This window comes from Calidris pugnax, unplaced genomic scaffold (genome assembly GCF_001431845.1).
Source record: "Calidris pugnax isolate Ruff unplaced genomic scaffold, ASM143184v1 scaffold41, whole genome shotgun sequence".
In the NCBI taxonomy this organism is placed as follows: Eukaryota; Metazoa; Chordata; class Aves; order Charadriiformes; family Scolopacidae; genus Calidris; species Calidris pugnax.
Genome location: NW_015094509.1, coordinates 12,040,282 through 12,112,050, shown reverse-complemented (window position 1 = coordinate 12,112,050; position 71,769 = coordinate 12,040,282). Strand labels below are relative to the sequence as shown.

Here is a 71,769-nt window from a genome sequence, read left to right as displayed (position 1 = left end):
TGTAAAATGCTGCCATTGCACCTTTTTTTAAAAAAAAAATTAATATATATTTCAAGGTAGAGTATTTCTTTTTAATGTTTTTTTAAGAAACTAAAATAGGAAAAAGAACAGAGGCGTGATATGTGATAGGCTTGACCTATCACAGCAGATTAGTTGCAGCAAGGGAAATTCAGGCTAGATATGAGAACTTTTATCACTTTGTGGTTAAGCACTGGAACTTTGAAAATACTTGATTGGACAAGGCCTCAAACAACCCAACTTCAGTCAGCTTTGCTTAGAGCAGATGATTTGATTAGGTGACCTCCAGAGATTCCTTCCAATCTGAATTGTAAGCAAGGTAGAAACTGCTTCTTCTGGGAAGATCTGTATTTCAGTAAGTTCATCATGCTGTCTTTCCTGTTCCTTTTTTAAAACCCTAAGTATAGTGCTACTTAGATTTAGTATATATTTGCCTAATTCAGTTTCCAAATTAGTGCTGTGTAGGACCATCTGCATTGCAGATTTTTTTGATTTTTTTTTTGAAGATTGATTACGGCAGTTCGTTTTATAGCCAATTTTACAGTGTGTACCATGATTTTTAGAAATTGCAGTGATTTTTAAATGATATGGCGGTACTTGACTCAGCTAAGTCATTGTAGAGCTGAATTAGCTGGCTTTCCAGGTATGCTTCAGTTTTTAACATGGCAGGAACTTTAATAAATGAATCCCTGAAAAAAACAGTCTTGATGTTACAAGTGTGGTAGTAGTCAGTAGACTACATTTTCTTAGATAAAGGTGTCTCAACATTTTTTTCAGAATTAAAACAAAACAAAACCCCTGAAGACAAACTGCCTAACCAAAAAATCCCCACTTCCATGTTATCTGGACCACTACTTGGATCTTTAACTTTTAAAGCATAATTTTGCATGGTTTTGTATGTTTTAAGTATGTGTTTCTGCATTTGCTCTACTTTTGATTGCTGGAGAAGAAGAGGCAGGAGCAAACAGTGGGAAGAGATGAGCAGAAGAGGTTTCTGTGATTGGTTGGTAGTAATAGATAATCTTCAACTGTCACCTTCTCTCGCTGTAGATACTTTGGTACAAAGTAGGAATCTGTGAAAACAGGAGAGGAGAGAGGTCCAACTGCTTTTACAAGAAAGAATTTGAGGATGTAAGTGGTACTGCAGGACAAAGTGCTTCTGTATTTCAAGAGACAGAGGAGAGAAGCAGTACTTCTCTGGTATACTTTTAGCACCTTAGAAGTGAGATTTTTTTAATCATTATAAATGAGCATTGTTTTCTTGCTTGGGTTAAAGTTACTTGATGGAAAGCAGCTATAGATGAGGCTCATGCTGATATGCTGACAGAATTTCAACTTGAGAAAACTGTTTTATCTTGAAACTTACTGAGAGTTCTGATGACTTACAGAAAATTTAAATGGTTGTTTTGCAATTCTGAACTACCTGGTGCAGCAAATAAATATGTGACACAAACCACAAAGTGCTAAATTCTAAAAAGATAATATTTTTATAATTTCTTTTTTTTTTCTTTCAGGGAAATCTGATGAACCAAATTGTGATTGTGACCAGTTTCATTGCGCTAATGGGAAGTGTATTCCAGAAAGCTGGAAATGTAATAATATGGATGAATGCGGAGACAACTCGGATGAAGAAATCTGTGCCAAAGCTAATCCTCTGGCAGCTTCTTCCTTTCAAACTTGTGCTAACAATCAGTTCCAGTGTCTTTCTCGCTTCACCAAGCTTTACACTTGCCTTCCAGAGTCTTTAAAATGTGATGGTAACATTGATTGTCTTGACCTAGGAGACGAAATAGACTGTGATGTGCCAACATGTGGGCAGTGGTTAAAATACTTCTATGGTACTTTCAGTTCTCCCAACTATCCTGACTTCTATCCACCTGGAAGCAACTGCACCTGGCTGATAGACACTGGTGACCATCGCAAAGTCATTTTGCGATTCACTGATTTTAAACTTGATGGTACAGGTTATGGAGACTATGTCAAAATATATGATGGATTAGAGGAGAATCCACGGAGGCTGTTGCGTGTGCTAACAGCGTTTGACTCTCATGCTCCCCTCACTGTTGTTTCATCCTCTGGACAGATAAGAGTGCATTTTTGTGCTGACAAAGTGAACGCTGCAAGAGGATTCAATGCCACCTATCAAGTAGATGGCTTCTGTTTGCCCTGGGAAATTCCATGTGGTGGAAATTGGGGCTGCTACACAGAGCAGCAGCGCTGCGATGGCTACTGGCACTGCCCAAATGGAAGGGATGAAACCAACTGCACCATGTGTCAAAGAGATGAGTTCCCCTGCTCTCGAAATGGTGTTTGCTACCCTCGTTCAGATCGCTGCAACTACCAGAATCATTGTCCTAATGGTTCAGATGAAAAAAACTGTTTCTTCTGTCAACCAGGCAACTTTCATTGTAAAAATAACCGCTGTGTGTTTGAGAGCTGGGTTTGTGATTCTCAAGATGACTGTGGTGATGGCAGCGACGAAGAGAATTGCCCAGTCATTGTGCCCACTAGAGTAATAACTGCAGCTGTCATTGGGAGTCTTATTTGCGGATTGCTGCTTGTCATTGCACTGGGATGTACTTGTAAATTGTACTCACTCAGGATGTTTGAGCGAAGGTAAGTAGAACAGATCACCTCAAGAACTTAAATTTTTAAAATATTTTTGTATCTTTTATTGTTGTACTTGAAAATTTTTATCGACATACAGTTATTGTTGCATGTGATTTCTAAAGGCTTTGTCCCTTTTTTGACAGTAAAAAGAGGTTAGTTAAAAGGGGATAGAAGTATTCTGATCACATAACTATTGAGACTTAAGCTTTCAGATGTTGTTACTGAAAAGAAAGTGTGGAAAAAGTTGCATTTCTGCAATTAAATATCTCAATTCTGTATTTAACAGGATATTTCTTCTATTGTAGACTATCTCATACTAGGATTACATGTTCTTCAATTTTTATAAAATAATATAAGCATCTCTTGTGGTGAATTTTATAAGCCTATGCTGCTTTGTTTTTAGGAATTTATTGTTGGGTTGGTTTTCTTATTCTTGTCTCAGCTGGACAGAACCATTGGAATGACTGCAAGGACTTAACATATATTCTTTGTCAATTAAATTTCAATAAATTAATAAAACTTCATCTGCAGAAATTTATTATTTCAGATTATAATAGTCTGATGCAGTTTTACTTTTAAACATATATATCATAGTCTTATGTATATGTGAAATTATGTAACTGTGAAATTTCTTTTCTCTTTGAAAGATCATTTGAAACTCATTTGTCAAGGGTTGAGGCTGAACTTTTAAGAAGAGAAGCTCCTCCATCTTACGGACAATTAATTGCCCAGGGTTTAATTCCACCAGTTGAAGATTTTCCTGTTTGTTCACCAAATCAGGTAAGATTCCAAAATAGCAGGCAGACCACTTAAAACACAAGGGGATTGAAATAAAGATACTTTAACTTTTATCTGCATTTTTTTGTTTTAGAGCATTTCCTTTTTCTTCTTTTCAGGCCAATACTAAGGCTATTATACTAAGGATTAGCCATTGGATAAAATCATGATATTGTAGCACCACACAGTTTTCTTTGCAGGTTTTTTTTCTAGTTAGTGAATGCCAGTAAGGCATGCTATAACCCCTCTTGCTTGAAAAGTAATAGCTTGGTAGATCTAGTTGTATGATCTGTATTGATGTTGTTGTGTAAGTTAAGATTGCAAGATAACACTTCAAAATTTGGGAAAGAAGAATTGAGACTTCTAATGCAAAATGGTAGTCCATATGTGCTGCACATATGTGTTTAGGTATGATCACGTCCACTATGCATAGAAAAGATGATGACAAAGGTAAGGCTGTAAGAGTATATAAAATTAACAGGAACGACTAACAAAGTAAAAACTAGTAAATGGGATATGATAATGTCTAGCCATCTTGATTCTCAAATGGATCATTAACAGTTCTTAGTTTGTTAGTGAATTTCTATCAAGACAACTTTTTCATTTAAAAAGAAATTGGCTTTCAGTTATAATGCTCTTTTGTGAAGCAGAAGAAAAGTCCTAGTCTAGAAATTCTGCTGAGGTGCTGTATTAAAGTTGGCATTGACTTGTACTATGTGTTGCAATTAATACAGCAAAGTTTACTTGTAATATTGCGAAGCATATGAGAAAAATACAAGACCATGAGAAGGAGAGTTGTTTTGGGTTTATTATATTGAACAGTACTGATTTACATTACACTTATTCTGCCATAGATTTCACTTATTCTTTCACACATACGTGTTCACAAGCAGCAGCAGTGGTGATCATGACAAAGAAAAAGAGGAAAATAAGTTGCAATTTGCATGACAGACTTTGCAAACATATCAGAAAGAAGACATTGTGAAGATTATTTCAGTAGCTAAATTAGCACTAAAATTTACTAATGAGCTTTTTAATGAATGCCTATAATGAATCTGTAGAATCCCTCATTCTTAATGAATGGGTTATTGTGATTACGCTAAGATCAGTAGGCTTCTGTTTAAAAACAATTCTGTACTTTTACAGTTTTGGCTTGCTGTCTTCTCTTCACAAATTAAGCTTCACTAGTTTGTGATACAGCTGTTCTCACAAGCCCTTTGAGGTAGGGTTAGCTTTAAAAAGTGTGGTAAGACAGGGCAGTTGTCACGCCCAAACGTGTGAGTCCTCTGATACGGGTAACTTGGAACAAACCAATCCTCCCTGCACATCCCTACCCGCTAAGGGACACTTCAGTTTGGTTCACGTGAACATGTTTAGGAACTATTGCAATTGTCAGACAAACTTAGCTTGCTCAGACATATTTTTCATCGTGAAACCCCACAAAGGTGGCCTAAAGATCATGAGTTTTACTAAAAGGAAATCTCCTGATAGAGAGGACAATTCTGGAAGACTCAGACATGTAGTGATTGCACTTGGAGATTGGTACTGGAACTTTTAAAAAGCTGTGCAATTGCTGAAATTTTCTTTTATCATCAGTTTGACTTAAATGAAATTAAACACTGTTGCTTTGGATGTATTTTAAGTTATTTTTCAGAACTACAACATAGTGGAATTTGAAAGACTTGCTGAAAGTGGCAGTCTTTCTTAGTTACATATAACAAAATGTAGTTGCATCATCGTCTTTCTGTGTAACCATGATTTCATACTCCATAATGCTCCGATGCATGTACAATAATTTTGAACAATGAAAGACTTATTAAATTCCTGTTGTGAAGACCAATATTTCTGATAAGACCTGTGGCCTTGAAAAATTAAGTGGCTATACTGGGAAATTAACTAGCATAAAAATAAGGAATAGTAAGGAGCAGGCCATCACCTTCAAAAGTAATGAAAAAGTCATTCCTAGAGCATTGCTGCTTCCATGGTAAAAAATTTTTACTCTAATGAATGAAGTTGCATTGTTTAAAAAAAACAAGTTTTCCAGAGGAGAGAACATGAAAGAGACTAAAAGCTTAAGAGGCAATGTGAATTGCGTTCTATAAATTATAAAGCTCAACTTAAATTTTTAATATGGTTAAGTGTTGGGGGAAGGGAGTCAGTGTTAAGTCAGGATGTGTTCAGCTTGCTTTGTTTTGAGTAATATATACATCATAAGATTGCAAAGCTGTGTAAGACTGACGATACGTATTTGAGATTTCCTAGAAGTTAGGAGTGTCAAGCTAAAGGAATCTTAGTTGTTCCAGTTAGTATGTCATCCTTTCCACCTAAAATTGATACGTGCCTTCAGAGCTGGATTTCCAAGGGTGGGTAGCAATCTCTCCAGTAGCTTTTGAAAGCAAGGCTACTGAACGTGTGTATTTGTATGCTTCAATTCAGATACCATTCTGTGAACTGTTGGAAGGGAAGAGGTAGGCTGTGTGTGAAGTATTGTGTGGATACTGTGCTGTGTGTGCCCTGTGGCATCTGAAGGGCTGTGGAAGGGAGCTGAAGTTGACAACATGAGAACGCTGAAGTTCAGTGTTTGCAAACAGGGTGAAATATATGCATATATGTTAGGTGTTTAATAAGGAAAAAAAAGGCTTTCCTGTGTTTTTCCATAATCTTCATTAAAAGATGCACATATGGTCTTCATCCTGTAATTAAACACATCTGGGAATATTTTCAGAATCGTGGGCATCTGGCAGATCTTCTGCCCTAGTATTTGAGAATTGAGCTACTTCACTGAGGCAGTTTTCTGTAAGTTTGAGTAAGGGAGCCCCAAGTCAGAGGTGTTAGTATGTTTGTTACCTTACATTTAAAAATTATACAAAGTTTTAAGCAGAAAAATTGAGGCATGCATTGTTTTATAGCTGAATGACTAGAAAATGTATACCGAATTTGGGAAATGTATGGTTTAGAACACATAAGATAATTTTAATTAAACAGAAGCATTAAAGCATTTTGAAAGTGGAATTAAGTGATTATGCCAGAATGGGGAAAAAATCAAACTACAGGCCTCTGCTAGAGAGGATATTTAATTTAGTCTCTATTCTAGGCAGCCCCATGGTAGTGGATAAGGAAAGGTCACCTCTGTTAAATCTTTTTGGAAGATTTCTTTTTTAAATCCTAAACTTTTTGAGGCGTGTTTCTATACACTGTACTCTAAAATCCACACTGACTGCTTTATCTTCTGGGTAAGATTTTATATAATAGGTCTTGCACACCTGCTGGACTGGCTCTGCGGTGGGTCTGTGGATGTACTTTTCTGTAATCAGTGTCTCAAATCCACCTTGTAGTGCAGCAGTTTTCACTTTGCTTTTATTCAGAGGACCTTGATTTTGGCAGAAATGTATTTTGTATACTTCAGTGGCTCTTATTCCTCTTTTGCTTCCATATGTATTTCCACTTAATTTCCTTGTTCATAACGTTTTTTCCTCAGGAGAATGTAGACTTCTTTCAGACCTGCTTTGTTTTTAAAGTAGCCTATTGCTACGTACACCAGATCCCTAATATTAAAGATGCAACATTTGTTTTAATATTTAATCTTCATTTAACTTTGTGGCTATATGCTGTTTTGCACAATAGTTGTTCTTTTGTTAGAACAGTGCCAACGTACTGTCAACACTTGATTGTTGCCTGTCTCCTCATTTAGGCTTCAGTTCTGGAAAACCTGAGGCTGGCAGTACGATCTCAGCTTGGATTTACCTCAATCAGACTTCCTATTGCCGGCAGATCGAGTAACATTTGGAATAGGATTTTTAATTTTGCGAGGTCACGTCACTCTGGATCGTTGGCCTTGGTCTCGGCGGATGGAGATGATGTTGCCGGCCAAAGTACTAACAGAGAAGCTGAAAGAAATAATACTCACAGAAGTCTGTTTTCAGTTGAATCTGACGACACAGACACAGAGAACGAAAGGAGAGACACGACGGGAGCGGTGGGTGGTGTTGCTGCCACCTTGCCTCAGAAGGTCCCTCCCGCAACAGCAATAGAAGCGGCGGTGGGAGCGTGCGGGAGCTCCTCTGCCCAGAGCGGCGGTGGCGGTACCACGGATAGTGGAAGAGAAGGGACAAGTGTAGAGCCCCCAAGCACAAGTCCCGCACGTCACCAGCTCTCTAGCGCGCTAAGTCGTATGACTCAAGGCTTACGCTGGGTACGCTTTACTTTAGGGAGATCCAGCTCAGTGAATCAGAACCAAAGTCCTTTGAGACAGCTTGATAATGGGGTAAGTGGAAGAGAAGAGGATGATGATGTTGAAATGTTAATTCCGGTCTCTGATGTAGCATCAGACTTTGACATGAATGACTGTTCAAGACCTCTACTTGATCTCAGCTCAGATCAAGGACCAGGGCTTAGACAGCCTTACAGTGCAACACATCACGGTGTAAGGTCATGCAGTCGAGATGGCCCCTGTGAGAGCTGTGGCATCGTACACACTGCCCAGATCCCCGACACTTGCTTAGAAGCAACAGTGAAAAATGAAACTAGTGACGATGAGGCATTATTACTCTGCTAGGTACGGATTTTTAGGAAAGATTGTGTACAAGTTGGAGCAATATCTGTCATTGTTTTGTACTTCACAATTAAAGTTAGTTTTTAGTTTTAAAAAAAAAATCCAGGACGACATTATGTTAAAACTATTTTAGCCTGTGTGGTTGATTAAACATTTCTTATACTGGATGACGTTATGGAACTATTAGAGTGAACATTTTATTGGCTCTGAATACATGATGTGTGTGTCCAGTATAATCTGATTACTCTTTAAACTGAAGTTATCTCAGTTAGTTTCAAATTTAGTCTATCCTGGTACTGTAGTTCAAACCAGAAACATGGCTGCTCAAGACTTATTTGACTGCCTGTTTAACCCCATATTAACAGGTGAATTTGTACAGAATTATTTTCCTTTAGGAATTGACTCTGTTGTATTATTGCCAACATACGTGTAACTTAATATACTAAATGCTGGTAAGGATTGTTAATGTAAAATATGTACTTTACTTTGAGTTTATACAACACTTTGTCTAAATATTCTTGAATTTCATCATAATGTGAACTTATTTAAAGGGAGGAGAAACTTTCTCCAGGAGCATTCTGTTTTTCTCAGAAGTACAAAATGCAATGATTTGTGAAATTTAGATATAATAGATAAACTGATGGCAAAAGCTTTTATAGCACTGACTTTCCTAAACTGCAATCTAATATGGTACAGCCAAATAGTGTGTAAACTCCCCAGTCATTAGTCTTTTCGATTTGAAGTAAAAAAGGGCCGAAGATGTTACAATACCTGTTAGTTCTTTAAGTATCTGGTATGTACAAATACACTACAGAGTAAGTTCCAACTGGTAATAGATCTTTCCCTAATACTGTAGGGTATAAAGCTTGTTTGGACTCAAGGGATTTGCACTAAAATCATATTAAGGTCTCTAATGAGCTTAGTGCACAAGCACTATCACTTTAATTACTATTATTGTCTAATATTGCAATGGCTATATATTTCCATGGCTCTTTTCTTGGGGTGTTGCATTTTTGTTGCAATTGAATTTGCTTTACTAATTCCCTATTTATTCGTTGTATTTAAAAACTGGTTTACTTGGTTGCAGACTGGTTGTTTAAAAAAAAAAAATCCCTTTCAGTGTATGTTTTTTAGTGATATTACATGTTGGAGCAAAAAAGACCAGTGGGGGGAAAAAAAGCTCATAACTTCCAATTTTGTGATAAGCAGGTTAATATGTGGCTACTAGTGTGACAACAAGAATCTACACCTTTTAAAAACAAAAATGTCAACTACTGTTTTATTTATTCTTTGCCAGTCTGTTTTTAGTAGGCTTAAAGATCCAGTATGAAATGTATTTGTGTGTGATTGTATGCTATTTATTAAATTTTAAATACTTTGTTGAATGTCATTTTAAAGCATGTTTAAAGTCTTGTGCATTTCTGTCGTGTTATGCTGTCGGGCAGAACTGACTAAAATGTTTTAATATGTATCAAAATTAAATTGAATTTTTGTTATGTTTTTGAGGTACTTTTAAAGATAAATCCAAGGTCTGTCTGGCTTTTTCTTTTCTTTTTTAAAAATCCTCATCTCTGAAGTACAAATCACATGCAGAAGAAACAAATAATTGAATGGATTCCAAAGTGTATATACCTTCTCCCTCTTCTCTTCTTTCACAGGCACTGGGATGAGAAAAATAAACTATTATTTTACCATCTGGTTGATTTAATTCATGAGAGTTAGCAGGTAAATTCTGAGTTCAGGACATGGTTATGTAGATTTGTGCTTTTGAGGAACTTATGTGCAATACAGTTGTAAAAGATTTTATTATAATGACCCATGTGGTTTTAAGTTTCAGAACTGATCACATCACACTGGTACCAGATCAGGTACAGATTGGCCCATAATTACACATACCCAAGTAGAAGTCATCAATGGCCATTTTTATTCACATTGAATAATATCTAAATCTGTGGGTAATCTTTAGTCTGATTTCAGTAGCATTGCTTATAGAGCAGGCAACTTTGCAATATGAACATGGTAACACACCCTGAAATATATGTGAACAGTATGTCCTGGTATAAAATACTGGGTTTTTAAACCTTCCTAACAAATTATCATTAGAAAGTGGTTGTGGAAATGTTTGTCCCCAAGGCAGATACATTTTGAAGAAAGAGTCGTCACAGAATACCTTTGGTGTTACTTACACACACATAAAGTGACCTAAACTTGTTCCGTTAGATGCCCCAAATAGCATGTACCTATGGACTCCATATTGCAGATGTAAAAAGAACACAATGTTTAATTTGTTTTAAAGAAGAAATGCTACACATTTAACTGAGAAGTTGGATTTCACTGAGAATTTGGAAAATTGTAAATAAAATTCATATTTGTATGAGGCTAATTTGTTGCAGTGATTTCTTTCTTAGTGAATTTAAAGGGGATGATTAAATTAGGTTTCCTTTTGTTTGTTTGGATTTTTGGGGTGGGTTGGTTGGTTTGGGGAGGGGGGTGTTGTTTTTTTGGGTTTGGTTTTTTTTTTACTGAGACTTCCATTAAGTCATGTTACTTCATTTCTTATTTTGGAGCTACTCAAGTTAATTTTTTTTATATAGGTGATTCTTGGTTTAGCTGTGCTACAGTGCTAGGTCATTTTTAAGAAAAGTCAGAATGATTCACTGTGGAATTACCTTACTTTCTGCAATAAGTCACTTTCATCTGAAAGCGGTGAGGAATGTCGGTTATTGTGAGGTGATTTTTCTCCTTGTGTAAAGCTTTCTAAGCGCGGAAGGAGTTTGTCTGTTCCTTTTCACGTGTCATGCTTCTCTGGTCATTTGATTCACGTTGAAACATTAAGGGGACAGACTGAGTTTCCGATGCTACAAGGGCTTGTTTTGTTTCCAAAATGAAGTTGGTTTTTCTGTACAAGTTCAGCAGGTATTGCTGATAGTTCTTCTTTCAAAACAGGTTCCCAGAGAGGAGGCTGGAATCAGTTACAGTATCTTGTGCTCCACTTCCTATCCCGATGCCAAAGCAACTTGTGGCAAAGTTTGGATTCAGCCTAGGAAAATCACAGTTCAAGTTTGGACAGTGAGTCCTTACATTAAATACTTAGTGCAGATCAAAGTTAATCATGGGTTTTCCTGTTGAGGTGGGTTTTTGCTTCCTTTCAGAGAATTGAATGTTTACTGGCCTGTTTCATTCTCCAGCAGCTATTTGGCTGCTGCAGTTGTCCTGAGGAAGTACTGCACATTTTCCACAAATCTTTACAACTTTAATCTTCCTATAGTTGTGATGAGTGATTTACTTTTTTTGGGGGGTGGAGGAAGGGGGGGAGGTGGGTATTTTTTTGGCTCTGTCTTTTTTTCCTCACCTGTGAGTTTCTGAAAACAAGCAGTTGGCAATTGAACTCCTCCAGGATATCATTTACAATGCAATTGTCCCAAATGGGGAATGTTCTGAAAGGATGAGGGAGAAGTCTGCCCTGTCCCTTTGCCAAGTCACTGGAGGTATGGAGAGGTAAGCAGATCCAGAGTTAAAACTGCTTTCCTTCTAGCCTCTTTTGGGATTTGACTACTGTAGTTAGCTTTCCCCCATCAAAGTAAATTAGTTCGTGCATATTTGTCTTGATACCAACAAGTTTTATAGCAGAACATTCCTATTATGTCAATATATTTGCCCAGTTGAGGCTTCCATTCACATCCAGGAACACAGTATGGTCTATGTGGTGAATACTAATTTGGGGGACGAGAGTGTAGTACTCACTAAATTTAAGTATTATCTAACAATTCAGGTAGACAAGACTTCTTCTGTACCTGATGGAAGGAGAGAAGCAGCTCTAGAAGCAACCCAGGTTAGTGATTCCTAATTGCACTTTGAGAAAGGACATTTGGAGAAGGCCACCATGAACCAAATGTAGCAGATCCCTGTGAATATGCTGACACAAATTAGTGTTTGCAATATTTCCCCCGCCCTAAAATCTAGCAGAAGACCTTAGATTTCAGCGTTTCATTCCTTGTGACCAAGTTGTGTCGTATTATCAAAGTACAAAAGAAAAGATACAATCTGAAAGAACTTATTTCACTTGCATTCAGTTTGAAAGATTATTCCACATTAGTCACCCTGTGTGCTCTTTGTGCAGGAAGGAAAGGGATGGAACACAGGAGGCAAAAAAATTAGGATAAAAAGATGAGTCACTGTATTTTGATTTGGAATGATGGGAGACTTGTAATTAAATGGACTAGAAACTCTAAAGGAACATAATTATAATCTTTTATATTGTGCAAAGGATGTTTGGGTCTGGTTTTTTGTTTTGGTTTTTTTTGAGATAAACACTTGTAGGAGACCCTTCAAAAGTAAGTCAAAAGGGGTAGGGCATGTCAGATCAGGAATGTGTAAGAGAATGAAAGAAGTAGTTCTGGTGCAAGGTGCACTTCCTAGCAAATAATAATGCAAAATGTAAAGGACGAAGGAATAACCTTGTTTTAAGGAATGAGGAAAAGATCACTGGGAAAAGGGTACATCATAGATATTACCTAACAGGGGCAGGTATCTGAATCGCAACCAGAAATCTCAGGAGTATTGCTGACTTGTGGTGTTTCAGAGGGAAGGCTGAACAATTTGTAACGAAGCACTCGTGTGTCTGAAGATACGCCAGCTGAAATGCAGAAGTCATTTTTAGCTGCTTCTCCAGGTGTGGAAAATTGAGTAAGAGAGATTGGTAAAATGTGTTGTTTTAAACCTCTTGTCTTTCCTATAGTCAGTTAAGAATCAGATCTGGAGCATCAGGTGAGAAGCAAATGCAGGAGCAATATACTCCTGGCAGGATGTAGGTACTCCAAGAGTATATAATGCAGGATAACGAGGAAGGTCAAACAGATACCTTATTTCTGCAGTGGTACGGCAAGGAACAGAGGTGTTCAGTTTTGCTTTCCCTTGCCTGGTATGTTGGGCAGCAGTTATCATTCTGATTTTATGCTCCTTCAAAAGGGAGATGCTGAGTTTGAGAATTGGCCACAACAATATAAATAATGTTTTGTAGTCTTTTTTCCAGATAATCCATTAGTAAAAATAATAGCTTCCAAAGGAAACTAATCTCTGTGCTTCTGTGGTTGTTCCTTGGAGTTTGGAAAATTCCTGTCTATGAACCGGGTTTCTTTGGCTGTGATTATCCACCAGGAGGAAACTGACACACCTGATGAGTCTCTATCCCAGAATGTCCTGAGACGGAGAACTTCGATGCCTGAGCTGAACTGCCTTTGTGGTCTCGTGGATTTTTAGAAGGTGGCTATTTTCTTGTACCCTTAGTAAGCAACTATGGGACGGGAATATTGAAAAAAGCACAGCATTACAATTCCTTAGATACTGCTCTGCTGGGTTCCTGGTCTTTCATTTCTCTGCCTTGGCTGTGCTGTCTGTGGTCCAGTATTTGAGTTGAGCAGGTTCATGGAGCAAGAAGCACTTAGCCTCATGAAGAAGAGAGAGAACAGTCAGTACCCTGTTACTGCTTTAAAAAAGTAGGATGGTCTTCAGCACGTGCAACAGTTTGGGCTGCCTTCCCTCGTGTCACATCTGCAGGGTCCAAGGCTGGATGCTAATGGGCTGCAGCGGCACTTCCGATATAATTGGGGAAGACTGGCAGTAGGAGCTTGGATGTGGCCCAGTGCTTACACTAAGGAAAGCATATTTATAATTGTACATGGAACTACAGGAATCAATTCCCTTCATAGTCTTGTTTTAGTCTTGGGTTTTATTATAGAAAACCAATAGGATGTACTTGCTAGTTTTGGAAAGCATTTACAACTGAAGAAGCCTTTAGAGATTAGATCTCTACAAATCTGTCTCATGAAAGCAGCCAGCACCAGATTGTTCAGAAGGCTAGTTTTGGTGAGGGGTTCCTGACTGTTGTCACAATTAGGAAGACTTTCTAGCTAAAATTACACATAGACCATTTGATTTTATGGAATGGGTATTAAATTCCCACTAAATAAAAGAGAGGTATGAAAGTAAATCCCAGGTGAGCAGACATTATGGATTCTTTATAGGAATTGCAGAGAAACACCTGCTGAGTATGCTGAGTATGGGGATGTTCAAATATGGGAAAAGAGCCATTCACTCCCTTCTGCAAATCCAGAGTTCACTTCAAACTGATACATCTTTACACCAATTCTCCAAATCTAGGTGCTTTATCCAGCATTACTGAAAGACAGTGGTATCTGTTCTGTTAATTTTCTTGAGTTGAAAATCTGGTTAATGATCCAGTCTTTCTTCCTTGGAGGAAAGTTGTCAAAAATAGAAAATATGATTAATAATACATCTTCATTATCTGAGCTTTCTCCCCACTGTTAATCAGCAGTCTCCAGTTTTCATCACAGAACATCTTTACTGTTTTTCCAAAAGCCTTTTTGTCTGCCTCTCCTGCAACTTGAGACATCTCTGCTTCACCAACTTTTATTTGAAGCTTAATACCAGTAAGAATCTTCGGGTTAAGAAAAAGCTGAAGACTGAGTGATGATAGAAAGGCCTTTCAGAAACAGTATATGGTAGGAAGGATGTGAAAATGGAAGCAAAGGGAGGATAAGAATAACATGAGATAATTACAGCACAAGATAGAAATTAATGACATTCTATGCTAGGAGGTAGCAGTTAACGGTTCCAAGGGGAGGTGGGTGAGTGTGTGTGTCTCAAAAGACTTTAAACTGTCTGTGTCTTCATTATAATGACTTTCAGATGAAGTCCTCAAGGTCTTCTGAAGGTTTCAAACCAGTTGTCCATTTCTTGCAAATCTGTTTCTTAATTTGCTGAAGTACTTCCTCTCTGTAAATAATAGGTGTGGACTGGGTTTTCTTCAGTTTCTTAAAATTAAATCAGTGAAGTTAATCATTAGGTTACTAAGAAGTCTCTTTGATCATACTTCCATGATAGCTACACAAGACATTCCAATATTCAGATTTCCAGGATTATTTGCTTTGCTGCAGACCGCAAAAGCATTAGCATAAGATTCAAGTTCAGGGTTGCAACTGATGACTTTTTGCAGTATCTCTCAAATCATTTAACTACTGCATAATATTTTAGAATGAGTAAAGGTTTCTTAGCAGGAAAATTCCCTGCACGGCTGTGGTTTAAGCCCAGCCAGCAGCTAAGACCAACATTGCACAGCTGCTCGCTCGCTCATTCCCTCCCCAGTAGGGTAGGGAAGAGAATCAGAAGGGTGTAAAAGTGCAAAAATTTATGGGTTTGAGACAGTTTAATAAGTAAATCAAAAGCTGCACAAGCAAGCAATGCAACATAAAGAATTCATTCACTAGTTCCCATCAGCAGGCAGGTGTTTGGAGCCGTCCCCAGGAAAGCAGGGCTCCATCATGCGTAACAGTTATTTAGGAAGACAAATGCCATCACTCTGAACATCCCTTCCTTCCTCCTCCTTCATCCAGCTTTTATTGATGAGCACAACGTTGTAAGGTATGGAATATTCTTTTGGTCAGTTGGGGTCAGCTGTCCCGGCTGTGTCCCCTCCCAACTTCTTGTGCTGTCCCAGCCTGCTTGCTGGTGGGGTGGTGGGAGAAGCAGAAAAGGCCTTGACACTGCTCAAGCACTGCTCAGCAGTAACTAAAACGGATGTTATCGATGCTGGTTTCATCACAAATACAAAGCATAGCTCCATACAAGCTACTGTGAAGAAATTGAACTCTTTTCCAGCCCAAACCAGCACAACCATGCAGAGTCAGCCACTGACTACAGAGCAAAGATTTGTTTTAAACTGTGCAAACAGAGGGATAAAAAGTTTTATGGGTGAGGGAAGGTTACAGAAGCAATTTGGCAGCAGAGACCTTGTTGCAGCAGCAATATATATTCAGTGATCACTAAGAATATGGGGCCGGTTGTCTTTTCACAGTATTATAAGGATTATTTCTGTCCCACAGGTGGTATTTCAGGCCATTCTTTCCAGAGACAGCTGAGCTGTTAAATATCAAATATTTACCAAATGCATGTAAGTGCAGCTGATGTGATTTTATCTCGTTTGTCCAAATGGACTACATAAAAGGACTGCTTAGATAGAATGTCCTTATGTGTCAATAAGCTAATTCAAGCTTATTGAAGCTATTGAAGGCTATTTCAACCACCAGTGGGAGATTCAGTTTTCTGAAACACAGCACTGTAAGGCCTGACTCTGAATTACCTTGCTTATTTGTGGGACCTTCAGCTCTGAGTTGGGCATGAAGTTACAGGTAGGAAGGTTTGGACACTTAAGATCCACAAAGTCTAAACTAGGCAGGAGGAAATCGGTGTAGGAAAAGTGGAGCTCAAGCCCAATGCTGTTCAGAAACAGAGGTAAATAAGGTTTTAAACTGTGCAACTGATGACTTTTTGCAGTATCTCCACCATGTAGGTGTCTAAGCCCTATTAGTTCTTTCCTGCACAACACACGAAAAAGGAAACTGAATACCCTGGTGCTTACCATAGTCTGCTGTGATGTGGTAGGCCTGCCTTCAAATCTCCCTCTGACCCATCTGGGGGAAGGTTTCCAGCAGGAACAGTCTACCCCTACCAATGGCCCAAGAGCATACTTGGAAGTGGTTATCTAGGTCTCTCATGTAGAAATAAACTAAATATTCATTGACCAGGGAGAAATAGTAAGAAAGGGACTATTTTTGGTTGGCAGTTTGGGCACTAAGCTGGGAGATTCAGAATGAAGCCTCTTTGCCAATAAATACTTAATCATTTGGCGATGCTGTTCCACATGAAGTCATTAAATATCAGTTGGGGCTGGCATATGAACCTGACTGCTGCAACCCTTGTGACCACACACGATGCAATGAACCCCTATCTTTGCCACCCCTTCTTCTCAATTAACAATGGTCGCTTCGTTCCCACACAGGGAAACTGTTGTACCTGAGACATACCCATCTCAGAACCCTGGCAGTCCAGCTATTCAAGTGTCCATCTGCGTGGTAGAAGAAATGGGTTTACTGCCTCAGCAGCAGCAGAGATTCACAGTACAGTCCTGTTATCCCATTTCAGTGCCCACCTGGACCTCTTCCATCCTCGCTCTTTAATGTATACGGTTCCTGGCTTAGAGGACTATAGTTTGACTTCCCTCTTGCGTCTTTATTCTCCTGCTCTTCATCTAAATAATCATATTGCTGAAACTCAACTGTTCCTGACTCAGCAATACCATTGTAATTAGTGAGCCATAGTTCATGACTGAATTCCCACCACAGTACCTTGACCCTTGTCTTCTTACTAGCTTTAAATGCAGTGGACGTGGTGGGTGCAGGTTACCCTTTCCTGCCCATTCAGCACCACACAGTGCCCCAGACCCCTGAGGCATTTCACTTTGTTGTTCTCATTCTCTGTTCTCCTTTTCCAAATGAGTTTTGACTTTTTCTATTGCTTTGCAGTGTGATGAATCCCAGCGGGTCCCTGTCCCACTGCATAACTAGGAGTCATAAGAGAAGACAATTTGGGATGAGCAGATACAAAGGCAAACATGTGGTACTGCTTTCCTACCCACTGGGAGAGAAGGAACAAATGTGACACACTGATGGGAAGGTATTTTCCAAATCTAGTGTCATTTGTCTGAACATCTTTCTGGCAGCATATGTGTGCACCCTCCCACTGCCCTCAGTGTTCTGTCTTCTGAAGCCATTGTCACCGAACTGGAAGAGGTCGAGGGGATGAAGATGCTGGTGCTCAGCAGATTCAAGGACATGCTTGAGCAGTGTCACTGCTGAGTATGCAAACCTTGGGTTACCGGAGAAATGGGAAAAGTCCATAGAGCAGGTGCCTCTGGGATGGTGCAGAGCAGGTCTTTCCTCTACTGTTCCAAGATTTTTAGCTCATTTTCTAGCTCTCCAAATTTTACTTTCCCTTCTCTTTTTCCAGGTCTATATTCTGAATGGTACAAGCTGCCTCTCCCAGCCTCTTCATGCCAGCCCTGTATGAAACCCACAGCAGAAGCCTCACATTTCCCTTTCCCGCTGGATTTTCCAACCCAGCAGCGGTCTCCACCACCCCAGCCCTTGGGATGGAGCTGCTCTTGGGTGCAGGAGCCTGGCAGAGCCCGGTGTGGCCGGTGGTAGCCAGCAGTTGCTGCCTGTGCTGGACGGGGCCAGGCGGGGCTGCTGGCTGTTTGTGAGGGCAACAATGGGGGGCAGCAGGGAACTGCGGCCTGAGGACACCAGGCTCGGGGCAGTGAGGAGTGCCGGCCTGAGGACACCAGGCTCGGGGCAGCGAGGAGTGCCGGCCTGAGGACACCAGGCTCGGGGCAGCGAGGAGTGCCGGCCTGAGGACACCAGGCTCGGGGCAGCGAGGAGTGCCGGCCTGAGGACACCAGGTTCGGGGCAGTGAGGAGTGCCGGCCTGAGGACACCAGGCTCGGGGCAGTGAGGAGTGCCGGCCTGAGGACACTGGGCACGCAGGGCAACAGTGCAGATGGCGCAAGGCAGCAGCTACCGGAAAATGATTTTCACGTGGTTCTTTGAAACCGACCACATGTCCCTAGCACTCGAGCCCCCAGCCGACAGGGTGAGGAGAGGTCTCAGCAACCTCCGGAAATCCCTGAAGCTCTTCCCTCCTCAGCCCGGTGTATTGTCCAACTTGGGGATGAAGAAAGGCTGGGTTTGGGTCCTGAGGGTTTTATGTCCCAAATCATCTTCTGAGAAACAGCTCGAGAGCAGTTCCTGTTGGCTGGTGTCCTCCAACAGGGGCTCAGTCCTGTGGCAGCAGAGTGAACCCCACCATAGCGGCCTGCAGGGGCTTGGCTGAGATGGGTGCAATGGATCTCTGTAGTTGGACCACTACAGCGCTGCGTTCTCCCGGCATGGGCAGGACTCAGAGGCTCCCCAGACACTGCTGCAGGGATCTCAGGTCACCATTGAGCTCCTCATTCTAGGGATGCGTTTATCTCTCTTTGGAGAGTTCAAGTCACCCTTGGTTTCCTCAAACCCTATTACAGAGATCTTGGGTCACCTTTGGGCATTGCAAGCCAATGAATGGCCACATTTTCAAAAAAGCCCAGCACATTTCAAACCCCAGGGTGTACAGGGCAGGCTGGAGCAAGTACCAAGAGAAGGGGTCTAGAGAACAAGTCATACGAGGAGAGGCTGAGGGAACTGGGCATGTTTAGTTTGGAGAAGAGGAGGCTGAGGGGAGACCTTATTGCCCTCTACAACTCCCTGAAAGGAGGTTGTGGAGAGGTGGGGGTTGGCCTCTTCTCCCAAGTGAATAATGACAGGACCAGAGGAAATGGTCTGAAGTTGCAGCAGGGGAGGCTTAGATTAGATATTAGGAAGAATTACTTTACTGAGAGGGTGGTCAGGCACTAGAACAGCCTGCCCAGGGAGGTGGTGGAGTCACCATGCCTGGAGGTATTTAAGAAATGTGTAGACATGGCTCTTCAGGGCATGCTCTAGTGTCCAAGATTATTGGTTTGTGGGTGGGTGTGATGTGGTGGGGTGTTGTGTTTTGTGTTGGTATTTTTTGTTTGTTTTGGTTTTTTTGTTTTGGGTGTTTTTTTTTTTAAGGTTGGACTCAATGATCTCAGAGGTCCCTTCCAACCATGATGATTCTGTCAGAACTCAGCTGGACCCTCCCGAAAGCCCAGCCCTGCTTTCTCCAGGCAAAGAGTCTGGAGCAGAAAGGGCCCAAAGCCAACACTCTGCCAGCGGCCTGGCAGAGGGATCACTGCTCTCGCTGGGCATTGGTGCTCCACTGGAGGTAGTAGGTGGAGCTGCCAAGGGCAGAGGGGACAATTCCCCTCGTGCCTGTTTAAAGAGCACTGTGTGGTGTGTGTTTAGGGACATTTGGAGATAACCTGCTGCTCTGGGAGAAGCTGTGAAATACTCTCAGGCAAGAGCAACTTTCTGAGCTGAGGCCTCACTCTCACCTTCTAGGCTCCCATGGCTCCCCAAAAGCTGGCTCAGCAGAGACTTTTGATCAAAGGGGGGAAAGTCGTGAACGATGACTGCTCTGTGGTGGCTGATGTGTACGTGGAAGATGGAGTTGTGCAGCAAGTGGGACCAAACCTAAATCCTGAGCCATCGACGGGACTCGTTGTGCTAGATGCGACCAACAAGCTGGTGATCCCTGGGGGCATCGACACGCATACACACATGCAGTTCCCTTTTATGGGTAGCACGTCAAAAGATGACTTCTATACAGGAACAAAGGTGGGTGCACATGTGCATGTCTGTGTGTCTGTCTGAGCTTAGAAAGGGATGTCTGTTGGTTATTCATTATTATTTCTAAAAGAGAGTGAATAGAGCACAGGCAATTGTTACTGTCCCTTGGTTGGGACATTGTACTAAGTGGTTGGGCTACTCAGAGGTCCACCTTCAACCAGTATGTTACTTGGGTTCCTTAAGGGACTTTTCTGGCTGTGGTTGGCAAGTGTTAAGCACAGTCTTTTACCCTGGCTGTCACCATGCAGACTACAACTTACATTAGTACATGCAACAAGCTTCATACTTTTCTGAGCAAAGGTTAACTAAAGCAACAGTTTAACTCCCCAGTGTGTTGGGAGAGCTTCTGGGGTAGCTGACCTTTCCCCTCTGTTAGCATGGGGGAATGCAAGCTTTTCTTCTGCCATTCACTTCAGACTTTACTGTGTTTCTCGGTAAAAGTCCAGTTCAAATACACTTCCTAAAAGTATCTTATTTCTCCCAGTTTTACACTCAAAGTGAGTTTTTTTCAGCTTTTTAGCTGATCTCGTTACATCCCCTGCATTAGCAGTGTATCAATTAACAGTATCATGCATCTCCTCCATACTGTACAAATACTCATACAGAGCTCCCTAAAATTTGTAAGGTACTTTTCTAAGAGCTTTTCTTGGCCCTCAGAAGGGATCATATTGCCCTGTGCGGCTTGTCTGTTAACCAGCATCCACAGAGAGCCTTTGTATGTTCACAGCAGAACTGGAGTTTGCTAAAAAGCAGAAAGTGATAGTGCATCCCTTCTAAAGAAATGGATTTCACTGATGTACATTTTTTTCCGGCTGTGCAAAATGCTAAGTTGCCTCTTTGGAAGAGTTGGAATAAGTTAAATTCAACTCCTTTTAACAAATGGTGTGGTGCAGTAACCACACAACTATTAAGAACCTTTAAATTTTGCTGTCTTGCCTAGATTCACCCAATTCTTTAACAGGAAATTTCATTTCTTGCTTGCCCCATCATGTCATGAGAGTGCAAGTTAGGTTGTCTAAGTGGTGTAATTGTACATTTCCACACTCTAAGAAGGTTTTGGCTATATTAATGTTGAGCCCAGAGAACTGAAGGGAGGACTACAAATGACCTGTATGCTATCCTCAAATTACCAGCATATTTCTTTCAATAAGAGTAATTTTTCCAACTCAGGATAGATTTGCTGGTGTTGCTGCTGTTATTTGAATGGAAATATTTTATATTGGATATTTTTAAGCACTAGAACTGTTCTCAAGCACACAAGTTATTGTGGCTCATTATAATAGGCTGTAATTATTCTGCAAAACTTTGACCAAAAATTATTTTGTCCATCACAGCAGCTCTTTCCTGCCATAGTAAAATGGCTGCTATGTCAAACAACATGTTTCTCCAATTCAAATATAAGATAAGATGTAATTTCCACCTCCAGAACTGGTAGCTGGAAAAGAATTATAAATTTAGTCATGGGAATTTTTTTCCCAATCTAAGCCTTTTCTGCAGCTATCTGGTAGAAGTGAGGGAACCTATTATTATATGGGCCTAAAAATGCTATCTTTTTCAGATGTCCATAAAGAAGAAATATTTTCTAAAACAAATTATAGTGACTTAATTTGCTTCCTCAACCAGTTGTTAGTCTTCGCACTGCTTTTTGCGATAAACAGAAAGAAAAAAAATCAAGTCTACAATGTCTGTTCTGCTTTTCTACAGACATCACTAAGTATGTTTCCTGGCTGAGTGAAGTGCAGAATTTTCTTTCTGGAATACGTGTTTTACATGATTTACAGTACACAAATATATATTAATGTTTTGTCATTTTCTGCAACAATCCTTTTATTTCTCTGTAAAAACTGTTTTTGTAAATTAATTATCAAGAATGTATTTAGAAATTTGACATAACAGGAGAAATCAAACCAATGTGACTTGAAGCCATAAGAGGATTTTGTTTGACAGGAGAAAACATTTTAAAGAAACAGCAATGACTATGGCTTTCTCTTCAGATGACTTAGAGTCTAGATGATATCATTCTTAAAGTGCCTCCATTGACTTCTGTTCTCTTTAGAGAACCAAAGATGCAGATTAACTCAGATGTAGATGCCTACACTGTGAAATAGCAAAATAGGAGAGAGAAATTGTGTGCTAAAAAAAAAAAAAAAAAAAAAAGTAGTAACGTTTTGAGGTCTTTTTAGTAACTTTATGATGCACAGGAAAGCTGCAAAACAAAAACTGTGTACACAAAACAGAATGTCCAGATAGACACTTTGGTGCCTAAAATAAGACGAAATAAGACTTTAGATTGAGCCAGTGACTGGATCTAGAAGTCAAAAAGTTCAGTATTGTGGACCTTCTTGTCAAAGTGTGGAAGGTGTTTAGAGCTATTTAATGAAGGTCATAATCTGAAATATTTTGGCAAGAGAATCAGGGAGATAGAGTTGTGTTCCAACTATTGCAAAATATGTTACAATGATTAGCTACGATTTGCCCATTCAGCGAAATAAATAAAGGCACAGAATACTTCTCTTTCAAAGACAGGGGAAAAAAGATGTTAGAGTCAAAAAAGAGACTTTGAATGGAGTTGTGGAATGCGTGACCTTTTTTTTCCTTGAAGTCTATAAATATTCTTTAATTCTAAATCCTGTTTAACAAATTTGTAGTCAATCTCTCCTGTTGAAAAAAAAAATTGACAGTTTGAACAACTTCTCTTGGAGAAAATGTTTTGCTGAATTAATCAGATTCACAAATGTTTATATCACTCTTCAAAAATTTTTTTTTTTTTTAAAACATGCAGAAGTATTTACAATTTTGCTTTTGATTGCTAAGTGAAGGAAGAGATTGATTGATCTAGACATAGGAAGAGTAACATAACATGAATTTGAACTGCGAATATTTTGACCTGAACTAATTGTACCTGTTGTGCAAAGGGATGATGTTCAGAGCAATAGAGAGGATTTTTCTGGCTAATTTGGAAGACTGCAACAATTGCAGCAAAGGAATTTCTATATTGGATCAATTTCTGCTATTCAAGTATCTGGTTTCTGGGGGTGAATAACAAAAATCCTTTAAAGGAAAAAAAAAAAAAAAAGAATATTCAGCTGTCCATAAAGGAGAGTGAAAATTACTGATTAAAAAGCAAATTTTGATCCTCATAACATACATAAAGTAAGAAATTTTGTTTATTTATTTACTTGTAAATATTTATATGGAAGATGTAAATACCTTATGCAATTTGAAAACCTGATATTTAGTTTTACTAAATGATACCCTGTCAGTAATAAAAATAATTTTAACACTTTCAAAATCCTTTCAGTGTTAGACAAAAATTTGGGGATTTTCACACTGGATTTTCAAACAGAATCTGTTTTTCTTTTCATTCTGTACCTGCTGGTTAATACTTTCCTGTCACTTAGGCTTGTTTTTTCAACTATGTAGATGCTGACAAAGGATTTCTCAAGTTGACTGTAGTCTTCTGGTGCTCTTCTTTCTTGGTGATCCCACCCACTTAAGGAAACTCACTGATGTGTGAATGCTGCAGACTCATCTCCAAATCTTTCTTTGTAAAAACTTTCTTTTCAGTCTGAAAATTTCCCCATGACTCTCCTGAATACCTGTTTGAGAACATCCTGCTCAAAGGAGCTGAAATTAATCTTCACAATCATTTTGCAAGTTCAGACTTCACTCAGGGAAATTCTTCAGTGGCTTTTGGCTTTTCAGTGTATTAACGGTTGCATAGGGAATCAGAGAGGGTGGGAGGAAATTTGCATTCTCTCTAATTGCTAAATACTAACTCTTTTCCTTTCAGGCTGCTATAGCAGGAGGAACCACTATGATCATCGACTTTGCCATCCCTCAGAAAGGCTGTTCTCTTATTGAAGCCTTTGATACATGGAAAAGCTGGGCAGACCCTAAAGTGTGCTGTGATTATTCACTGCATGTGGCAGTTACGTGGTGGAGCAAAAAGGTAGACACAATAGCTGATTTTCAATTCTACAAAGTGGTACCACACCTGTTTTGAATTAGTTCTCCCGTGCTAAATATAGCTTGCTGGTGGTGTAGTAGTTAGTATTTTTGTGCATAAAAACTACATTTAAAATAGTCCATACTTTTCTAAAAGTACACGTGCTTGAAAAAAATAAAGCCTGCAATTGGCCTTTATCTTTGGATAACACTGCATAAAGTCAAAGGAAAAGGAAGCAATTGTGCAAGACCAAGACCAGGCAGGCTAGAAGGGGCAAGAGGTGTTTGCATAAATTTTGACTCCTGTACTTGAACACTTTATAATCTGTGTCTCTGTTGAGTCTTGGTGGTATGTTTGTTTTAAATAAGGGTACACATGAAAAATACAACACTTTATTTGTAAAGGGAGAGTTCTGTTCCTGAGGGACCACAGTAATACCTCCTTAAAGAAGGACTGGAGCTAATAATGACTTGAATGTGAGATTATCTAAAAAAACTTTTTGGAATTTACATATGGGAGAGTTGTCCTTGTTATGTGAATATTTGCTGATAGCCTGAAAGATTTACTGAATAAATTTTCAGGTACTTCTCATCTGTCTGAAACTGACCTATGTTTTATAAGACCACTTTGGATTCTCAGAAAATGTGCGTCAGTACAGAGATACATTACATAAATTCAATTTCTAAATATGAGTACTTACTCTGATTTTTAAAGTTTAAAATATATAAATCAAAGCCTTCACTCTGCAAACACCCCATCTTTGGTCTTCTGCTCACAAAGCATTAAATAGAATGACTGCAACTTCTAGCTCAAAGCAAAGACATAAAATAAATTCTCTAATGAAGTTTGATGAATGTGCATTTGAAACAGCCTTAGTAGAATACAGCTAATTGTACTGAAAAATCCAATAAAACTAGGGAGATATAAATCAATGCAATGTTCTGGTTTATGTTAAGAAGTTAACTGTTTTTAAAGGCCAAGACTGAAAGAAATAGAAAGGTCTGATGTTTTGTAACTGTAAAAGAGCTGCGTAAAGAAAGCTAATATTTCATACCCTTCTAGTTAGCTATCATCTCCTCAGGATTTAAAGTACTGATTAAAAGCATATGCTCTTTACAATGCCTTCCCTTAGCCATAATAATTAGTGAAGAAGAAAGTAAATTACATGTCTCTGTGTTTGTTCCAGACCAGCCTTATGTCAGCTATATATTTGTTTGATAATTCCCAGTGAAGATATGCTCCTGTCCCTCCCTGGATATGTCCAGAAAATTTCCTTGGGTTTTATATCAATCACTCGCCTTTCTTGGACAGATCCAACCAGATTATTAGAGAGATTAATAATAATGTTTAATTTTTTGAAAGGAATTAATCCCGTGGAAAATGTAATAACATCACAAATATATGTCAATTACTGTCACCATCATTTTACTGGGAAGGGAGAGCCAAAGTTAGGTAATGGATAGTTCTAGCTAACCAGCTGTACATGAAACTTCTGGGCTAAAATCTGGATCTTTCTCTGGGACATAATGTTTTGCTGGGCTTTGCAGATCCTAGCAGAAGTAGAGAATCCTATTAAGGAGTGCATACAAGAAAAAAAGCAGGCTTGCATGTAGAGTTGTAGAGCAACTTTTTTTGTTGACAACAAAATATTTCAAAAGGCTGTGTGGTGTTTAGAGTCAGGACAAAGCTCTGGGAGATAAGATCTTTTCTGTCACTCTGTTATTTGCTGGAAGCTGGAACCTATTACAATCCAATTTTGAAAATCAATTTTGCACAAATCTCCATACTATATAAGTTGAACATATTTGTTGTAATAATGGACTGGGTATTTGTATTTTCAACATCAGGAGGTTTGTTTGGAATAAAATTTTGCTGCGCTATTTTTTGTAAAAAACATTTCCTTTCTGCAATTAACTTGTGCCTCAAATATCTATACTGTGGTAGAACAAGTTTATATGTTTTAAGACTCAATTTGATACCAGAACAACAGTATAAACCAGTCTTTAAATATGTGACTTGGGCTGTTTGGACTGAATATGTGTTTGATGAGTGAGTAAAGGGTCATCCTTTATACGTACAATTTCTTTATACAGAATTATTAACAGGTAAAGTATAATGCTTTTTAAAAATTGCTGGCTTTCAGGTGAAGGAAGAAATGAAAACTCTTGTTCAAAACAAAGGTGTCAACTCCTTCAAGATGTTTATGGCCTATAAAGATGTATACATGGTCAATGATGAGGAGTTATATGCAGCCTTTTCCTGCTGTAAGGAACTTGGAGCAGTTGCTCAAGTCCATGCTGAGAATGGGGAGCTAATTGCGCAGGTAGGCATTTGATATTTTGTACATCAAAGTCAGGAATATAAATGGTCCTGTTATCTAAACACTTCAAATAGATGCAATTGTACCATCACATTATCATAAGGAAAGGCTTTTGTACCCTATTTTACTTCCAGGGAACTGAAGACAAACATCCAAGATCCTTAAGGATGCTTGTGAAAGGCTAAGAATTGTAACCTGGAGTCCTGGGCTCAGGGTAAACAGGAGACACATGATCCTGTTATAATGAGAATTATCCTTGCACTATAATATATACACTTGCAATATAACATGTATACTTGACCAACAAAGAAAACAGTCAGAGCCTGACCATCAACCCACTCAAAAGGGGAAATGCTCAACCAGGTATTTAGACATCAGATGCGTGATGCTTAACCCTAGGTCTCTCCAAACATAGTTGGCTCATCTAACAGGAATGAATCCAGACTTACAGAGAAAGCTTCACTGATGGGGCACAAAAGTCTCAACCTCCCTCTCTGCATAGTTGGCCTCACTTCACACTTGCTATTGCCATCCTAGTGCTACGCGGAGGCACTGGGAGTATAACTACACTGATGTCTTTGAGTTTCTTCACTATTCTAGTCAATAGCACTTTAACTCTGCCCCAGGCCCCGCAATGGAAATAAATTTGTTGCTAAGTAATCTCAAATCATCAAAGCATAAGTTCCTGGAATGTAGTAGGAACAAAATCTTATGCATCTTAAAACCTTGGAGCCTCATTCAGAGGTTCTGGATGCGTATCTTAGTGCTCAGTAAGGATCTTTCATTTTATTTCCAGTGAGGGGTTAGTACTGTCATCTCAGTTACGGGCTGCGATCATTTCAGAGTACATATTGAGAGAGAAGTAGGGTTTTCAAAAGCAGTGATTTACCCTTGCAAACCAGTGGAGCGTGTTCTCTGAAATCACTCAGGTATTCTGAGACCTGTGTTTATTGAGAGATATATTGGATTTCAGTTAACCAACAATAACTTATCTTGAAAAAAAATCATAACTGCCTTGTTGATTTTTTTTCTCTACTAGCTGCAGTGGCTGGTTTAGGATCCATCTGGCTGGCAGCATGTCCGCAACACTGTGCTTGCACTTTAACTGACTCTTATGTGTTTTTGTGTGATGTTCAGGGTGCAAAGAAGATGTTGGCAATGGGAATAACTGGCCCTGAGGGGCATGAGTTGTGTCGTCCTGAAGAAGTGGAAGCTGAAGCTACGCAAAGAGCAATTATAATAGCAAATGCTGTAAACTGCCCCCTTTACGTAGTCCATGTAATGAGTAAATCTGCAGCAAAGGTGATAAGTAGTGCACGAAGAGAAGGTAAAAGTCCAAATTCTTTTATGCTTGGATGATGGCATTGGAGGAAGGGTCATGGAATTTCTTGTAGTGGGATGTCTAAATTATGTGTGTGTGTGTGTTGTGGGGCCCAAAGGGAGCTAAGTAGCATGGAAGAACAGCAGCTGGGACTGAGACTTTCCATTATTCCCAGAACAAGCTTTTTTTCTCCTTAGTTCTCTATCTCCAAAGTCAAAGTGATGGCCAGGACAACATTATTGCATAAAAAAATGATGTGACCAGTCCAAGACAATATATGCTCTGCTACTGCCCTCCCTTGAGTTATAGTCTGCAAGCCTTTACCAGCCATTTATATGAGAAATTCTACAACAGAGACCATAGCATGTTTTTACAGACAGTGCCATGACATGACCAGGACTCCTATTTACTGGGCACTTAGAAAATCATGGTGATGATGACAGTGTCTGAAAACCTCTCCAATGTCTGAAAACCCTTCCACTCCAGGGAAGGGTTTCTCAGGGCACGCACTGCAGTTCTGGACATCCAAGGGAGCCTGACCTTTTCGATCATCTGTTGGGCAGGCTAGAAACAGGCCAAAGGCTGTAGAGCTTTGGGATGTTTTACTTCCTCATCTGTAAGTTTATCCAGAGCAACCTATGGAACCACAGCACTGTGAGGAGACATTATATGGGTGGAAGGAGCAGGACAGAAACCTGTGATTTGCAGGGCCTAAAACTTTACGGAATATCTGTTCTCATTATCTTTTTACGTCTCAGGTTGTATTCATCTGACATAGTATGAATTGCATATAAACCTTGGGACTTTAGGTAATGCTTACACAGATTAATAGCAAAATGCAGAGTATATGAGCTTGATAAAAGTGCAATCAAAACCAGCATGATATTATTGTGCTAATATAGATGAATATGCTTATGTGAAATATGTATTGATTATGACTTCTAGTGAGACTTATCAGTAATTCAAGTCTATAAAAGATTCTACCAGCATAGTTTTTACTAGCACATCTTTTAGTATTGTGCTATATTAGATTCCTCCACTAGATGACAGTGCTGCTGGTAATGTGGATTGTATCAGTCAGTGTACAGTTAGTTGTACAATTACACATGTGGTGTCAATATTAACTACAAGAATCAGTAACAACAGTTAAAATACCCAGATTAATGGTGAATCACTGGCTGTGAACATCAGAGAGCTAAGATAGAAAGTGGTTTATAACACACTAAGTAAAAAATTCTATGTTGGTAGTAAATACTGTAAATTATTTTTAGACATGTGTTGTAAGAATAGTCTCAGTGCTAGTTCTATAACTGACTTAATATATGCATGCTTCTTCGATGTGTAAAAAGAAGAAATTGGTACAACTTATGCTAATTGTGTTACAAATTGGATTTTATAGCTTCCTGGGTTGATGCAGTCAGAATCATCAATGCTTGCCTTTGTGCACAGCAACATATAACATATCTCCATAATTAATTTCTATTTGCACAGAAGTATGCTGTTTAGAAACAGAAATCTAGGATTGATTAAGAAATTTTGAAAGACAGCTAGTGTATCATAAAGATAGGTACAACAACTATAGTTTTTAATGAGACTGATCTGTATAAATTCTGGCAATTAGAAATTCATTGTTGTTAGTTTCAGTTAAAAATTATTTTCCATTCTTCAATTAAAAGTGGTAATACAAAAAAAAGGACTTCCAGGCATAAAAACCCCTGAACTCTCAGCATAGCATGAATGACATAAATAAACCTCAAATGCTTTACTGAAAGATGTTAAACTTGGACATATACTGTAGAACTCTGTTTCAAATGGTATGAAGCCTTCCTGCAAGTCTAGCACAGAAGATTTAAGGAGTAGCACTACTGAAGTGGGAAATGTATTTTGAAAAGAGTTGAGCTCCTCAGTAGCTACCTATGCCAGTGTAGCTGTTATAATCCAGTAGCTCACGGAAGTACCAGAATCTAATGTACAGAGAGGAATCTACAAAGGTTTACTTTGTTGTTTTCCAACAGTACCATGAATGTATGACTTACACACAGAAAGCCAGAGAAAGTTCACTGTCTTACATCCCCAAGCAATCGCCAGTTGAGCCCTTGCTGCAGTGGTAGTTCTAATAGAAGTTGTGCCTGGAGTGAAATCTGGGGTCCATACCAACATAACCACTGTCTGTAGGGATCAGGGGAGGGAGAAGGCTTTTGCTGGGATATGGCAGAAGCTGCCTTTAACCAGTACCAAGCAGCCTGTGAGTGAGTATGTGAGGTCCCAGCTCGCTCTGGTGACCATCACAATTAGGGGCTTTACCACCTGTCACCTACAGAACTGCAAAGGGGTGAGACCACCTCCTCAGGTAGTGAAACACCTTCATTCATCTCCCTTTTTGTTCTGATGAGTCTCAAACCCATCTTTCCTAGGAGGGAAAAATAGTTAAAATATGTTAGCTCTATCCAAAGGCTAACAGCTGGTCTGGGTTGATGTCCTCTTCTGAGGAATCTAGAGTACTGTGTAGCAAAGAATTAAAGAATAAAATTTGGGACATAACTTTTAAAATTAAATTATCTATGGTTTTTGATTTGGGAAATGTTTTTATGCTCTTTAAATTTATGTCTGGTGCCAGATTGTTCTTCCTGGAACAATTATACCCTGAAAAATTAAAAGTACCACTTCGCAAAGTCTGTATGGTGTATATATTAACTTACACTGTTACATACTCAATAATTTCCAAGCACCAAACAGGTGCTATCAAGAAATATATAGACCTTGAACATAATTAATGCAACTGAGAACTATGTTCCTTTTGAAATCTCAATCACATGCCTGGTAAACAATGTGTAAAACCCATTATAATATATCTGTCAAAAATTTAATTAAAAAACTTGCCCAAGCAATATTCTTATGAGGAAATATATTGGGAGATCACCAGTAGAATATTCAGAACAGAAATGCTATGTTATAGCTTAGTTTGTTATGTCCTTCCATATGTCGGTGTTTAATTTGAAACACTCATTCAAATTTAAATCCATTGCCACCAAAAAGATATGGAACAGAGAAAATACAAGATATGCATTTTTATTTTGTTTGATGATGATACTATTGCTTTACATTTTTCAGGAAAGGTGGTTTATGGGGAGCCTATTGCTGCTAGTCTTGGCACCGATGGCACCAACTACTGGAATAAAGACTGGGCTCATGCTGCAGCATATGTCATGGGACCTCCACTGAGACCAGATCCATCTACTCCTGGTTTCCTCATGAGCTTATTGGCCAAGTAAGCAAACAAACAGTTACAGCTGATGCCCAAATACACAGCAAATTTTGTCTGGAGTACATAATAACAGGTTGATGCTCTGGAGATTTTCTAAGTATAAAATGTTAAATTATAAGGAAGGAGAAATGGAAGGTGAAACCATAGATGAAAAACATTTTTTGTTATAGAAATTAGAAAGTGTTCAGATTTTGGTTCTCTGAACTTTTGTTGCCTTCTCCCCCCATTTGATTTAAATCAGTAAGCCTTGCATTGCAAATACTGCAGCAACAATTGAAACATGACCGGGGGACAGTAAGGCTCTAAGTTGGTGAGAAACCTGTAAAAAGTGGCGTCACAGCTAGCGGTTCTGGGTTTTGTAGTCAGCTGCCTTTTTTGCTTGAAATTTGGTTGCTGCATAAAAACTAAGCCTGCTGACTTCTAAAGGTAGATATAAGTTGTCCACTTCATATCGTCTCCTTCAGAAAGAAGTAGAAACAGAAGTATCCTTCAGATACCTGCAGTTAACAAAATGTGTGGTTTGCTGGTATTTCATTACCAATAAGTTTAACTCCACGAAAGGGTTGAATTTGACCAAAGAGTCTATGAAGGTATGCTGGAACACTGGCTGATGATTGTGCAGATCCGTAGAAATTTCACTGGATATATGGAGTGATGCAGTCTAAAATTGCCCTAAGTGAGAATGGAACCAAGCCCTTTGTCTTTGGGCAAAATGGGACAGTCCTTCATTAGTGGGACACCTTTGGCATATCCGAAGAAAAAGTGTTTGTTTTTGATGCTTGGCTTCTTCTGAGCAGTTTCTGAAGAGGAAACTACTTCACAGGGGAACTGGCTGTTGCTGTGAGCTACTCTTGGAGAACTGGACTGAAGACAGGATGGTGGGGCATATCAGCTTTTCCTTGCAGGACAGATGGCTGGATCTACCTAGCCTTGCAACAGATTTTCTTATGTGGCACTGCCTGGTACATGCTCTGATTCATAATGAACTTTGCTTCTCTGCAGTGATGACCTAACTGTGACAGGGACTGACAATTGTACCTTTGACATATGCCAGAAAGCTCTGGGGAAGGATGACTTCACAAAAATCCCTAATGGAGTGAATGGTGTGGAAGACAGGATGTCAGTCATATGGGAAAAAGGCGTTGTAAGTATATCAAGATGTCTGAACATGGAGGTAATTGATTTCTCCAACAAAATATGTTATCTCAGCAGTTATCAACTCTCCATTTTTATCAAGTGTATATATCATAGGATAACTCCTTTGATCAAATACCGTAACAGAGTCCTTACTAACTCTCACTTTGTGGTCCTGGGAGGTAGAAGATTCTTAGTGCCTAAAGTGTAGCACCAGAGAATAATTTCCATCATTTAGCAGGAAAGGACTGCTATTGTTTCAGCTGTAGTGCACAGTACATTTATGTGTAGCATTTTTTTTCAACCGATTAAAGGGAAAGAAGAGGTAAGAGGTGCTCACAATTTTGACTTGGTCAGTTCTCTATTTTTTCCTCTTTGATCTCAAGCTTAGCTGTTGGAGGAGCTTCCACACTGGGACTGTGCCTGTCAACTTCTAATTTGTGTTTTCAACCAGAGGAAACAAGCTAGCAATAAGAAATGCTTCTCTAATGTATGGTTTAGTCCAATAATATGATGAGATGAGCATCCTCAAATCCCATTGACTTCAGATTCTCAGTGCCAACACAAGAATGCTTGGCGCGTCTCAGGATGATGCCCGTCTGGCTCTAAAAAAAATATAAATATGAAAGCTAGTGGCCAGGTTTTTTGGATATAGGGTAGTCTGATGAGTGGAGGGTTGAGGCAACCTGGAGAGGAATGTGCTGCTTAATGGGTGTTACGATTGCTCTGGCTAATACAATACTGTTGAGTTCCAGAGGCTCTAGTTAAATTTTCTAATTAATATTAAGTTCTCTTGTAGTAGAGAAGTAATGAAGTCTTGTCGATAATGCACTGTGAAACTTATTTGTCATAGTAGAATTATCTACCTCACACACTTGGTAAGGATGTGGCTCAGAATCTTCTTGATCTATATTTAGGATTCAGTTCCATCTGGGTGTACAAAGCCTATATTCACCTGTGGCATAGCTCTAGTGTGATTATTTATGGTGCAAACTGGAAAATAATCTAGCTTGTGGTTAGTATGAAAGTGAGATATGAATATGTACATCAGTGCTGCTGGGCAAGATAATTTTTCAAAAAGTTCTTCAATCAGTAATATCCTCCCTTTTCTAACTTGTAAAATATTACAGAGTTGTGAGAGTTTGTCTGGAAAGCTTCCCTCCCTTCCAACACACCATTATTTAGAGGAGTAGTGTTAACCACTTTCATTATGCTTTTCTTCTCAGGTGACTGCTCACAGGCCACCATACAAACATGTGTTTTGACATTCTGATTCCTAGACCGACCTTTTCACAATATTACTGACAGTGTAGCTGTCTTCCTGAGCAAACAACAGTCCTGGAGGCTGCATTAAATGAGTTATGTAGCAGTGGACAGTCCCAAGACATGTGTAGATCCATTATTATTTGCCGTGTTACATCAGCAAATCTGTTTTTTATACTACTTGATCTCAAACATTCACTGAATTGTAGTATCTCCTGTGTTATTGCTGAAGAGATTTGCAAATCACCTTTCCTATATTGCACACAGCACCTTGCCTCTCCTTCACTGTGTTCTAGGCTCTCCCTAATACTGTATCATGGTTTTCCAAAACCTAGATACTTGAGAGATGTTATGTCTCCTGAGGAAATTGCTGAGCAGGACTACAGATTCAAAGCCAGCTAAAAAATTTTATTTCAGTTGACTTGGGACTGGATCCACAGAGCATTTGGCTTTAAAGTTGTCATTTTTTCCCTTTGCTGTGGGATAAAGTAAGATAAAGTTACCACATTCAGTAAATGTACATTGCAGTACGTGCATCTGAGACAAATAGTTACTTTTATTTCTTTTAAACTCCTCAGTATGACATTTTTAAAAATATTGATGTGATGTTGGCAGAGAGCTGTCACTCATCCTAGACTTTTCAACAACAGGAACATTTTTTTCATTCCCTGTTTAAAAAAGTAATGAGTTTGCTTTTGTGTAATCTTCTGCAGTACAGTGGAAAAATGGATGAAAACAGATTTGTAGCTGTTACCAGCACAAATGCAGCAAAAATCTTTAACCTTTACCCAAAGAAGGGGAGAATTGCTGTGGGTTCTGATGCTGACATCGTAATTTGGGATCCCAAGGCTACAAGGTACGTATGAGTAGTTATTTCCTCACATCCTGCCTCTCTGCAACAGAAAATATCTCAAAGCCTCTGTATAGCAATAAGCCTTTTGGGTGAGGTTCACTTCACGTGAATTATTTACAGGTTATTTGTCTCCTACAACAGTGTGTGTAAGTAGAAATCTTTGATCTCTAGATAGATTTAAAAAAAAAGATTCTCCTAGATTGCTGACCAAATGTGAAAATAACAAGGTCTCTATATTATGCTACCTGAACTTGGTATCCTAAGAGTAAAAACAACCACTTTGGGATCTTAGAGGAACTCTGTTAAGTACTGGAGTACACTTAGCTTCCACTGCAAAGAGCAGGGAGCCTGTGTTCCTGCAGGATGACCCATTACAAGCTTGTGTTTTGAACTTACAGCTACCTCCAACGTATTCACAAGTGGTCAGGATGGATGGTGAAAATGTGGGCTCTTACCCTCCTAATGTCTTCTCCCTGGCTGATAGAGCAAATATAGTGGTAGAACCAGGAGTGATCTTAATTTTGAAGCTCAAGCTGTGCATGCTTATGCTTTTGTGCTGATGTCTCACACTGCATGTCTTGATGCCATGGTATATTTTTGCTACAAAAGGGCATGCAGTGTCTTTCTGGGCGCCTCAACTCACACAGCATACTGTGCATTACAGCTGATTCTGTCTTCAGGTATAACCACCCCATCAGCCATCTCCATACTCAGGCCACTGTAAATATCTCAAGAATTACACATCTTGAGTCTTACTCTGGCTCTTGTGCCCATCCTGGTCTTATTTAAACTGCCTGGAAATTGTCTGGCAGACTGCCACTCTCCTGTGGAGTTGTTATTCTCAGCCGAGATACCTATGGGCTGTGTGAATGCATCTACACTGTTCATCCACCGAGCAGATTAGTTTAAATCTGCAGGCACTTTATCAACTGACTCTTACATCTGCCCACATCCAGCCTGCACAAAACAGCAGCAGGTCAGGAGGTGCCCTGGGCTGCTGCTTTTGTCTTGGGCTCAGCTCTAAGGAGCAGCGTGAACATACAACTCAGCTGAAGGCCTACATTGACCCTCCTTGAAATCCCTTCGTCAGTGTCATCTGAACAGTCAGTAAATCCATAGAAGACAGCAGCCACTAACCTAGATGAGCTTTGTGGGGTGTTGGGCATGATGACAGTATGGCCAGCTTTCATCATGATGAAAGGGACAGTGTTTGATGTCCCTGAAACCGGAGCTGTTGTAACTCAGATGGCATTAGATTTTCAGCCCTTGTTGTTTTTTTTTTTTAAAAAAAGAGCTGCAGAACCCCCTCATTGCAGAGGAAAGTTTTGAAACATAACTGGGCAAATCTGATTTTGGAAGCCAAATGGAGGAAAAAAAGTCCTAATCCTAGATTTACCTTACACAAACAAAATTTTCTTGACCAATCTTCTGGTTTTTGAATTTTTGATAATGCAATTTTCACTCATTTCAATATATTAATGAGTACCAAAACCATGTGAGACCGAAAAGAATAGCATTCTGTGTTTTAAGCTGCTAAACTTGAGGACATGGAGGTTGCTATTCAGAAGTCCCACAAAAAATGGGCAGCACCAGCAAAAGAAGTTTCAGGAATGTCAACCCCAATAAACACAGAGGCCTGCCCAGTGCTGGGTCAGAGAGATTTTCGTGCGCATTATGCCTTCTGGCATGTTGAGCAAGCATATTTTGAGATACTAGCAATGAGCTATTTCAGAACAGTGGAGCTATGAACTCTGATTAAAAAAAATCTGAAGGATTCTTTTCTGAGCTCACTTCTGCTCTGCCTGGGGACAAATGAATCTAGAAAGATAGCAGAGTTCTGACATTGTTCTCAAGGTGCTTTGTCAGCTCCTGTAATTATTTATCCTTTTTACCTCCCAAACATTCCTTTTGCCTCCCTTCACTCTCTCCTGAGTGTTCTAATTACTTTTTTGGCCACTACAGCTGTGAAGGTGCAGTTTTTCTTCAAATATTTTTTCAAACAGTACACTGTATTTTCTCACTGAGTAAGCTGATTTTAAGTTCAGCCAATACTTTCTTTTTTTTCCCTGATTTCATCCTGTTCCCATTGTTTACCTCTTTGGCTTTGCTGGGAACAAGCCCCTCTGCAGGTACAATTGTGTGAACTAGATAAGTATAAGTAAATCTCACCAGTGCTTGTCTATTCATTTCACTACAAATCCTGAAGAGGGCACAAACACCCCAGCAGTAAAAATAGGATCTAGCTAATGGACTTCAACCATTTAAGATATTACACAAGGTGTGGCCTCATGTGCTTTGTTGACTTCGGGGAGAGATTTTCAATTTTGCAAAAGGCTTGTTCCTCTTTCTTGCCAAATCCTTCCTCTTTTGAGAATGACATTTTTCTCATTTATAAATCTAACTCTTGTAAGAGGAAAATGCAATTTTCCATTTCTGATTTGATGCTGTGTTGCTGTAGTTTTAAAGGACTGGCTGATACCACTCTAGAGAGTTAGACAATTGCTGAAGCATTGCTGTGAGGAACTGGTATTATCACAATCTGTCAGAGGAAGTCTATGGGAAGATTCTAAAGTAAATCTGAAAGGTAGTGAAGCTCTTCAAAATACAAAAACTTTATCCCTTCAAAATCAGCTGCATTTCACCACCCACACCATTGCACAATAGTAACATGTTGGGTGCTATCTGGGCATTCAGGACTTTCTAGGTTGCAAAAACCTAGTGATTTCAATGTGCCAACTCTGCAAGCTGGAAGCAAATACAATTCAAGGTTCTACTTCCAGCACTGTGCCACTTCAGCTGAGGTTTTCCTTCTATGGATCAGATTCTTTGACTGGCCTATTTCTATAGCATTTTCTGGTAATTTCTGCAGAAAGTATCATATGAACAGTCATCAGATTTACTACTGTATTTAAAACCTTCTCAATACTAGGTTTAACTGCTCCGCGTGAAAGCAAGCATTTTTGGGAAGAAACACATTAAGAGTATAAATTAGTTAGAAACTGCATTAGAAAAAATAGGTTGTGAGTTCTGCCAGGTTAGGTCTGTTTCTTAGCTTCCTTATACTCATTGCATATTCATTAAAGAATACACAAATACCAAACCAACCACTGTTGGTTTATTGCATCTTGTAGACGTCAACACCCTCAGCATCCCAAGTACAGCTTGTGCACACAGGACTGTTTTGTGAGAACACCTTGGAAAACATATGTAGGCAGCAAATGTATACTCAATGTACCATCTTATTTAAATCTGTGCTTTGATCAAGAATGTTCACTGACTTCTTTCAGATGCACACAAATAATATAACAGCATCAAGTCTGTAAAAAAAAAAAAAAGCAACTGTAAAGTCTGCTCCAGAAGGAGAGGGCAGACTAAGCAAGGAAAAAGAAATGTCACCTGTCAGCAACTCGGTGTCCTCTATAACTGATGCTTTTAGCTATTTGAAAGCAAGCAAGAGTATAAAATCCCCTCAGTGTGTTTCAGAAATGCTCAGCAAGAAATCTAAATACTGCAATACCCAATTCAGACCATGCAAAGAGCTGAGCATCCCTTGTAGAGTAGGGGAAGAAGGTGCTAAAGATCTTATAAGAGACATTCATCTCCTGGCAGATATTAGGGCTCAATAAAATCACTGTAGCCTGTTGAGACCTTGCAAAAAGCCCTGGATCAGGTCCCTAAGGCAAGATCAGACACACGTAGAGAAAAAAACCTGTCTCAAATGGAGTTTAACTTTCAAAGTTCAGCCACTTCATTATGGCAATCTGCAGTTTGAGAAGCCTTACCTACCAGTTTTTTTCCACTCCCTAGGTATAGCCTAGAAGTTAGCTACTTTTGAATGCAGAGGCAGAGCTGTCTGTGCAGGTAGCAATCTCTCACCCCATCTTCCTTCAGCAGGCCCAGTGTGTGCCAATGGAGTGATGGCTGGAGCTCCTGGAGCAGGGTCCCTGATTAGCAGGGAAGGCAGAAGTCCAGAGGCGAGAGGACAGGGAGAAAAAGGACACATTGATCTCTAATCTATCTGCTATGACAGGGGTTTCTAACCCCTGTTTCCAGTGTTGTTTATGCATTTCAGGGGAAACGGTCACTGGATGCAAGGCGGTGAGAAGTCAGAGTGCCCCGGTCTGCTGGCACATGTTCCCTCAGTGCCTTTGTTTGCATGTAGATAAGTTCATGGATAACAATTTCGCATTTGTTGGAACTAGAATCTGCAGCCCATGTCTGTCTCATTTTAGTCAAGTCTTCAGCCTCAGAGGCTTAAGTGGGGACAAGTTACAACATTTAAGCACTCTTTGCCAAGCAACTGCCTGCAAATTTTTGTAACATGAAAGAGGAAGAAACCAAGATGTTAGCAGATGATTAGAATAAATAATGCTGCAACTGTCTTAGTGTTTTGATGAATGAGCATAATTTTGAATACTGAGTATATGGATAACTGCATCTAGACACAATGAGACAGAATGAAATAATGTGGCATACAAATAGGTATGCATAGGACAAGTGTGTGCTGGCATTTTCAATAGCTCCATATTGCTTTGCACAAGTGCGAGCGTGTGCATGCATGAATGTACACTAATTCACTAGAATCAGAGTTGCTGTCAACGGCCTGTTATCTCAAATTAAGGGGATATGGAGAAAAATAATAGACACAAATTAAAATACAGGAAATTCCATTTAAACATAAGAAATAACTTTTTTTTTAGCTGTGAGGGTGATCAAACACTGGCAGAGGTTGCCCAAAGAGATTGAGGAGTCTCCATCTTTGGAGGTATATAGAACCTGACCGGACACAGCCCTGAGAAAGCTACTTTGAGTGACCCTGATCAGAGCAGAGGGCTTGGAATAGATGATCTCTTAGAGATGCTTTCCAACCTCAATGACTGTGGTTCGGTGAACTGTAACAAAATAAGCCTCTCTGAGAGAGCATGATGAACGTTTCCCTAGTAACTTGCTGTCTCACAGAATGTCAGCTGCTCTCTTTAGACAACTGAATCTTGGAAATGTTACCAAAAAAATTTAAATCTTTCTTATTTTCTCCTTATGTAACCATGCCTATTTCTCCCTGATAACCTCCAGATCTTCTTTAGTTATTGAGTAGACTAATTTGTATTTTTCTCTTTTTATGCTTTTCTGCAAGCCTCATTTCTTGTTACTGTTTCCCTCCTGCCTGTTACGCGGTTTGACAATTTTCACTTTCATCCCGTATCAGTTTGAAATGATTCATAGGAGCAAACTGTTGGTATTGTTGTCAAATAAGTTACTTACCATAATCAGAAAAATAATTTTGTTGTCATTCTCTACTCCTCTTAAAATGATGAATTTCATAAGTTATGCTTGCATAAAATAAAGATCCCATCCCTCAAATAAGTCCCTTTGACTCAGAGCTCCCAAACCCTAACTTGCTACCTCTTCTTACATCTGTTACTTTATCCACAGTTCTCCTCACTTCACATGGCTAATCAAACTCAATGCTTATTTGAAGATATTTTTTAAGAGGTTAGGGATACAACTTTATGAATAGTTACCTGCATATATTTGCATGTGTGGTTACTTTAATTCTTTAATGTAAAATAGGCCATGTGGGTTTTAATCCACATTATGGGCTTATAGATAGCATTTTTGCACACAAATCTTAAGACTTGCTCTTTCTCCTTTTTCCTCTTCCCCCTGGGAATTATGATGACACGTTACATGACTAATTTTTCAAACTATAATCGTGCTATTCCCCCCCCCCCCCCCCCCCCCTCCTTTTTTTTTTCTTTTAATAAAATGACTCTTTAACATTAACAAAGTTCAAGTTAATTATCATTATAAATGAGTACTGGCTCAGGACAGCACAGAAAGGTGAACAATCTATTTATTTTTTTCTAGACTTTAGAAAAGCAGGTTAGCAATATGGAGAGTACAAAGGCATCTGAAAGTGATGAGAAGAGGCAACTCGCAAAGGCTGATACTATCCTCAGCAAACTGGCATTTCTCACCTACCCCCAGCTCTGAAGAGCTTAGAGATACTGCACTGTCAGCACTGAGAGAAGTTGCTTACAGCTCAAATACTCACTCTTACATAAGTTGGTTTTCTATGGCAGCTGTCAATGAAGCAGTTGTTTTCAACAATGGACTCGCATCATTTTAGCTGTCTTTATTACAATATCTTAATTTAATTAAGTAATTATAAAATCGGTGTCCTACCCTTTACCGAGATTTGAGCAGCTATTCTTGCCTAAGGGCAGTTGACTACAGAATTCCTTCATATTCCTGTACCTGGAATTTTTAAACAAAACTGTGTGAGGTATGCATCCAGTTTCCATTTAAAGTAATTAAATTCTTTGTTTTCTTATGCCCACCTTGAAAATTAAAGTGATAATCCTCACAGCGGTCAAAGTTTAGGTTCTAGAGCTCATTCTAGTCCAACAGATCCACCTTCACTGGGTGATGTAGCTTCACGTCCTATACATTATGAGGGGCAGAAGATCACTCTGTTTCCCTTCATCCAGTTCCCCCTCCTGATTGACTGTAACTCACTATTTAGTATTTCAGGCTCTGACTGAGGCATAGACATTTTTATGATGCTCCTGGGTTGTGTTTAACTTGAAATGAAAACTGGTACCTCTAATTCCTTAACAAAACTTCAGGACATAACTTTTGATCTGACAACCTGTGCAGTCTTGAAAACCCCACAGAAGATACTCTCTTCTAAATGTCAAACTTCAGTTTGTAGTTTATTTATATATAATATTCTAGGAGTGGTATAAAGCCCCTTCTTACATAGAGCATAAATAAATGCAGGCTTACTAGTCACTGAATCTTCATACAGTCAGAGAAAATCTGGTAATTGCTCTTAGAGTAGAATAATTGATATTTGACTGGAAATTAGTTGGACAGAAGCACTGGATTGAAAAAAAAATTCAGAAGCATGTCGTCTTCTTTGGTATGAGAGGAATGCCAATTTTTATATTTATAGCCTAAAACATTTTTGCAAGACAGGTGTATCGGAAGCAGCCAAAGTGAATTACATGGAAACACTGATGTAAGTAGGAACAAAACAGGGCCTGATGTCCTTGCAATATCTATTTTGTAGAAGAGAATTTTCCTTTAAATGTTGAAGTAAACATTCTGATCTCAGTCTCTGTTTAAGAAAAAGTTGCTTGAAACAAGCGTCACTGTAATTTATAAAAACAATTAGAGAATTCTACAAAAAAAAATTAAAAAAAAATCCAATACAGTTTTTTGAAGCCTGGAGTCAGAATCTGCTCTCTCATGTTGAGTAATCCCTTGTGTCAGGCATCACATAGGATGCTGGAGACAGCTGTTAGTTACATTATACCTCACTACGATGGCAGTCTTGGTTCCTTGGATAATAAGTACGTTACAGCCATTCTTGCCATTAGCTGAATGGTCAATAGCATTCAGACGTTTGGAGCAAACATTGGAATTTTGTAAAGATTCCCAGCCAGCTGCCTGCTACTGAAATGGCTGGTACAGCAGTAAACAAACAGTCTGTTGCATAAGGTTGCTGAGTTGTGAGCTTCAGCCCCAAGCATACCATCTAGTTCAGTTTTAATTGGTAGCTCACTTGCTCCCTGAAACTTTCACTGCCATTGATAATGTCAAAGAGTTAAATCACAGAGGAATTTTGGTGATCTCCATCAGAGAGAATGAGCTTCACCTTCAGAAAGGACAGCCTGGTCTAAGGCTTGTTTCCACAGAAGAGTTGTAAATGAGTTCTATACAAGATTGTTGTTGATACAAGCTCTGGGAAATGTGTTTTGTCCTACTGTAAGGTTTATCTGTACAAATGGATATTTCTTTTAAATGTGCTAACTTCCATTCATTTTGTATCTTTTATGAAGGACGTACTTACCTCTGAGGTGTGTTTACCTCTAGTGATCCCGCTGTAGCACAAACACCTCAACATATGAGTTGAAGGATCTTGCTTATTTTTCTGTTCATTTGCTCAAATTACCTTTCCCGTTTTTATTTTTGTGTCCCAGAGCTATTGTTCAAATAGATGTGATGTATACCCAAAGAATGCTAAAGATAATTATATTACAGTTATTCTTACTTACTGTTCTAGCAATGGGACCCATAAGGGTAATACAATAAGCTAGAAGAATATTTTCAAAAACTCTTTGTAGGACTATTCTAACACCCATGGATAAAGCTGTTTAACAGTGTTCATAGGATCAGTGAATACAAGAGAGGTCTGACTTCTATTGCTTGTTCTTTCTGCTGTGAATCTACAAGATGATGCTGATACTGGTGAGCAGGCATGCATGAGTTTTCTGTCCAAGGTGTGATGAGTAGGGAAAAAGTTTTACTCCTATGGGAATATTGGCCATATACAGCCTTTGAAAAGTCAGTTGCCATGAATATTTAAATGTAACCCCTAGAAGAACCAATTATTCTTAATTCAGCAGAATTATATGAAAGGAAAATGAAGTATCCTTCCACCAATTCTTTTTTCCTCTCTATAAATAATAATTTGAATTATTTGATACGTGATTACTTTTCAAAATGCTATAGTTCAAAAAAGATACAGATTTTGTTGTGGTTTTCATATTTTGATAAGGATGTTAACAAAAGTTTTTGAAAATTATTCACCAAATAGATCAATATTTTAATCTATTAATATTTCATATTAGTTTTTACTTGGATAATTGTTTTGCAAAACATGGTCTCTGGAATAATGCTAATGCTGTATATACATGATAAGTTTTTGACTCTGTACGCACCTGTTCTGGAAAATACTGACTGCTAACCAAAAGCATGAACCGTCCTTCTTTTCAGAAATTACAGATGGCAATAAAAATATAAACTCTCCAAATTATTTAAAAAAATAAATCTGTAGATTGGAAACAGGAATTTAATAAAATAATTAAATAAAATTCAAAATCTTGTGACCCATTTTACATACAGTAAGACAGTAAGTAACTCAGTAGGGAAAAAGATAATAGAGGAAGTATACACAGCCCGCAATTCCAGATGCTAATGTCAGCTCCAACGTTGGCTCTGTCTTTTATGGAGCTAGTTAGGGTTGGAGAAATTGTCTAGAAAAATGGTGATCATAAAGAATGAGGCCTATGCATAAATGAAGCAATAATACTGCAGCTCAAATGCATATTGTTGAGGTCTAAAATTCTAATTTGCTTTATGATCTTGGAGGAAAGGTATGTAGAAGTGTGATGCTGTCATTGTTATTTCTCAGCATTGAGATATTTGGCCACCCAGTCACTGGATCAACCCAGCTCACATTAAAAGTTACCAAAATTCATTGTCATCTACTTACTTTCCAGTGAAATAGTCTTTGTGTTATTCGTGAGTCTCAATCTTAGAAACATTGCAGCCATACTTTTCAAACTTGAAATTGCAAGTCATTCTAGCTAAAAGGTCAGAGCTTTTTCTGACCTTACCATGCATAGACATTTGCTTGGCAAGGCAGAATGAAATCATGTTATCCAAATAAAATATTACAACCTGATTTTTTTCCCACTAATCTCTTTCTAGTGGAAAATTCTGCGTTTCAAGGCTGCAAAGTTCTGTCCTTTTGACTCCCCTTCATTCTTTTGAAATGCAATTACTGTTCAATGAAATGTTAATGCTCTATCCTATTTTTGCAGCTGTTCCATGATGTACTGTACAATGTCGTATTTTAATAATGCTACTAAATTTTCTTCCTTTATCAATTTCTTAAAATTTTATAATAAAGTAAAATGCAACGATCGTAGTAATTTTATGTGTTGTTTTGTTTTGTAAACGCAGGACAATATCTGCAAAGACACATCACCAGGCCAATAACTTCAATATATTTGAAGGAATGGTCTGCCATGGAGTCCCAGTTGCGACAGTTTCAAGAGGCAAAGTGGTTTATGAAGGTGGAGCTTTCAATGTCAGAGCAGGAGAAGGCAAATATGTCTCCCGTCCACCATTCCCTCCATATGTCTACAAACGAGTCAGGCAGCGGGAACAGGTTAATTAAACTAATAAATCTCTATAATGCTTTGTACAACATGAGGATAACTAGCTCTTGGGAAGAGAGGTTTGGGGAATCAATGGTAATTTCCCTTACTAATCAAAATCTGCCAAGGTGGGAGGAAATGAAATTAAGGACTCAATTTTTATTGTTCTTTATCTTACAGAAAAATATGATAGCCTAGTTCCTGCTCTTAGGATAGTCTGTATAGCTCATAGACTAAGCCTGGGTACTTTTAAAAATAAACACTTCCCACCTACAATAAAAGTAGGACAGAGTTTTTCTCATGTGTAATCTGACTAACTGCTAGATTTTATCACTGATTTCACTGTAAATCAGAGAGGCTTAACATCATATGCAGGAAGAATACAAAGAAATCAATAATTTTCTCTTTCATGGATCAGATGTTTGGAGCTGCAGAATATTGAACACTTGGCTCTGTTCCAACAAGAATGTGTTAAAAGCTGAACATGTGCGAAGCTCACTAAAGGACCAAGCAAGATAGCTCTGTTCAAGTTCATGTTCTGTTTGGTTTTGTTTTTTTTTAAAGAGAAATATTTAAAAATACACGAAGATTGAATTTTCAATACATATTTACCATGGAAACATTTATGAAGGATGCTTTTGACTCCTTAGTGTTGCTTATTGCGGGTAGGATCTTCAACACACCCAGACTAAGTATATTTGAAAATCACAACTTGAATCAGTGGGATTCACTGTAGGATCTAAAAGTTGAATCAGACTGGCATCTATGTGAGATGCGGCCCTTTGAAATTCTTCTAAGATATTTCTGTATATTTCTTCATGCTCTTGTCTTGATGGACTGAGAAAGGCATGTAAAAGTGGCTGAGTGAGGCTTTCCTCAAGTGACCACATTTTCACAGGAGCTGGTGGGCTGTCTGCAAGCTGATACACATATTGCAGTGGATGGGCAGGGAAGTCCTCTTGTGAGCACACAGTTTTTCACTGGAAACTAACAGAAAACAGATGATTGCATTTTTGCGTTTTGCGTTTTTCAAACATAAATGAACACTTTTTTTTTGTACCAGTATGAGTCAGTATAAATTAGATACATTAGAGATATTTTTATTTGCATTATGCTAGCATCTAACTATGCTGTTTCTACTTTGCTTTTATTTTGTAACCAGATGTGTCATTTAAATCTGATCACAATTTTTATATATTCTATTCAACTTTTCAGTCTGAATGAAGGTTAATGTTTCTGGAGGAAAGGAAGGGCAAAGAAAATAATCTTTGCCTGGACTTCCCAGACCTACTAGAGAAATGAACCAGTAATAGTAACTGTGAATTTGTCCAAAGGAAAAATCTTCCCTTTCCACTAAATGTCTAACTAAATTGAAACAACTGCTGCAAAGGTCATACAATTCCATGGCCAGCTGCAGATAAGAACGTCTCACAGGTTAAAGAATGAGAACTGCTCACCTATAGTAGACTCATTCTGCATTTTTAATCTAGATAGATTCTCTTTATGGTGTTCATCTTAGAAATCATAGTCCTTTGGATCTCTCTTCAGGGGGATACGTATCATGCACAAAGATGTATGTGCTTGTGAATCTATTTAATCCACCGGACAGTGAAGTCACTTGGTACTTTGATAATGAATGCTGCTTATTATTATAACACTTTCATTGTTGTGCAATGTTGATCCCTTTGACTTTTAATGCAAAATAAATGCCCTGTAATGGTAATAGAAACTAGCTATTGAAACCAGATTTGTACTGGCATTACACCAGCAAAAGTTGAGGCATTCCTTGTCATGTAAGAGAACATGCTGCAGATATTAAATGATAATTGGGTTCTTCCTCAAGCATAGCTGACTTTTAGTGACCCCAGATCCTGGCTTCTCTACTAAAGCCTTATATCACATGTTAGAAGATGAGTATCAAAACTACACTAAATTTAAGAGAAATTTGATCATTATAGAATTCTGAAAGACTTCAGTGAATGTGGTGGTTTCAATTTCCCATCAAAGCCAGAGAGAATTTTCCCTTAACCAAAACACCAAGTGCAATATGCCTTCAGAAGTGATTTTTCAACCAGCTCAACCTCCTTTAGCCAACAGCTGTGAAGGTGGATGCTAGATATCCACACAGGACAGGATTCCCTTTGCTTCACTGATGTTCAATACCTCTCTTATCTGTATTAAAAACATCACTGGAAAATGCAATTTAACAAAGAACAAAGCTTATAGCTTGAACTTGCAGTAAGTCAGCTGTTCTGGAGAGCAGTTCAGGTGTGTGTTCTTTGTACCTATTCTCTCCTGGGATATCCTGAATAGCTGAACCAAGATTAAAAAAATATACAGAAACAACACGATTGATTTATAATCACGTTTTAGCATATCCTAATTATTTATGTGCCATAATCTCTGTGGTTTTGCCACTCCAAGATCTGTTTGGTCTAAGGAAAGGAGAAGCATCAATACAATGAGATGGAACATGGTCAATTTTTCTTTAAAAAAAATAGCTTTAGAATTGCTTTGTTACAGTGCTGAACAGATTGAGCCACCCAGCTCCTTATGAAAGCTGAGAACTGAACTGTTTAATCCCAGTGTAAAGGATCTTTTCAAGAGAGTGGTTTGATGATAGTTTTGAGATGCATAGCATACAAAGCTGGATTATCATAGGACTACGGTTTTCATTGCGTCCAATTAGCAGTTGCAAGGGGAAGACAAATAATAATGAAAGATTTTAAATATTTCATTGCAGGTCTGTCAGCCTGTTCCTGTGAAGAGAGCACCGTATATAGATGTGGTCTCAGCAACACCTGTCGAAGGAAAACAGTAACTCATTCCCCAGGTTTGGCTCTTGCAGGTAACTGTTTTGACTAGTGAAAATTACTTAATACTTCTCTGAAACATCAGGAAAACAAAAGCACAGCAGGCCTTCTAACTTGTGACAGGATTGTCTGAAAGAAGCCCTCTCAGAAGCTGAGTTGTCTTGGTATCTTTAAATTTGATGAAAATGTGTGGCAGCCCAGGTATGGAGGACCTCTCTCTGATTGGAACCTCATTTAAAAATTTCAGTTGAGAGAAGAAAATGGAGTTTAGCTGCTAGACTGAGACATGGGTACAAAGACCCATAGAAAAACTGAGTTCGGTTAGCACCAGGATGACAAACAAAGCATAAATATTTGGCTTGGAAATTTACAGAAAAAAAAAACCAAACCAGCTTGATGTGAAAGATGAAATTCTCTGATGTCCTTGTGTTAGAGACAATAACTCTCCACCAATTGTGCTGTTTGGGTTAAGCAGATAGATCTTTTTGCAAGAACAACAGCTGTCTTCATGCAATAGAGGTGCTGCAGTCAATGCCAGCAGTGGTCTAATGGATGGTTGAGCTCCTGGAAGGCTCAGTGCTGCTAAAAGGGGAATAGCACTCGGCTTCTCCCTTTCCCTCCTCTCCAGCATCCACAGCGCATAGCTCGGCTATTGACACTCCCCCACTTGTTTACACCCGGTGCTCAGTAGATCCTTCTGTGAGCTGATTTACTTGCTAAGCCAGCAGAAAAGAATTGGCTTCCTTTTTCTGTGTTAATTTTTGTGTTGGCTTAGTGATCTGAACTGTCTCCCAGAAGAACCTAGCAAGGATCAGTGCAGTACAACATATGGGTGGGATAAGGCAGCTGGGGAGAAGGACTAGATGATACCACCTCACTCTTTAACTGTTTAACAAGCAGAAGAAATGCTTCAGGAAAAGTAAAAGAACTAGGTAAGACAGCAATTGAGACGTGGTGCTGCTGTATGCCAACTGCAGCTGAATTGTCTTCTACAGCAGGGGAGTTGACTAATATGAGTCAGGGGGACAGTGAGGAGCAGTAAGCATGATAAAATCCAGGGTGAGTTTTCTAGAGCATATGCATACCAACAATGAGATCAGCTAGTTTGAAAAACGATTTCCCAATAGATGGATGTAAAACCCCAGTTGCACCTCGCATAGAATGGGTCTGTTCATAGTGCTAATTAATATGAAGACAGGAACAAATCTGCAATGGTGGGAGGGTGGAGGTAGCTTGTCCACATTTAATTGTGTCATTCCTTTAAAGCTGCCTCACAGTAAACCTCATCCAGGGCATCAGTAGCAGCAATAGAGTGCAGCAGGCTATTTGTTTCTCTGTCATAAGGGAGAAAGCTTTTGTAATAGAGAGGACTAAAGGCTAAGCTGCAATAGAGTGAGGGAGCAATAATCATTCTTTCTAGCTCCTAGCACACTTTCTTCATTATTACCTCTCTGAGTGACAAACTGCAAAGCAGAGATTTTCTTTTGAAAGATTATATCATATTGTCTTTTTCTTCTCTGCAGATAAAAAGCAAATGAAAATAACCCTGCTGTCCCCACCAAAGCAGTGCATTCTGGGTCCAACAATCAAGCCACAGTCAACTTCAAAAGAGTCAACATGAAACAACAGTAACCAATAAACATTACACTGGGCTTCTGCATGGAAGTTGTCATTGCAATTTCTCTTTAAAAAGAGTTTTGTTATTAGAACTGGATAATTATTCTTAGAAAATGGAGTAATAATAAAATAATAACTAGAATTACAGTGTGGCAGAAGCTCTGTAGGTTCTTAAAAGTAGGCAAGTTTGGGGATGATGTTCTTAATATTTATTTTTAGAAGGCATCAGCTAACCTATAAAGTTAAAGCAATAAGCAAAGGCCTTTAGGCATATTTTCTACATTCTTACTCAGGTCACAGGAGATGAATCCTAGTTCTTTAATTTCATGTGTTAGGAAGATTTCTGTGGTTTAACAATGCAGAGAGTTCTGATAGCAGATGCTGAATTTGATTTTTTGCTTTTCCCTTCCTGAAAGGGGTCAGGTTCAGAAAAATGCTGATTCAGGGGAACTGTCACTATTTTAGAGCTTCTGCTACATCTCCCTGTCCCCTTCTTTAAAGGAGTTTATGCATTTTGTCCTTGCCAGCTGCACTGCCAAGCATTTATTGGTGTGTTCTAGTGTTTCCTTTGTTACACCCTAGGCAAACCTATGCTAACCCTACTGGTGAACTCACCTACAATACTGGTTTGTGTTCTCACTTTATGGAGAGAAATACACCCCTACTTTGAATGCTTATAATTGGGATCACCAGAGCAAGAGCATAATGCATTAATTAAAAAAACGCTTTTTTACTGAAAATGTGACAAATACCTTGTTTTTTGTAGGATAGGATTCTTAATTAAAGAAAAAATCTCATCTGCTCAATTTATCTGATTTCTCATCTGAGAAGTAATTGTATTCTTAGAAGCACAGCTGCATTACCATGTCTAGACAGTTTTTGCCTCTCAACAGAGAAAAAGGTGCTTCTGGAACACTGTTAATCTCTGCATCAAGATCTAAAACAGGCTAGATGAACCTGTACAGTGTTGCTTTCCTTTCAGATGAGATGAGACATTTTCTTACAATGCCAGTTTGTCTCCACTGACTACGAAGAGAATGCAGCGTGACTAACTGGTGCAGCCATCTTTGCATCTTTGCATCTCCACCAAGTCCATCTTCACATCTCAGAGCTGGAACTCTCTGGTATGAAGGATGCCTGTCTTTTCTTGTGTTTTGTCTTGTCAAGAGTGCATGTCAAGCATTAATTCATTCTTTTTAATTAATATTTTTCTACCTTAGAAGAAGAGCAGAAATTTGGGAAGAGTAGGAGGAAAAGCAACAGGGAGAAAGGACTTACTTCTAACAATAACATATATTTGTATGGAGTCTTTCATCTGAGGCTTCAGGTTTTAACAATTATTAGATCCTTGCCTATAATATATACCTATGATATGATATACCTATGAGACAAGTAAATATAATTAGAATAAGTTTACAGTTGTGAGAACTTTCAATGCCCAAAGCTCTGTGATTACTCAAGTGATTGAATTTATGTAGCTGCCTGATGTTTAATGTCCAGTGTTGGCTTAAGTGACTTGCTCAAGGCCAAAATGACTCAATTATAACTGAAATGAAACCCAGGAATAAAGGCTGCCAATCCTTTGGATACTGAAGATGCGCCCAGGACTTTCAAATGTCCTTTGAGCTCTTGGGACACCTACTGAGATAAAAGTGATACAAGAGACTGCAGATCATGAAAGCCCAAAGGAACAAAGTTAGTGATTTTTCTAAAAACAGATGTTTTCACAGTGTGATAACAGCAAGTAGTTTTATGAGTTATATAAACACCCATTTTGTAAACTGAGCTCTCCAAACCATGCAAGTATATAATCTGTGGAAAAATGTATAATCTTTTTAGGTTTCCTACAGATTTTTATTAGAACAGAAATGAGGAAGCTCCTCCCTGTACAATTAGCAAAGAGTTTCTGATGCCTGTATTGGTATTTACTGCTCTGTACCACGGATTATACTCCTTGTAGGAGGTAATCTTTGGATTTTGTTCTTAACAAATGCCTACTTTTTAATGCCAATGACTTTTTAAACTATTGTGCAGATGTCATGAAAAAAATTACTTGTATGTTTGAACTGGGATTTACTCCAAAACATCTGCTGTATTTTTACATCCTTGAGTGCAACAAGTTATTGAGGCTGTCAAGTTTGTGAAATTTATGAGTATTTGTTTTGCCATGACACATGCAGGCCCTAGTACCTGAATCCTGCCTCTAGCCACAAAGTGCCAAGTAAATAATAGCCCTTGGGAAACTGTGTGACATCAAAAGTACTTCAGGTGTGCTACTTGGGCACTAATATTAAAATTGAGACTGTCGGGGTCCAAATCCCTGTGGTCCTTTTTCTTTTTCCACTTATGTGGGACACACTATAAAGGTGGGATCTTCACAGGGATATAATTTTGGAACCACCCAGGTCCCTATTCCAAAACACCAGTAATAACTGACAGCAGAGCCAAATACAGTAGGATGTTTTTTCTATTAGGCATGTAGTTAATTTGGAATTAAATGGGATTATAAAATGTATTTATTTCAGCATAGGTCCTGAACTGGAGCATTGGAAGGAGCACTGAGTGGTTTCTCAGTCCTGCCTCAGTCTCTAGACACTGACAAGATTTCTGAATTTGTCCTACAACCTCATCCCAGCTATCATTTTTCATTACTTTCTCACAAAGTTGTTGCTGGGGCCATGCTATAACTGTAGTCCTAAAACAACAGAAGCCCCACACTAGGTTGGAAAGCTGGTTTAGAGATGACTTTTGCAGCACAGTTTCCTTGAGCCTTTCATGGGGAAGTAACACAACAATTGCTTTCCTAGATATTTGAATCCTACCTCATCTAGTTACAGTCCTCGGGCTTCTCCAGCGCCTGTTTGCTTTCTTTGATTCTGCCTTCAGTCCGTTGGTCACTCAGCAAGAGTAGACATTCTCTGATTGCTTTAAGAGGTGGAATTGCTACATTAAGCCCCTTTTTCTCTGAAGCAATACATCTCAGTACACAGGAGACAAGGATCTGTTTTGTCAAGGCTGAAACACGGAGCAGACTTTCCTTGCTTAGCACTTCTCTTTGAGATTCTGCTGTATTCCCCTCTGCTCCTGTATGGAAAGGTGAAGACTCATATACATTGTTAAAGTAAGGAAAAAATGCTGTTAGCCATATTTTTATAGGTCTCCCCAGCCAGACAGAAATTTGGGATCTTTAGTACTCCATTCTCCATGGTGATGCAGATTCTAGGGACAGTAACAGAGAAGGGATTTGTGAGATCTGATCCTGGCATACCTAACTTTGCTTTCGTCCCCATCATTTGCCAGAGAAATCCTCATATTGCCTGTTGGTTATCATTTCACTACCTGTGAGGAGCTCATGACTCTGGTGCAGGCACAAACACCTGCAGTGCTTCTCTCTTCAGCCTGAAGTGCCAGGGGATCTCTGCAGAGCAGCAATAGTGGGGCATGTAGCTTTGCTGGGCCACTGGAGGGCAGGGCTGGTATTGTGTACCAGGAGTGAGACGAGAAGGAAGTTACTGTCATGCACAGCAGCTCCTATGAAGCATGTTTATATATTGTGAAGTCTGTGCCCATGAGGTCGACGGTAACACCCCCATTTTCAGGCTTTATTTCATCAGCAGCAGAGTGATCCTTTGATCCTTACTTTCCACTTTTGCAATGTAAAACAGAACTAGAGTGAAGGCTTTGCCCGTTCATTTTTTCTTTAATTGCAAGCATCTCTGGGCTATTTAAACTGTGATGAAAATAGAATCAGTGTGACAACATTGACGTAGCAGGGATCAGGGTGAAAGCAGTTGTAAACCCAGCATCCTCTGACTTTGCACACCCAGCTGCCCACGTGAAGTGCTGCAACAAAACAAGCACAGAGGAAAAAAAAAAAAAAAAAAAAAAGAGCCCTTAGTTTAGCTGTGAAGAAAGCCAAGTTCAGGGATATGGGGTGGTGATAAGGAGAGTTCCATAAACAAGGCTCTTGAAAGGAAGCTGCCTCGTTTGTATTGTGCTTCAGGAGGGTCAGAAGCCCTAGCATGTCTCTTTGAATTATCTTCACAAGACAATCAGGTCAGGCTTTCATTAATTTTGCAAACCAGATTTGATCCAATTGGGGGATTTTTCACAGTAAATCAAACAACTTCTACACTAGTGAAGGAAGTTTAAAAAGGAAGTTGAGCTCTGTGGTGAGCTGGGGGAAGGAAAGGGACGAATGAGTCAAAAGCCAAATCCAGACTTCTCCTCAGACTCTTGTTCTGAGTGCTGGTGGTGTATGAATACGTTTCTGACAAGCCCTAGACAGGCAGTTAGAGACAATGCCCAGTAACATAAAACACATTGAAAATCTCCATTATGCCAATAAATTAATAAATAAAACTCTTAATTTCAACTGTAGTTCACTTGTGCTCAGCAGAAAGAAAAATTACATGCTTTTATGTATGGGGAAGAATGGTCTATAAGAGCAGAAGAAAACATCCCAAAAGAGGAAAGAAGACTTTGAATGACAAAGACGGGGGAAAAGAACCAAAATAAAATGTAGGAAATGTGACAAGAGGATACGTAAGAAGAGGAGCAGAAATAATTGTGGATGGAATACTGTTTTTTTTATTGTAACTTGTAGAGGATTTAAAAAAAAAAAAAAGAAGAAGAAAAAAGAACAATGTAGTCATGCGGTTGGGGGTTACGGTAAACAGAGAGGCCAAAGGGAATAGCTGAACAACTTGCAGAGGAGACAGCTGAAGATAAACAAACCCCCAGACCTCCCCAGCTCACAGGACAGGAACAAATGGGAGAAAACAGAAATCAAGTAAGGTCCGCAGAGAATGAGAGGTATGTCTCTGTGTAGTGCCAAGGGAAATAGAGAACTGCCTTTCGATCTGTACAACTAAAGAGGTCCTCAGTTTGCTGGGTATTTTTTCTGCTCTTTTCTCAACCACAGGGCAGCTGAAGGAATAGACCTAATACTGTAGATTAGTGTAAGAACTGTTCTACTGCTGAGATTAACCTCAATGTCTTTGGGGCACTAAAGGTGAATTTGTTTTAGGATTTAAAAAAAAAAGTGTGCAGAACGTGCCATTTTCCCTGGTACCCCAGGTTTAGGGAGATGGGGAAGAGCAAACTTAGCTCCTTTGCCTGCCAACCAGCTCAGCTTCAGCGCACCAGTATGTGTGTCACAGAGGCACACAGTGCATTAGTCCACCCAAGTGCATGACTCCAGTATGAGTGTAACAACAACAACATCTGTGAGGTGGCACCCTGGTTTTGGCACAGCACATTCACAAATTAACACAATTTGTTAATTGTGAGGTCAGAGCTTCTCACCACCTTGTCCTTTGGGACTGAAAGGAGCACATCCAACTCCTACCAGCAATGAACTTGCCAGGACTCGGACAGAAACGCTAAGCTCTTGTTGACATTTAACTCCTTTTCCCCTTTCATCTGCAGGGGAAAAGTGAAGGAAAATTTTCTCTTGTCACTTGTACCTGGATACTCAGTATGTTTTGTGAAAAAAAAATTTAAGCACCCTTCATTTTGCTCCTTTTTCACCAAAAGTCTTTTTACTACTGTTCCTTGACAAAAGTATCTGCGCTATAAATTATGTTCTGCTGCTGTCCTAGGCAGTCCCACTTAGAGCAAAGGAGGACATAGCCAGGCCACTCAGAGACATTCAACACAACCCTCAGTAATGCATGACGTTAATCTAGTACCTGTGTTCTAGAGACAAGCTTCTGGCACACCAGCAACCTGAACCATCAGTGTCAATGGAGGAGTGAGGCTTTGTTTGGAGTGAGACCCAAAGAAAAAAAGGTTTGCTGTTTTTCAGTGTCTCACGTGGAAAATGACATCTGACACTTGCTACTGAAAAGCTTTAAATAAGTTTTTATTCATTCAGATAACAGAAACATCAATCAATCGCTGTCCTGGGATGATGCACATGTTATAAAGGAACAGATTAAAGTTTGCTGTTCTTATGAAAGATCTCTCAGACTGCAAAATTCAAAATACTGTTTACCTCTGCTCTTATGCCCCTACACCTCAAAATCAGCTTGTTTGTACCCACAGCACCTGACTCCTCTGTATTCTACTTCTTGTGAGCATTCTCACTTCTGCGCGTGCTACGTTACCTCTCTCATGATCATCAATGATATGGGATGATCTGCACTAGTGATACAGTCTCTGGACATGTGTAAGTGGGAGACTAAGACCAAGTGAGGATTTCCAGGTGGAAGACTAGGATTAGAAACTTCTGAGACACAAATTAGCAAAAGTAAGTGGGAGGAAGAGGTAGGAGAGAGAGTTCAGCTGGGCTACAAGACTGACAGGGCATATAGAGCACTGGCCGTGCAGAAGAGACAGCTGCAGAGGCAGGAGCAGGCGTATGAAGCTAGGGATGGGAAAGAACCAGGCTGAAGGGTTTAGGGCAGTTGAGGGTTGAGAAATAATAGAAATGTCTAGAAACTTCTAAACTCTCTGGTTAGACTCTTGGACAGCCCAGAAACCAATGGACAGTCTCTGCTGTGTCTTATATCTTCAGTGTTTGGCAAAGTTGAAGAAGACAAACCTGCTGCTGCCATTATATCCTCTGTTTCCTCAACCCAAAGAGGTTCGTGCTGCAGTCCTAAAAGCTCCAACCTGTTTGATTGCTTTTGCACAGAAGAACAGGCCCTCCATAGCTTTGTAGAGTACCAGACAATACAGAACCCAAGTTGAAAAATGAAAAATTTTCCACAGGTCTCCAAAATACTGCTGATTAGCCTGTGATCCTATTTTTACATTTTAGAACTGAAATTCCATAGGAAAGATGAGTGCAAAACACATGTCCCTGTGGAGCTAGAGCATCTCAGCCTTATCCAAAGATTCACCTGGTCTCTTTCACACCATGTTGTCATTTGCCACACTCCGTTCTTTCTTCCTCACTGTCTCTCTTGCCTGGAGTATTGGAAACCAAAAGTTGACCTGAAAAGACAGAAACGTGATCCTATGATCATAGTGTTACTGAGATAGAGATTGCCCAGACACTAGCATCCTGTACGGTTGGTATTGAAGACCATTAAGAACCCACAAACTAAAACAAACTGTGTGTCTGAAGCTATCTACTTGGATTTGCCATAAATATATGCATGTGTGTTTGTATTTAAATTAGTGCATATATACATATATATACAGGGCAAATGTTTTTGCAAGCAAAATTTTGTTTCCTAATGGTATTTGCAGTTGTACTCCCACTGTGTTTTAAAACGGAAATATATCACCTTCCATTTTGCTAAGTAACAACTGAATACCTTTATCAACATTTAGAGGCCACTCACAAATGCCTAACGTTTGCTGTCTAGGTTGCAGGGATAGCCTTTGCGCTGGATGTAGTTTTTGTACATTCATGAAAACCAAGTTTCTTCTCTGGAGAGCTCTGAGGGGGATTTTCTAGCTAGCACGTTATCATTTGTGTGTACCACTGCCATGTCTGATGTACGTGTGTTGAAGGAGACGGAACAAAACAATTATATGATCTAATCTACTAGGTAACTTGTCTCTGGCTTCTGTGCAGGGAAGCACTCTGGAAAGTCTGTTAGAACATAATTGAAATTAACAAGTGTTGAAGTATTTCCTGCATCTGGCTACTACCCTGAGAGGGGGAAATTTTTTTTCTCCTCGAGCTGATGGCTTACCGTTCTAGCAAACATGTTCTTCCCAGTTTTCTCTTGTAGCTTTGCTCTTTTCTTGAGTAATTTTGCATGCAAATAATGTATCCGTTTCATCTCAGTGTCAGGATAAAATGAAGTTGACACGAGTATTTTAAGTTGGGTTAGGAGGCCAGAGAATAACCCAAAAATGCTTAAGAAGAAGATGATGACTCCAAGCTGGATCCATGTCGTGGAGGGAGCGAGCTGTGGTTGAGGGATGCAGTCATGCTTAAACAAAGAGATCTTGAAAGGATCAGTCTTTGCAATATGCTCTCTCATAGGAATTATAAAGCTGTCTTCATTCCTCTGCACAAGAAAAAGGGGAGGGAGGGAGGGGGGAAAGAGTTGGTTATAGTACTGATTTCTTCTTTTTTTAGTATTTCTCCCATTGGATATTCAGTTTCACAAAGGACCATAAAACATCCAGTTCATCCAGTGTCTATATACACTATAACAATATATTTATTACCTATTTATAAATTATTCAAACTGCATTTTCACCATTTCACCATTTCTCTTGGCACTGCTCCACAATTCAGGCTGTTAAGAACTTACCTTCTCAGTGCCTCTAGCAAACAAATATTTAGTTAATCTGGCTGTAACAGTTTAATATATTCCCACTGACGAGTCAGCTCAGACCCCTGCTTGGAGCGTCCTTCCTTTGTGGTAAAACCACAGACATAGAGCAGTGTCTGTCCCAGTGTGGGTTTTTGGCCCAGGACTTGGTCAGCTGTGCTTCCACACCCACCCAGGCAGGTGCTCTGATGACGAGGCTACCATGCAAACAAAGCCACCCCTCCTCCTCTAACAGGTGCCTTTGCTTAGAAGAGCTGATGAGTTGCACTTCTTGTGGATTGAAATGCCAAATCAGAGGGACCAAATTAGACGTGCTGCTGGGACCAGTATTTCACACTGGCAGGCAACTTTCTGTTCTACGTGTAGGAACACTGTAGGGACACTGAATCACCCAGCCCACTTTTCTGACCATGTCAAAGGGATATGTAGCTCTTCCTTGTGGCTCTTCTAACCACCTTGCAGAGGCCAGGCACTTCTGTTAGATACTCCTTGGAAAATGATGAGCTCCTCATGTACTCAGCCGAACAAAGGTAAGCATCTCTTACGTCATTGTCACAGTGGCATTTTGACTATAACAGTGGTGCTTCGCAACTGTCAGCACTGTGAGTTTCCAATTTTAAGCTTCTGGTCTTCTCCACATAAATAATGAAGTCATTCATCCTATATTTACGATTCTCTAGAAATATGATGACACTTTGTGCAGAGGACTGTCTGGTTCCATCCAACATACGTATCTGTAAAGGCAATGGCCCTTTTTGAAAGAAAACGAATCTTAATGCCATGAAAGAACTGATGGCTCATTGGCTGCACCTCCGCTCCTGCAGCTGCTGAAATGAAGGGAAATTTTTCAACACTAAACTAAGAGATACAAAGTACTGAGAAGTACTTACTCGCTGAAAGAGGCTGAGTTGAATCTCTAGATCCGGTACTTCTTGGAGATGTTTATTCACAGAAATAATTAACAAATAAAACAAATAATCTACTGCAGCAAACAAAAGCCAGATGCAAAGATGAATAATTACAGGGAGAAAAAAGTACTGCATATTTTTTTTGTCCTTCCTTGTGAGGCAGAGAGATGGGATTGTCACATAATCTTTTCTTTCTTTTCTGTTAAGTGGAAGGAGACAGGGTCTTTGCTGTTGCCTTTGCTGCTCATCAAATGCGATGAACTGTTTAGTGATATAAGTATTCTTAAATTTGGCACTGTGAGAGCCTACAAATTTTTTGATAAAGATGCCAGTTCCAAAAGAAGCTAGAAAAATCCCCACTATAGGCAATACTCTCTGGCCTATACAGGGCAGTACAGTCAGCATAAAAGATATCTGGTTAGCAATTGTCTGGATTTCTTGTTTTGTGTCATTTAGCTGTTGTTTTAATTCATCATCTGAAATTGAATAAGATGGTGTGAATTCATGCGTTAGGAATAGTACAGTGGAAAGCTTGGCTTTGTCGTAAATCCATTTTACTGCCTCAACGTAATATTTTATCAAGGCAAATTGCTCAAACTCCAAATGACAGGTTATACTGTCTGCCAGAGTCTTTAGGTTATGAAAAATATTTTGGATGTTGCCGGCCACCACGATGCCCGTGCCAGCAGTAATAAGAGCACTCCTGCCATTTTTCAGTCCACAAGAAAGAAGGAACAGGACACTAAAACAGCGCAGGTGCTTGAAACAGGAGAGAGCGATAGACAGCGAGATCCAGATGAATCCAGAAATCAATAAGAGACTTAAAGGGTGGTGTGCCAGGGAGAAGTACATGCCAAGGAATAAGAGAAAGCTTGAGAAGAAGCCAACTGCAAAGCAAACTGCAAAAAGCTGCATCAGATACTTCCAGCCAGGCTTCCTTTCAGATATAAAAATTCCCCAGGCATTTTGGGCTATTGAGACAAACGTTCGCATTTTCTTCTGATTGTTGCTGACACTGCGATGGCTCAAACTAAAAGGAAAGGAAAACAAAAATAATGTTAGTTACAGGGTCACACGATTGACAATGACATGCTTTTAACTGGCTCATCAATAGTACTTCACATTGCAAAAAATGCAGGTCTGACTCCACTGCCCTGTGTGAGACCCAAATCTCCATCATCAATGTAACATAAATAAACATGGGAGAGATGACTCTAAAAGGTATTCTATTTTTTTTTCTGTCCTTTTACTTTCTGTACACTTTGATGTCTCATTGACACGGTAGTCATATATACATATCTGTGTGTGTATATATGAGCAGAGAATGAGAGGGACACAAGCTTTCCATAGCAACCAGTGCTTCCCCATAGATGCTTGCTTTGCCTTACAGGGGCATCAGGAAGAGAAAGAGGGGGACATGGAAACTTCCAACAGTAGCCTGACGCAAGGAAGAGTGGCTCAACCCGCGGGGACCACCCAAAGCAGTTGCCAGGGAGGGAGAAACTGATGGAGCAGGTGTCCAGGGATGGGTGACGAAGGTTTCCTTTTTCAGCTGGAGGTAGGTCACTACAGAGGGAGGAAAGTGTGTCTCAGAGGCATCATGCCTTCTTTGGGTCTCTCCTGGGACAGCACAGCTACAAATTGGCCCATATACACTTTTAACCCTAATTGCTTGTAATTCTTGCCATCTCTCCTGCCTACCAGAATGCCTGTGGTGTAAGTTACAGAGTAGTACTGTGAGATTCAGTTCAGTTTGATGGGAGACAGCCCAGTGCTCACATCTTTCCTTCTTCTTTTACATTATAATATATATAGTGCAATTTGTCCAAAGATGTAACATCAATTTATATGCATATTAGCCTTTTAACATACTAGAACAAACGAGGTACTAATTAAATAAAATAAAGTGTTGCAATTTTATCCTATAATAGGGAACAGTTGTCTTTGCAAATACAACCTGAAGATATTACTTTGTCTTTTGTTTAGCTTGAACACAGTGGGTAGCCAGGAACTAAACTATTATTTTGTATACATAGTGTATTTTACTGGCATTTGACTTTATGAATTCTGCTAGCATTTGCTGCACCATTTTCTCCTTCTTCTCATTGTAATTAGTTATTAGTTATGTCATTATCGGCTTTGCATGCGGCAGGAGTTGAGGGTAATTGGAAGAGGCATCTGACCCCAGCTGGCACCCTCTTGGTCTGCTGTGCTCGGTGTGCTGCTTTTCCTTGTCCTCACTTGAGCCTGATCCTTTCTAGTGCTGAGGGCTATCCTGAAAGATTTTGAGTGTTTTCAGTGCTTAATAGCTTCAGCAGGGATTAGCGGTGGGCAGTACCTCTCAGGGTGGGCTCAGTCCCTGGCGCTCTCACTCTGCTTGGGAAGGCTGAGGAAATTGCTTCCCTCCAGGGCCCCAGTCAACTCAGCCATAAAGGGAGTATAACAGCAATTAGCACCTCCTGCACAGGAGTGAAATCAGTTAATTAACGTCCCTGAAGTATTCAGGGAGCTGTAGGTAGAAGTTGCCTTGTGTTTGGGAAAGTGGTGCAAGCAGAACAGGGAGGAGAGGTAGCAGACAGGCTACTGGACTCCGGCTTTGCCATGAATAGAGCTCTTCTTTGCTTATGGGGACTGTCTGCTTTGCCTTCTTCCTACTGAACTAGAAATTAAAAAGGCAGTTTTAGGAAACATCATTAAAAATCAAATGTTCATCATCCTTGAGTTGAGCAGGACTAGACCTAACAGCCAGCAAATCCTGCCAGAGAATCCTGAACTTCCTAGGTCAGGTCCTTAAACAGTATTTGCTGCCACATCTTCTTGGTAGATTTAAGAAAAATTGCCCTCTACAGTGAATAGATCTGGAGTTCTGTTCTTGATTTAAGAAGCCATGAAAAAAACAAATGTTAAAAACCTAGGATTTATGTAATAGTCTGCAAAAACTTCGTGTGAGATAACACATTTTGGATTTTCTTTTGCAGCACCGATTCCATAGCTGTTCTCAAGCATAGTTTCTGCACAGTCTTGTGTGTCTGTATGTATGGGTATAGTGTATTCCTGTTAACTCTTACAAGCATTCAGTAAATGGCTGCAATATATGACTGGGAGTTTGGCATGACTGTATCAAAGAATTGTAGAAACAGTCAAGAATGAAGCCTTAGAATTGACAAAAGCTGTACTTCTGGACCCAAAGGCTGTAGATTTGCAAAATAAGGACAGAATTTTAAAATAATGAAGAAGTCTCCTTTACTGGATGGGTTCAATGCTGTTCCATGAGATCACTGCACTATTCAGCACATACATGGCAGGTTTGTCCCTAACCTGCATGAACCCAGAGTTTTAAGGCAGAAAAGGCATCATAAGGAGCCACTGATTTTTGGAGCCTGTGGCACAGATGCTCAGGTGTCTCTGCAGTGGGAAGGTTGGGAAGGGAGCATCCCCAACCCCTGCAGAGCCTGTCTCAGATCTCAGCCACCACAGTGGTCAGAGTCAGGCTCACAGAATGCATCTCTGTGGCTCGTCTGACACCTCCTTTTTCCCCCTTAAGACATCGGCAACAGAAGTAGATATTCAGTGCAGGAGAATCACTCAAAGGATGAAAACTCTAAACCTGAAAAACACTTAAACAGCTGTGGATGTTTGGGAAGGGAAAATGGCACTCTGGCTCAGAGGCAGAAATAAATCTTTGGCCGACTAAAGAAGCCAACTGAGTGCTTAAAGAAATAGTAAACCTTGTGAGCTTTCTGGAATGATTGCTCTCGAAAACACAAATCACAAAAACTCTCCTGAAGCTGCTAGGTGCAGATACAAATTCTAACAGGAGACTGACAAGAACAAAACCTTCATTTCTATTGCAGTCTGAGGCAAAGCATTTTTTCTTCTGTCCTGTAACATGAACTAATATGAGGGCTGCTACCATTATTTATGTAGCATAAGGAAATATTTATTCTTGGAAAGCGGTGTCTTGCTCTTAAGCACCAGTTTCTTTCCACGGTAGTTTCTCGTGATGTACATCACAGAGAGGAGCTGGAAACACTTGTGCTCTAGCTCTGCCTTTGAACCTGATTCTTCCGTAGTGTCCAAGGGGAACCTCTGTATGCCCTAGTTTCCCTCTCTAGTAAATACTTACTCAGATCTGGACGTGTGATATTCATATACCATATGGCACCCTGGCAGGAGTAATTATGAGAACAAATTCTCCAAAGGAGACTCTCCAGCAAGGAGTTTAGCCTATACATCTTAAGGTTTGTGATGTACTGAAATTAATTGCAATATGATTAAGAAGTATTTTTATGGTTTCATTTTTAAAACAGAAAAATTTTAAAGAGTTTTTAAGATCCTGCTTGTGATATTTCAAGATACTGGCCAGTTTTAAAGTAAGTAGAGGATAAGTACATACCACCAAGAGGACCTAGGAAATGTCTTTCCAGCTCAGCCATGAGCCCTGTGCTAGAGCGATGGCATTTTTATACAGGACATGTTCACAATGTGAATGATTCATTCCCTGCTTGATATGAAGACTCCTCCATATTCATTGTCCAAGAAGCTGTGCTCATCTTCACTACCGATTTGGTCCTGCTCTAATCCCTTGCTCACCCTGTATCTGATGATGGCTCGCTACAGCTAGAATAGAATAGAATAGAATAGTTCAGTTGGAAGGGACCTACAATGGTCATTTAGTTCAACTGTGATAGATTGAAACTCCTTATATTTGCTGGGAGTATTTCTGAAACCTTCTCTACCCAGGCTACTTCTTACTTAGAGGTGATCACCAGGCCTACATTTCTAGTATATGGATTAGCCACCCATGCAATCACTTTGCCAATTTTAATATAATTGTTTTAATACAATGGAAGAAGCAGATGTCTCCTAAAAATGTAGAGTGAGAAAAAGAATGGGATTTACTAAATAATTAGCATTTTCAGTACAGTCACAGCTGATTAGGCAAGGCATTACAGAGTCAGATTGCTAAATCTATGTTCCATTTTGACATAGACCTAACTCAGACAAAGCCCGGGGACTACAAATGCCATTGAGTTGGGATTGATTAGTATCGCTCACTTTTTGTGCCCTCACACGAAGTCTGACACAACTTTTCTCTGTGCAGCACCGTTGTGTGAGCCGATCTCAGAAGGACAGTGGCAGTTTGGAAGGCCCTTTGCCCCGTGCAGTGCACAGGATCCTCATACATAAAAAAAAAAGTCTTATTAAGAGAGACATAAGGTTAAATGGGAAACTTATATCCCATTGATGCTAAAGCTTCGGCTACACAGAGATCTTTGCCTCATAAATCCTATTTGGATTTTATACAGTAATTAAGGAAGAGAAAGCACACAATAAGAATATAAAAACAAATATTTCCTTTTTTGGCGGTTTCAGCAGCCTTGTCTCCTAGCCTAGATCAGTTACATTGAAATGTAAGAGAATTACTTCCCTTTTTTGGATACTGTCAAAAAATACAATGCTGAACTATGGTTTGGTAAGAGGCAAAAATACAGGAGAGAGTCCCACATTATTTCCTTTGGTCAATGCAGGGCATTCAGCAAAGAAATATAAGACAAGTCAAAAATCCAACAACGCTACTTTAACTATCTCCAGGACTTTGTTGGGACCCCACTCATTTCTTGCGTTTACATTATTTGCTTTTAACTGCAGTGGGAAGAAGAGTAAATGGCACTAAACACAACAAACACAGGCAAGGACTGAAATATCTAATCAAGTGTGTGCACATAGGAACTTGAAATGCTAACCAACACAGCAATGCAAAGAAAACAACAGATTATACACATGCAAAACCAACCAAACAAAAATAACAACTGATCAAGATCTCTTTTTCTTCATGTATTTAAAATACATGGCTCAGGAAAATTCTGAACAATGCAGGGTATTATCAAGCCCATAGGATGCCACAAATTCGTTAAATGTCATCTAATATCATATATTAATAGCATAATGTCCACATCTGAGCTATGTGTCTTTATGTCAATGAGGAGAAAAGGACAGTTATGCAGTGCTATACTTCAGACCTGGTTTAGAAGTCCATCCTTGCGTGAGATGGATTGCGTCCTATGAGAGCTTCTTCTCTGTCTCGGCTATGAAAAGAGTCTGGATTACTCAGAGCAAGCTATTCAAAGTCAGGTTAGATGAACCTCTCCCTGTGTTTCTCCATTTCAAACACAAGTTATACTTGATTGAGCTAGGTGCTCAGAGCAGGACACAGAAAACGTGCCGTAGAAAATGAACCGCTATGAAATGAATATGGAACAAGAAATCAAAATTTCTCGCTTATACCACTATGGGCCATGTTATATTTGGAAGCTTTGATGTAGCAGACACACAAACATGTACCTCCCTTAAAGCTCAGGCAGAAATGGAGACAGAGTTTGGGAAACCCAAGTGCTAGTTTGCATATTGACAGAAATAACTCTACAAAACAGAGAATTCCAGTACGAGGGATGGGAGGGAACAAGAGACATTACACGTTCCCTTCTCCTGCACATATTATTCTACATAGTTTTGGGACTTCTTAGGACTAAATTGTTTCATGAACTTTAGGAACAGATCCTCCAATCAGTAAGGCAACAACAATTAATTTAAAGAAAGTCCTATTACCTTAGAGCAGCTAACTCAGTCTATGATTGCTACCCACAGTTCCTTGATATTAACCCTAAAGAGTTACTTACAGGCCCTCCTGCAAAGTGTATGAAGGATCTTCACAGTGCTGTGTGTCTCCTGATTTTGGTGAGGAACTGAGATGGGCAATAGTAAAACATTTCACATGAGTAATTTGTTTCCCATACCATCCCTCAATGAGTCAGGCACACTACAATTTTGAAATTATTCTGGTTTTGACAAAGATTCATGAGGAAGTAACTTATGCACAAGACCAGAATAGTATATAATTTGCAAGTGCCACTTTCCACCTTTTTTCTGGCAGAGTAATAGATATCAGCAAATGAGTTCTGCACCCAGATTTCGAAGACTTAAATTTATGTTGAATAATGCCTTAGGTCTGGAACATCTGAGCTATTTTGGTGTTCCCCATTGAAACTAGCAGCTACTCAGTGCCCAAATAAGATCTACGAGATCTATGTAAATATTTCTGCAGACAATCTGTCAGAATATGGTCCTTAGAATGCTATCCACCTTAAATATCCAACAAAAACCCTCAAATTATGTAGTCTGTAGAACAGAGTGGTCTCTAAATTTAATATATGCCTTCTGTATGATGTTATAAAATTCTACTTCGGTATTTTTCAGTGAGATACAGTAGCAAAGATATTGATGTGACACTTGCATTTTCAAAAACATCTACAGATATGAACTGATCTTTGCAATACCCCTAGGCCAGCAGGAATTCTTTGCAGCCTGTGTGGATCATCTCATTACTAATACTTATCATCTTTATTAAAGAAGACCTTTGAGGCTGCATCCTGAACAGGGATTGCCACTGTACAAATTTACACCAGAGAAAGGGTCCCAGTCTAAGTCTGTCTAGAAACAACTACAGGATGAGCTGTGGCCATAACTTACCAGACAATTAACGATTGTCAGGCTTTAATTTTTGTCGGGTTTTTTTTGTTTCTTTGCATTTTTTTCACAAATAACCCAAGAAGGATAAGAAACCAGAAGTTTGCTCAAACCCCCAGCGCACTGAAAATATCTGGTGCTTTTTTTGACAAGAAATTCCAACTGAATTTGACTCTGTGGGGATCAAATGAGTAGTGACTTATTGGTAGGAAAGACAAAAAACAGACATGCTGCTGCATTGGGGAAGCTATTTTGGGATTCTTAGGATATGGTGTGCTAAAACAGATTTTGGAGTCCTTTAACATAAAAAATCTTTGTAAATTAAATAAATTGAAATTATTATCTTTATTAACCAAAGACTTGCTTAATTCAAATTGTTTTTCTAGTCTTGGCTGCTTAACAGAATCACAGCCTAGGGATGCTCTGTTCCCAGCACAGAGCCTCTCTCACTAGAGAATGACCGTTTGCTCCACCTGGGATGGCAGTGTGGGTCTCCTACATCAGGAATTGCATCTACACTGATAATCAAGTATGCGTGTGTGTCTGCATCCAACCCCATCTAAAACCCACACTCATTGCCTGCACCTGAGCCTTGGGGTGGGAATCAGATGCAAAACATCGCTGAAGGAAAAGCATAAACCCTAGTATAGGTTTATCCTGTCTTTCATGCAGTGTTGGTGAAGAGGACAGGAGTGGGGCTGAACATTTTCCAGTGCAGTCTAAAACCAGTTCTTTGAAAGTAGGTGGCTAAACACCACCTGAGTACTGTTCTGTTCACCTATCTCTATTTTTGGCTCTTGGTCTTCATAAATACCATAGAAACAATCAGCGAAACTAAGAGATCACCAAGGGCACTCTGATGAGCCACATCAGCCACACAATATGCACAAACTTTCTTATATTAACAACTCAGAGCTGTGATGGAGTGCAATCGGCAAGTTCATGGCTGATACCAAACTGGGATTGATACACAAAAGCTGCTATTCAGAGGAATTTTGACAGGCTGGAGTAGCGTATTGACAAGAATCTCATGAAGTTCACCAGAGGAAAATGCAAAGTCCTGTCCCTGGGGAGGAATAACCCCAGGCACCAGTACAGGCTGGAGCTGACTGGCTGGGAAGCGGCTTCGCAGAAAAAGATCTGGATCTCTTTGTGGAAAACAAGTTGAACATAAGCCAGCAATGCGCCCTAGGGGCAAAGAATGCCAACAGCATCCTGAGCTTATTAGAGCAAGAATCTTGCCCACAAGTCAGGGGAAGTGATTCTTCCCCTTGACTCAGCACTGGTGAGACCACATGTGGAGTGCTGCTTCCAGCAAAGAAATACTAATACCACAGAACAACGTGATATAGCTGGACCTGCTTTGAGTGAGGATTGGAACTAGATGGCTTTCACAAGTCCCCTCCAACCAAAACCATTTTCTTCTTCACCAGATGCCTTACCAGTCAGGACTGAGATATCACCTTCATTTAAACTTGCTTCTGATCTCTACTGGCACAGCACCGTGTATATGTGCCATGTTCATATTCTACATTTGCTCTAGATAAGTTTAATTAATATTACATATCTACCAAAAGCAAAACATTGTACCTCAGTAATACAAAAAAAACAAACGCACAACAAAATATTGTTACTGTTGTAGCTTTGAGATCCTAAAGAAATGGTGAAATCAGTCTGTCTTCCATGATTTTTAGCTGCATTAAGGAACTGCAGAGCAACTTAAGGATTCATGTTGGCATCTTAAATACCCTACAGCTTTTATAACTTGAATAAGCTGACATATGATCTCTTATTTTTGCAGGACAGTAGTTTTCTTGCAGAGAAATGAGAAGTTCGTTTATTGGATGTGGAAAATGAATTTGCTTCTTGCTCATGGTACTGAGAAAAAAATGGTGAGAAGAGCTAATTTGTGTTCAAACATGAAAAGAGTTGAAAATCTAGGAGAGGTTTCATTATCACAGTGATATGGGAACACAACACACAGAAGAGACTTTTAATACTTCTGATTCATTCAGTAGCCAAATAATATCATATTTCTTCAACTTCCTTGAAAATTCCTAAGAATTTTATTTTGCTTTAACTTTGTCACTTAAAATTTTACTTTAGTGAACTATTGGTTTCTGCAGACACTACAGTTTCTGTGAATATTTGTGTGTATGGGAGAGGAAGAAGATACTTCTGAACACCCATCCTCTCCACTTGAAATGGATCACACCAATCCCACCAGTTTTTGGATTGATCCATTGAACGAATCAGCCCTTTCATTCAGTTGTCGTCAGGGCCATCTGACAAAAGAAGACTACAGATTTACTTTAAAGGAAATCAAAGGCTGATACACTGCTTTACAAGCCCAACAGCAACAGAATGAGTAAGAATCTTATCCACAATCTACTGAGCTCCTATGATACCTTTCCAATAACATCCTCCATATGTTGTCTCTTACAACCATTTTCAGAACTAACTTGTAGTTATGGCTTTACTATTTATCCTTAAACTTCCAGATCCATTTTTGGAATAAAATGTATCCATTTCTTTTCTCAGAAATGTCATAGGTGGTTAGGTTCATTGCAGAGATGCTTCCTACTACACCTAAGGAATTCTAAATTGGAGATTGACTCTCATCTAGACTCTGATTTCAAAGATCCAGAGCTGTACATCAGGCTCAGTTCTGTCCTTGGTCTCGTTGTAGAGTCCAGTCCAACCAGCAACTACTGAAGTGCTGGCATGAACATTACCTATTTGCCCTTGTTTGAAATGTCCCTGCATGTAATTTTCCAGACAGCTGGTTTTCCAGCAGGTACTGAGAGCACTGAAGTAGCAGGTCTCCCTGGCTCACCGTAAGACCAGGTTTCCCCTCCAGAGAGCAGCCATACCCCTGCTGTTTCAAAAGCAGCTACTGAACAAGTTCAGAAGCCTGGCAGGCAGCAAGATGAACATAGCACAATGTTCATGGTATCTAAATTATGCATAATGTAAGGGTATAATTAGATACAGTGGACCATCTATAACTGGAGAAAGTCTCTGTTCATTATAGGACAAATGAATGAAATGATCTTTTAGCAGAACATATCCTTCATGGTATTATACAGGGGAAAATTCTGTAAAGTGATCCAGGCAAGTGCATATTAAGTCAGACCAAGTCTCCATTGATCCCAGCATCTCAACCTTGACAGCAGCATGCAGCAGATGTTTACAGAATCACAGAATGGTGATCCATGTCTGCACCATCTGGACATGGTCTAGGTGACCCTGCTTGAGTGGAGGGGGGTTTGAACCACGTGCCCTCCTGGGGCCTCTTCCAAACTCAGCCATTCTGTGATTCTGTGACTGCTGAGATCCCTGTTGGTCCATTTCTCTGGCCTCTGAGGCCATTCCGAATGGCAGCACAACCATCTGGTGTATCAGTCGCTCTTTCTAGCTTTCTATCATCTGCAAACTTGGTGACGTTGCACTGTTTCCAAGTCATTAATGAAGAAAATGATCAGAGGGATGGAACACCTCTCCTATGAGGACAGATTAAGAAAGTTGGGGTTGTTCAGCCTAGAGAAGAGAAGGCTCCAGGGAGACGGTACTGCGGCCTTTCAAAGGGGCCTACTGGAAAGATGGGAACTAGCTTTATAGTCAGACCTGTTGCAATAAGACAAGGGATAATGGTATTAAACTAAAAGAGGGTAAATTTAGACTAGATATGAGGAAGACATTTTTTACAATGGGGGTAGTGACGCACAGGAACAGGTAACCCAGAGTAGTGGTAGATGCTCCATCCCTGGAAACATTCAAGATCAGGTTGGACAGGGCTCTGAGCAACCTGGTCTAGTTGAAGATGTTTCTATTCCTTGCTGGGGGGGCTTGGACTAGATGACTTTTAAAAGTCCCTTCCAATCCAAACTATTCTGTGATTCTATGATGTTGTGGGAGGCACTGTTGAAAGCCTTTCTGAAATCGAGGTAAACTTCACTCTTTCACCAAGCCAGTCATATCATCATAAGTTGTCAGGTTGGGTAAGCATGTCTTCCCCTTTGTAAATCCACACTGAATACTCCCTGCAAGTGATTTCCAAGATTAGCTGCTCTGTTACCTTCCCAGGTGAGCCTTATCAGACTGTAGTTCCCTGGATCCTCCTCCTTGCCAAGAAGGGAATAACATTTGCTTCCTTCCACTCTTCATGAACCTTTCCCAGGCAAGATGACCTTTCAAAGATAATCAAGAGTGGTTTTGCATCAGCCAGCACCCTCAGCACCCATGAGTGATTCTCATTAGGTCCCACAGACTGACTTTGTTTAAATGTTCCCTGACCTGATCCTTCTCAAATATTCCTTGCTCCAGACTTGCCCTGTGGTCTCAGAGGCTTGGGATTCCTGAAGTGTGACCTAGTAAAGGCAGAGCTGAAGGTGACATTGAGTACTTTGGCCTTTTCCATGTCTTTTGTCACCAGGACCCCTACTGCATTAGCAGTAAACCCACATTCCCTTTTTTTTTTTTTTTTTTTTTTTTTTCCCCAGATAATGCTGCAGAACAAGCTCCTTGTGCTGCCCTTTGTCTGCCTCACCTGATTCAGCTCCAGGTGGGCTTTGGCTTTCCTGACCCCATCCCTGTGCAATCAGACAATGTCTCTACACTCCTCCTGAGCCCCCTGTCCCTGCTGCCACCTCCTCTGTGGTCTTTTTTTCACATTTGAGTTTTGTCAGGGAGAAGGTGACAGTTTGTTAATTTGAACAACAGTAGGATTATGGCTCTTGTTTTTTTCTTCCACTCTGTCTGCCTGTGCAGTATAAATCCCTCTGCACTAAAAAAGTGAAGATGGTTTTAGAATTCATGCATTTCTGACCTCTTTTCCCATTTTTCTTCTTAATCCCTGCAGCATGACTCGCAAAATTTGCTTGCACATAAAAGTATTAAAAACATCACTGCTCAAGATCCTACTGTTCTGGCAGTTCCTTAGTGCACTTCATCTGATATCAAAGCTGTGATTAACACAGTTATGATAACGCTGTGCTTCAACTATTGTAACATGCAAGATGGATGCACATTTCTTTGGGTTTGCCTTTAGGATGCTGAAGGATGCTTCCTGTTATGACATATCTGGATGCTGCAAGAACAAAGTGAGTTCAGAGCTGTGAACACACATTGAAATCACCTGATATCCAATGCAATCTCTGCCTTAGCAACTAATAGTCCTCCCTTGCAGCTGACTTCCAGAGAGCCAGGAAAGAAACAAAGATCAGCGTTTGTAAATATTTGTGCTCTTGTTTTTGAGTCATGGCTTTAATTACTGTTCCTGTTTTACTGCTACAGCAGAAATTTAGATTAAAATAAGACAATTACATTTTCTTTTCTAAATATCTGAGGAAATGAAATAATGACAGTGGCTCATTACTCACAGTGAGCAGACCTCCACCAGATGAGCAGTATGTCTGGAGCCAGTCACACAACAGCTATGAGTAAATGGTTCTCAGAGTGAATCAGGATTGCAGAAACTCACTTCTGATGGGCTCCAGAGAAAAACCTGATGCAAATAATGCTGAGCTTGGGTAAAACTTGTATCTGATGCTGGTAGCTGAAGCTACTCTTTTTATGATATAAAGGTAGTATTTGAGTCACTATGAAAACACTAACTCAGTCCTTGCTATAAAGAACTATTCCTGTAAGCTGAGCTGGGCAAGATTCCTAACAGTCTCCAGGAAAGCAGTTTAACAGAGAGTGTTCAGCTGAATAATCATCACTGATGGCTGCATAAAGGCTCCTCACTTGATCCCAGGAAAATGAGATCTTGATACCTCTCTATGGAGTCTTGATCTGGTGCCCAGCAGATATCATGAAGTGACTGCCCAAGGCACAGTTCTGTCACATCCTTCTTTTAATGAAAGCTGGAAATGCCTTTGCTGTTGTAAGTTACTTTACTTTGTTTATGTTTCATAACCCCTTCTATGTTGGAGATGTCACTCCCAACCAATTATGCAGCCAGCTACAGCTGCTACCTCCAACTGCAGAGAGAATAGGCATTTTTAATGAAACATAAAATCAACGTTTAAAAAAGCACTGGTTGCAGTTTCACAGCTATAATGAGGAGCTGCACCTGCCTAACTAGTTCTGCTAAAAAGGAGCAGGCAGCCTGTGTGACATCCTGGGTTCAGGGCTCTGTAATAACAACCTTATTTGGAAATAAGGTTCCTGGACAACAGCTGCCTGTGCCATTCCTGCCCTTCACTCCACCGTCTGAACTGTTGGGCAGACTCATGGACACGTGCTTTTAGGCTGGAGCTTCCCCTGGTGCAGTCATGCACCTTTTTTTGGACTTATCTGAGTCCTGGCCTGAACATTCCCAGCATTCTTACAGTCACGTTTCCAACTGCTTGTGTATTCCTGCTTTAACCCATTTCAAAATCACGTTGCTTAGAAAAGGTCTATTATTAAAAAAACTTGAAATAAGAGGTATCACTTTGACACTGTTATTCTAGGTAGAGATTGCACAAGAAGTTATTCCAG

General features: G+C 39.6%; 3 protein-coding genes across 4 annotated transcripts in view; 2 read left to right on the top strand and 1 right to left on the bottom strand.

Annotated features, from left to right (window-relative positions):
• Positions 1–10,340, top strand: part of LRP12 (LDL receptor related protein 12) — a 53,113-nt gene extending 42,773 nt beyond the window's left edge. Inside the window, exons 5-7 of the mRNA XM_014965403.1 lie at positions 1,533–2,634; positions 3,276–3,408; positions 7,097–10,340. Coding sequence (XP_014820889.1) covers positions 1,533–2,634; positions 3,276–3,408; positions 7,097–7,960 — 2,099 coding nt within the window. The 3' untranslated portion in view covers positions 7,961–10,340. The remainder of the gene's footprint in view (positions 1–1,532; positions 2,635–3,275; positions 3,409–7,096) is intronic.
• Positions 10,341–18,143: 7,803 nt separating this feature from the next.
• Positions 18,144–48,648, top strand: DPYS (dihydropyrimidinase). 2 transcript variants are annotated; one of them, XM_014965238.1, is made up of 11 exons: positions 18,144–18,272; positions 19,830–20,105; positions 23,911–24,069; positions 26,210–26,389; positions 27,524–27,713; positions 30,819–30,975; positions 31,975–32,116; positions 34,083–34,225; positions 43,979–44,186; positions 46,919–47,023; positions 48,512–48,648. In XM_014965238.1, exons 2-10 carry the CDS (start codon positions 19,836–19,838, stop codon positions 46,994–46,996), a joined length of 1,527 nt encoding a protein of 508 aa, XP_014820724.1. In that variant the 5' UTR covers positions 18,144–18,272; positions 19,830–19,835; the 3' UTR covers positions 46,997–47,023; positions 48,512–48,648. The 2 variants fall into 2 exon arrangements, with proteins under 2 accessions (XP_014820724.1, XP_014820723.1); XM_014965237.1 differs by lacking the exon at positions 18,144–18,272 and adding an exon at positions 18,310–18,462.
• Positions 48,649–54,516: 5,868 nt separating this feature from the next.
• On the bottom strand, positions 54,517–64,479 carry DCSTAMP (dendrocyte expressed seven transmembrane protein). Its single transcript, XM_014965283.1, has 4 exons — positions 64,437–64,479; positions 57,735–58,786; positions 56,258–56,568; positions 54,517–55,547 (listed from the first exon to the last, which is right to left on the bottom strand). Exons 2-4 carry the CDS (start codon positions 58,747–58,749, stop codon positions 55,464–55,466), a joined length of 1,410 nt encoding a protein of 469 aa, XP_014820769.1. The 5' UTR covers positions 58,750–58,786; positions 64,437–64,479; the 3' UTR covers positions 54,517–55,463.
• Between the last annotated feature and the right edge of the window lie 7,290 nt (positions 64,480–71,769).

Coding starts and splice junctions, on each gene's coding strand:
- DPYS (XM_014965237.1), top strand. CDS start 18,370: ATGGCGCAAGGCAGCAGCTACCGGAAAATGATTTTCACGTGGTTCTTT. Junction 20,106..23,910: donor ACTTCTATACAGGAACAAAG/GTGGGTGCACAT, acceptor TTTTCCTTTCAG/GCTGCTATAGCAGGAGGAAC. Junction 30,976..31,974: donor CTCATGAGCTTATTGGCCAA/GTAAGCAAACAA, acceptor GCTTCTCTGCAG/TGATGACCTAACTGTGACAG.
- DCSTAMP (XM_014965283.1), bottom strand. CDS start 58,749: ATGCGAACGTTTGTCTCAATAGCCCAAAATGCCTGGGGAATTTTTATA. Junction 56,569..57,734: donor CAGCCTCTTTCAGCGAGTAA/GTACTTCTCAGT, acceptor AGAGGAATGAAG/ACAGCTTTATAATTCCTATG. Junction 55,548..56,257: donor AGAACATGTTTGCTAGAACG/GTAAGCCATCAG, acceptor CTGTCTTTTCAG/GTCAACTTTTGGTTTCCAAT.